The following is a 63,602-nucleotide window of genomic DNA, read 5'->3' on the forward strand; positions in this document are numbered from 1 at the left end:
ATAGCAACCGTCTCTCATCATCTAGTTGGTCCATTGGGATGGTATCAAGCATATTTATTTTGTCTTCATGTTCTCTAATATCTTCCCTTGGTGGAGATGGTATTGGTTGATCTTCTTAATCAGATCTCATTTGGAGTATTGTATTTATTGCTTCCTCAATGCCATCCTTCTTTCCTCAGCTATTTCATGAGTTTCGTCCTAAGGTTGTACTCATGTTCCTTTCCTTTTGTGGGATGGCTCCTTAAGTAAATCATGATGAGCATCTTATCGTGCTTGATCACCCAAATCAACAACCCGTTTCCCTTTTCCTTGCACTTCATCCACCTTAGGTGGAAATTGTTCTGGTCTCTAGTCTAATTCAAATGATTTGTCTCCAAAGAATTGTACATATATTTGTTCAAAATTATCCAGCATGAGGGTCATCCTTTGTATATTGTAGACACCTAAAATTAATATTTAATTAATTTAAGCCTATCAACATAATTAATTGACTTTAATTGTGTTATCCTTATTCCTCTCAGAATTAATTAAATCTAATTTAATTAATCTTGTCACTATAGTCCAATAATTAATTTATCAAATAAATTAATTATTCCCCTATTCTTCTAAAGTCCTCTCAATAATCATTTCCTCTAAACCCACTCAATTAATTAATTCTAATTAATTAACCTAGTCATGTGATTCTTACAAATCACTTTTCCTAATCCCACTTAGCCTAATTAATTCTTCTAGAATCTCTCATAATCATGCTTATCATTATTCTCCAATTTTTAATTCCCACTCATGTCACATCAACTTTGAATCTCTCAAAGAAATTCAAATTTCTTTGAATCCCTCAATGCATCCTTGTTTTGGAATTTTTAATTCCTCAAGTTTGAAATTCAAATTTCTCCCCCCTTTTTCCAAAGGAATTTTATACTCCTGTTTCTTTTCCCAAAGCACCCTTGATCCATGCCTTCTATCTCAAATCAATCTTGACCCTTCATAATCAAATCAATCTTGGCCCTCCATTGGCCTCCTCCAATCTATAAATTGGAGCATATTATCCTCACAAGAGGATCGACTTCTCATGCATCCTCATGTTGCTCTATCCTCCTCTCATCCTCTTCTAAATCCTCTCTCAAATCTATCAAATTCATAATCCATCACTCAAATCCATCAATCCAATAATCCATCAATCTATCTTGTTGAGAAAGGGAGAGCATTCCACATCCAAAATCAAGCAAGGAGCGTATCAAGTGGAGCATCATCAAGGGGTGCCTTCACTTCATCAAGCTCAATCCGAGGGAGAGGTAAAGATAGCAAGGTATAAGCATTATTTTCATATTTTTATGTGGTTTTATGCATGCTTCATGTTCTTATGCTTTTAGTGTTTGATTTGTATGCTAACCACCACTAATCCACCTTGTTGTATTTTCCCCTCTTCATTTTGGCACGCCCGGTGGGACCCACATCCTGAATTTAACAAAGTTTGAGTTTTTTGTGAAGATTTTTTCACAGGTTCATGCTTCAGCGTGAGCGTTTCTGGATCAGTGCGAGCACCTGTTAATCAACGCAACCGCCTCGAGTTCGGCACGACCGCAGGATAAATTTAAAAATAAATTGGCAACTCTGTGTTTCAGCGCGACCGCCTCGGCTTCAGCACAACCGCTCTGCGTGTTCTTCTATCCCCTCCTCATTCTTCCTCTTCTTCATTCTTCTCTCTTCTCGCTTTATGTTTCTGTTTCAGCATGACCAATCTGCGATTAGCACGAGCGTTTTTGTAAAAATTTGAATTTGAAAATTTTGGGCGTGAACTTTATTTGTATCAGCGCAAGCGCTCGCGCTGATGGTAATTAGCGCAACTGCATTTTTTATGTTTTTGTTATTTGTCTGTTTAAATTTTTAACAATCTATCTGTTTAGCGCAACCGCTCGCGCATTAGCACTATTATCTGCAAATCAGCACGACCGCAGGATTAAATCAGAAAACCCCCCCAAAAAAAAGTAAAATTTATTCGGTTTTTTAGTCATATCTTATTTATCTTAATTTTGTCTTCCTCCAAACTTCACTAGATCCCCCAAAATTTCATTTTGTGCATTTCCTTCCTTGGAGACCTTATCTCAAATTTCACTTTTTGAAGCCCAAAATCCCACATTCCTCTATTTTGGGGGTTTGCCATAACTCCTTCCACTTTTATCCAATCACCTCCAAATTTTCCCATATTGTCTATTTCCAACTTTTGCTTCTTTGTCCCTCTTGGACAAATTTCTCCATTCCTTCACCTCTCTTCCAAAATCCCCATTTTATGCTTGCCTATCCCTTGGAAAATGGCAAAAACCTAGTCAAACCCATTTACCCATCAAAGTTTCCTCCAAATCCACATTTGTCATTAGTAGAAAAGTTTTTATTCTTGTTTTTCTACTCATTTTCAAAAAATCAAAAAAAAGAAATATTTTTGCCATTTTGTTGTCTTTTGCAGGACGCTTGTTGAAGACATCATTTTCAAACTACTAATCAAGTTGTTTTGCGGGTTGCCTAAGAAAATCCAACCAAACATTGTGTTTTTCTTAATCATTTATTCTAGGCACCTAGATCTTAATTAGGGGTAAAACAACTCTTGCTTGTGTTTGAGAAAAGTGTAGAGGTAGGAGAGTATGCTCTTATCTACATAAACAATCAGAAATCCCGACCCTCAAACCTTTTCTTGTTTGATTGCATGCTTACCCTTAGTGGGCCTGCCCTTCCAACTTTCTCTTTGAGAAGGTAAGAGGGGAACGATGCAAGTGAGTACACCCAGACCTAGGGTTCCCAACTCACTATAATAAATAGGCCATTGACTACGAAAGGGTCAATGGTTGGGGCTATATGAGAGTTCACTGTCACATTGGGTGCTTAGTAGGATCCTAGAGATCTCAATCACTCTTGCGTGACTACTAAGTTCTTGGTGCTTCGTTGGGCTATAGGCCTCAATTGCGCTTGCGCAACTTCGAAGGGTAGCTCCTAACGGGAAGACTTACTAAACACCCTGTTCATAGTGGCCAAAAACCTTCTAGTCATTGGTGTAGGAGGTCAGACCTCTGAAGCCGCCCATATTTTTATGGCCCTTAGTAGAGACATAAAGTTCACCATGAGGATTTTTCATGGGAATTGATGTTTGGCTGCCCCAAGAAGTGAGTGTCGTGGAGGGGAGCCAGTGGGGTCAAGCATCTAAGTGTCCGCTCTAGGTAAGCGTAGCTGGGAAACCAATTGGGATCCATTGACTATTGTCTTTTTTTGCCATAGGATATGTTGTGAAGGAGCATGAGTGTCTTTTGAGTCTAACTTCTTTTGACCATTGTGTTTTCTTTACTTGACATCTCTTGCCAAGTCCATCCCCCACAACCAATCAATCATCCCTCTTTCCAAATTCCATCTTACCATCATCAAATCTTCAAATCCATTTCTATCTATCTAATAAATTCTCTAATTCCCAATCCACTTTCATCCATTCAAACAATCATTCTTCCTCAACTAATATTCATTCTTCCTCTAGTCCAATCAAATCTCCAAAATTCCAATCAATCAAATCCATCCATCTTCCTAATCCAATTCAACCTAATCCAATCCAATCCAATTTAATCCAATCCATTCAATCCAATCCAATTCAATCTAATCCAATCCAACCAATCAAATCAAATCCAAATCCAATCAAGTCCTAATCCAAGGACTCATCCAATTCCAAATCCAACCTAATCCAACCCAATTCAATTCAATCCAATCAAATCAAATCAAATCCATTTCAATCCAATCTAATCCAATTCAATCCAATCCATTCAATCAATCAACTAATCCAATCAAATCAAGTCCTAATCCAAGGACCAATCTAATCAAACCAAGTCCTAATCCAAGGACCATTTCAATCCAAATCAAATCCAATCCAATCCAAACCTAATTGAATCCAAATCCATCATCATTCCAAGCCAAATCCAAATCCTCATCTTCATTTAACATCATCTTCATAATATTTCCCAATTCCAATCTAATCCTTGCCTCTCAACATGACTACCCAAAATTTCAAAGCTTGGTATGAGAAGATGCTCACGAAAATTCACGAACCTGCCTACCAAGTTAATCCCATAATCTCCCACTCGCCTATCATACCTTCATCCATCCTATCTCAACACATTGCACCCAATCCCAATCTATACCATATCTCTTATCCTTCCTCTACCTTCAACAAGGGAAATTCATCTTATTCCTCATCCATAAATCTATCTTATCCCCCATCCATAAATCCATCTTATTCCCCATCCATATCTCCATCTTATTCCTCATCCATATCTCCATATTATCCCTCATCCACATACTCCTCTAATCCAATATGTATACCTCCATCTCCCCCCCCATCTACATCCCAATCCCCATCCTTCTACAATGAATTCATTACCTCTACTCCCCATCCAAATCCTTTACTCCATAGTCCTCCAATCATTAATCCTAATTCCCCAATCCATTTTTTTAATCCTCCATCCAATTCCAATCCCAATCCTAATCCTCCATCCAATCCCAATCCTCCAAAATCCATATTGTCCACATCCTCCAAATCCATCATCCATAATCTTATCCAAGACATGCTAGCAAAGGAGACAAAATCCTCACCTCAAAGCAAAGTGGCCAAGTCTCCTCAAGTCCTCCATCCACCCCAATCACCTCCACCTCAAAATAAATCCCAATCCCCCACACTTAATGATACTCCCATTTCCCCATCTACTCACATCAAAGCTTCCATACCTTCCTCCATCACACAATCCCCACAACTCCAAACATGTCAAAAGCTTGTTCCAAAGCATGCTAGTATAGAAACCTCTCCATCTCATGATGCATCTCCCTCCACTCCATATAATGATCCCATCCCCTCCACTTCCTCTCATGATCATATGATTCCTGTATCATCACATGATCCTCTTCCATCTCATGATCCAATCACCCCTCCCACTCCATCTCATGATACCCTCCCAGTCAAGATCAAAGTATCTCTTCATCCCCATGTCACGATCCCAATCCATCTAAAGATCTTAATCTTCCTTCCACATCTCATCCCCCTCAAAATGGACTCGCATCTTGTTTCCGAAATAATAATGGTCCTCAATATAATGCTCAAGATGTTGGTACATCATCTATTCCTCCTAAATCCAAATTTCCATACAAATCAAAATCTCGTTATCCCTCATCTTCTACATCCATTTTGGGACCCTATGTTCCAAAGTTAAACCCTTCATTCCTTCCATCCATTTTGGGCCCCTATGTTCCAATGCTCAATCCTCCATCTCTTCCATCCATATTGGGTCCTTACATCCCTCCATCCACCACTCCATCACCTCAAATAACCCCTAAGCAAGATCAACAAAGGCACACATCCTTGAATTCCTCCCAACACTCTTTTTCCACCATCCCATCCATAAAATCCATCAATCCTTCATCCTCATGCACCCATCCCATTGCTATTGGAAGCAATTTGGATGCCCAATCTGAAAATCATAAAGCTCAAAATCCACAAAAATTAAAGGATCAACATGTCCCCTCAAAACGACATGCTCAAAAGAAAAATGTGATCCGAAAGAAAGAAAAATCAAAAAGGCCACAAAGGCTCCAAAAGAAAAAATCAAAAACTATGTGGATTCCCAAAGAAGCAATGCATACCAAAGAAAAATCAAAATTGGCATCCAAACTTATTAATCCAAAATCTCCATCCATTCATAAGTCCTCAAATCCTCCATCTAACACTCCTCCATCTTCAAAATCCATTTTGGGTCCTTATGTCCAAAAATCCACCATCCCAACTCCATCATTCCCTTCCTCTATTTTGGGTCCTCATTTCCCAAAATCCACATATAATCCAAAATCCTCTCCTCCACTACTCCACCACCCTTCAAGGTGTGTGCCAATTTTGATCTTCCATAAGTTCTTCAAAACTCCATCCATTATCCACCATCCACTTTTCACAATCCCATTCCACTAGTCCAATCCTTTCAAAATCCTTATCTTTCATCCCCTATCTATTTCATCTCCCGAATTATTATTACCAACATCTATGAGCATACCTCTAGTTCAAAGAAATACTAAGGGATACCATCTATGGAACTAGATGCTTGAGTCCTCCCTTCCCCTTTCACGCATCCACTATCTTCCATATTCACTCATCCTCATCCTTATCCATCCAAACTATTCTAAAAATTCAAAAATTCAAGAAAAAAAATATATAATAAAATCAGAAAAAAGTAAAGAAAAATCATTTCATCTAATGGTGAAAAGCACTTCTTGTGGTACCTTGGGTAAGTACCATGATGAAAACTTGGCAAACAAGCGTCATGTGTAATCCCCTCATCCCCTTGCACTCTACACTTGGGGGCAAGCTTCATCCACACAATCCTTCCATCCATCTGCATCATATCCAAATCCATTATCCTTTCCTATCTTTGATCTTGACTATCCTATCCATATCCTCCATCTCATATCCCTCATCCTATCAAAATGAGTCCTCCATTCCTATCTTTCATCTTGATCATATAAGGGGAAAAATAATGAATCATGCATACATGCTTTGGAGCATTCAAGCCTTAATCGCCTTAATCCTCTACCATCCATATCCATTACACATTATCCTCCCATCTCATACAAATTTATCCACCATCCTTGCATCTTGTATTCCACTACCTCTAGTGTGGGGCATTGACCTCCTTTGCAGCATGGTCCTTGGGTCTCCATCACCCTACTCTCCATCCTTTATTCCCCCATATCTTATCCATATCCATCCACTCCACCACATATCTCCTATCCAAACAATAACTCCCTCCTTCCATCCATCCTTTTACCAATCCTTGGGTCTCCCTTGTCATTGGTTCCATTCAATCAAATCCTACCCACCAATCCACCCCATCCTATCCAATTTCTAATCCAAATCTATCTCATTCAATCATATTCTCCATCTCTTCCAATTTAATCAATAATCCCATCCCCAATCCAATCCTATTCAATCATCCATCCCCCCTTTCATCCTATCTAATCATGCATCCTTCTTCCAATCCTGTCCAATACATCAAACTGAGCTTTCCCATCTACCTAAGCTCGCACTGACTTGTGCCTAATCCAAGCACCCATCCATACTATGTTAATCAAATCCAAGCAACAATCCTCTCACTTGTAGATCTTGCACATCCAGCTTGTCTTTTGTCATCCATCAATCAATCCATCACCCTGCCCATTGGGATGTATCCTTCCCTAGTCCGATAGTTTATCCAAATCCATGTCCTACTCTTGGCAAGAGATATCGATTGGTCATATACATGTTGTTTGCATGTTTGAGCTTTTCACTTTTTTTTTCATCTTGTGTCTCAGGACTATACTTGTTCAAGACTGCCTTGATCATCCTATATCTTGGTATGTCTTGTCTCGTGTATAATTGGGCATACTTTTCATGGCATGGTGTGTTTGAAGGTCTTCCTTGTTCGAACCGACAACCCTGCATTAGTGTTTATCAACACTTGCATGATTGTGTGCAAGGCAATCCTGTTTGACTGTACGTCAGTCCATGCCTTGGATTTTCATATCATCCTGGTTCTTATAATCAGTGGTGTAGACTATCCATGGCAATATCAAATCTAGGTTTGCTCTCTATACTTGCTCAACAAGAAGTCCAATCCATTTCTCATTTCTTTGTCTCATTCCATTCACAACACTCCAACTCATCCTACTTCCCTCTTTCATTATCTTCATCCTTCATCACTTATTCTTCTAATTCCTTTCGAGAGAACACCCGTGTTCTTCAAACTCGCATGTCCTCTCGAGGGGGCATACCACTGCTTCCTCATCATCCTTCCTTCTTATCATTATTCCTCATCCCATGACTGGGGCATTATGCTACTAGTCCTTATCCTTTTTTTTCATCTCATGACTGGGGAATCATGCTACTAGTCTTTATCCTTTTCTTCCACTATGTTTTATTCTTCTTTGATATAACATCATTCCCCGCTATATCAAAGAGGGGCAAAATGTAGACACCTAAAATTAATATTTAATTAATTTAAGCCTATCAACATAATTAATTGACTTTAATTGTGTTATCCTTATTCCTCTTAGAATTAATTAAATCTAATTTAATTAATCTTGTCACTATAGTCCAATAATTAATTTATCAAATAAATTAATTATTCCCCTATTCTTCTAAAGTCCTCTCAATAATCATTTCCTCTCAACCCACTCAGTTAATTAATTCTAATTAATTAACATAGTCATGTGATTCCTACAAATCACTTTTCCTAATCCCACTTAGCCTAATTAATTCTTCTAGAATCTCTCATAATCATGCTTATCGTTATTCTCCAATTTTTAATTCCCACTCATGTCACATCAACTTTGAATCTCTCAAAGAAATTCAAATTTCTTTGAATCCCTCAATGCATCCTTATTTTGGAATTTTTAATTCCTCAAGTTTGAAATTCAAATTTCTCCCCCCTTTTTCCAAAGGAATTTTATATTCCTATTTATTTTCCCAAGGCACCCTTGATCCATGCCTTCTATCTCAAATCAATCTTGATCCTTCATAATCAAATCAATCTTGGCCCTCCATTGGCCTCCTCCAGTCTATAAATTGGAGCATATTATCCTCACAAGAGGATCGACTTCTCATGCATCCTCATGTTGCTCTATTCTCCTCTCATCCTCTTCTAAATCCTCTCTCAAATCTATCAAATTCATAATCCATCACTCAAATCCAACAATCCAATAATCCATCAATCTATCTTGTTGAGCAAGGGAGAGCATTCCACATCCAAAATCAAGCAAGGAGAATATCAAGTGGAGCATCATCAAGGGGCGCCTTCACTTCATCAAGCTCAATCTGAGGGAGAGGTAAAGATAGCAAGGTATAAGCATTATTTTCATATTTTTATGTGGTTTTATGCATGTTTCATTTTCTTATGCTTTTAGTGTTTGATTTGTATGCTAACCACCACTAATCCACCTTGTTGGCTTTTCTCCTCTTCATATATCACCTGGGATTTTTGAATGGAAACTCCAAAAGCTTGGATCTCATTTTCTTATCTCTTCTTCAAGTCTCAACAATATGGTCCACTTCTTTCTTCTCTATAATGCCTCAAAAATATCACTACAATTTCTCACCACATCTTCTTTTATAGAAGGTTTCATGAATATATGTTGTCCTTTTGATTTTTACAACCCTCAAGTGTTTTATATCCCCAAAGGTCAAAGGCCCTTAATCTTCCACTTTCAAGGTTTTACCTATCCTTAATATGATTTTGGACTTTCTCCAAAGTATCACATCCAATTAAAAAGTCCACAAACTTCATATGAATTGCAATATTGGCTTCTTTCTTCTTTATTCCCTCAAGCTTCTTCTCCATCCACATGAGTTTGTTGGCAACAATGCAACAAACTGAGAGAGGGGGGTGAATCAGTTTGCACAAAAACTCTACATAACTAAAACTTAAATTCAAATCTGATAATTAATAGTTAAAGCACATATTAATAACATATCAATATCACACATAACACCAAGATTTTTGACATGGAAAACCCTGTTAAGGGAAAAACCATGGTTGGAACCTACCCACAATGAGATAATACCCTGTTAGGAGTAGGTGAAATATTACAATGGGGAATACACATGAATTCAAGCTCACTACCTAGAGCTCACTTCTCAAATACAATAAGGGCTAGAACCCTAGGGAAGAGTCACTGTCTTATAAAAGATTCGGACAACAATCCGGATTACATGAATTAAGAAAATAGCATCTCCTAATGCCTAATTATAGTTCTGGTTAAGCACATATATTCAAACTCTGCTCTTACACTTCTGCACACTCTTTTGCACCTCTTCTCTTATTCTACTAAGTGATCAATACAATATTCACACATGTAGATGCCTCTCACAAATTAATATTACATGAATATATACAAATCATCAACCTAAATTTTAAGGTCGATGAAACTGATGCAGAGCCCTAAGAGGGTTAAGTAAATTAGGACAACCTTTGGACACAACTTCCCAAACCTGATTGGATCCACTTGGATCAAACCCTCAATAGACCACATACCCCTCACAAGTCTCAAAATATCAGTGACTACATACCTATGATGGACAACTCATCATACAACAACAAGCCTGATTTCCTCTAGGCTTCAATACTCAATCACAAGACAAACTTGAGTATGAAATGGTGGACATTGGGAAGTGATTAGGAAAATATTGAACATGTTTGTGATAACCTTTTTGGACCCCAAAAGGAGACTAGATTGTTCACACCCTTCAATTTGGGGTTAGAAACAATGAAACCCTCAATTTGGCCTAGTATCCCTTCATTGTTGGACAGCACCAACACACACAACCACAAGGTGCATGAACCCAACTTACATACATGAAATTAATTGTTTCAAAAATTTCCTAAACGTGTTACAAGCTCAGACCTTTACACCTTCAATGGATTCTTAAATGGATTCTTGAAATGAAGACTGACCTATTAGGCCTAGAGCCCCAATTAGATTACTTTTATAAAGGAGCTACCCTCCAATTCGATCAAAGAATAAAACCACCACTTGGAAAACCTCCAATATGCCTCAAAACCACTAAATTTGGGGTCCACCTCTTCAGGTTTTTGCCCAGTCCACAAATTTGTAGTCAGGTGATAAATTGTCACATAGAGATGTCAGGTTAAAATTGTTTGGACCTCATTTATCCCTTCGCATCCATCCCTGAAACCTTGATAATCCTATATTACACATGTAGGAATGACATTCCCCCAAGTGGTGTGAATTTTAGATAGGGGAATGTCAAGGTGTTAGCATTTTGATTCAAAACCCTAGGTTTAGGGGTTTTCTTGACCCAGTAAGACAAAATTGATTGGATGTCTCTCAAATCTGCACCAAAACTCCTCAAACTGGTTGGAAATTAAATATAGATCAATTATCTAACATTTCACACACATCTTTATCATTCACCAATCTGTACTAGAAAGTACAGAGGTCTGAAAAATGTGATTTGCAATAAAATTCAAGGAAAACAAAGATATTTTATTGCCAATCCTTCAAGAATACATCAACAACCATTGCATCGGTTGGGGAGAGGCTTATATAGACAAATTACAACTTACCAACCAGACATAACCAATTTTTGAACCATATTACCATTGTTAGGATTCCCAAAGATACTGAGAGGGGGGGGTGAATCAGTATCTAACCGGTTTGATAATTTTCTTAACTTAAAACATGTAAAGCATATCAGTACTATATACCGGTAAACAAAAAGTAATGCAATAAATAGAGATAACATCAACCACATGAAAAGCACACCATAACATAGTAGTTTAACGAGGAAACCCGGTGTGGGAAAAACCTCGGTGGGATTTGTGACCCACAATATTCACTTACTGGCCTATAAGAGAATATTACTGCTACAATAGGGGCCTGCACATGTAGGAAGGCCAAGTTCCTAGAGCTCACTGCTCAATTACAAAATGGGAAGTCTCACTGACTTAGAAAATGGATAATGCAAATCCAATGTCTTGTACTGCTTCAAAATAGCATCTACTATGCCATATCCAGTACCGGTTTAAGCTTTGCTTTATACATAAACCCTTAACCTATAATTCGCATAATAGGTCTACCTTATTTCGCCTGTCTACTTCCTTAAAAAAATTTCTATAGTGATATCATACATATATGAGTCATTTTACAACTTGCCAAGTCGGCTTATAATTATTTTACAATTAATTAAAAAATATATTATAAACAAAATTCTTGTCGGCCTAGGTGCCGGTATACTTCCTTTCACTGCCGGTGTCATAGGATTGTAAGGTTGCCATCAATGACAAAACCTTCAATCACCTACAATATCTCATTGGAGTGTGCATTTTCCAACAACCGTTGGGTGACAACTTTAGCAAAAGTTGCATATGCAACTTTTCTTTTGCAATACAACTTTTGAAGCAACTTTTACAATATTGACCTTCAATCGATCCAACTCACCTAGATACATTAAAATGTCTCAAATAGGCCACATATGTCTTAGACATGAAAAAAACATTGAACTTCAACATCATAGTATCATGAAGATGTCATATCGAAATAGCTATACACAGTCGGCTAAATAGATTTGGGTTATCCCGACAATACAAGCTATCCCGATAACAGTGTGAAATGATTCAATTGAACCTATTACATCATGTGATGGTCCAATGGACCTTATTAAAACATAAGAAACATGGAAACATAAAAATCAAAACAAAAAGGTCCTCATCAACCTCCTAAGTGCTCCTACACCATACTCCTGGGGGTTTAAAAAAACTCAAATCCCCTGAGAAACCAGGTCTTCAACAGAAGTGCCATGCTTCAATATGTCATCTTCACTCATCCATGTGGCATCTTCAGCAGGTAGACTTTGACCAGGTACTCCTTGTAGGTCTTCTTTCTAGTCTTCTTGACCACCTTGTTGTCCAATATGCTCTCCAACGTCAAGGGTTGGCTAGGTGGTAGATCCTTAACCCAACCTTCATCTCCTTCAAATGTCAAACCTGCATCTGGACCTACAACATGATCACCTTTATAAGGAAACAGATCTGATACATTAAAGATTTAAGATATGGCTAAGCCTTGAGGAAGTTCAATCTCATAGGCATTAGGACCAAATTTATGCACAATCCTACAAGGACCAATCTTCTTCATGAGTAACTTGGTTGGCTGCCCCTTGGGAAGTCTCTCCTTCTTCAAGTGTGCCATCACCAAGTCCCCTACCTTATACAGCACATCTCTCTTCTTCTCATTATATTTCTCCTTGTACTTCTATGTGTTCTTTTGAAGAGTTTCTCTCACTCTATCATGGATGTCTTTCACGGCCAATGCAAAATCTTCTCCTTGAGCAATCCTTCTCTCCATGCCTTGTAGATCCTTGAGTTCTAAGATTCCTCCTGGGTGAATCCCATAGACAACTTCAAAAGGATTCCTTCATATACTCCTATTGGTAGAGTCATTATAAGAAAACTTTACCTGGGTGATGATCATATCCCATGCGGCTTCGTAAAACACCTAAGAACATTTCCCAATTATCTATTCACTACCTTAGTTTGGCCATCTATCTAAGGGTGATAGGCTGACATAAAATACAATTGAGTTCCCAACTTCTTCCATAATGTACGCCAAAAGTGGTCCACAAACTGAGAATCCCTATCAGTCACAATGTTGAGAGGCAAACCATGTATTCTAAAAATTTCTTTGAAGAATAAGCCAGCAATATGGGATGCATCATTAGTACATTTACATGGGAAAAAGTGAGCCATCTTACTAAACATATCCATCACAACAAAGATTCTATCAAAACCTCTTTGAGTCCTAGGAAGACCCAAAACAAAATCCATACTAATACTCTCCCATGGCCTATTAGGAATAGGGAGTGGTTGATATAAACCTACATTGGATGATGTTCCCTTAGCCATTTGGCATATGCTACAACTTTCAACAAACTTTATGGCATATGATTGTAACTTTGGCCAAAAATAGAATCTCTTCACCTGTTCTGGTGTTTTATCAAGTCGAAAGTGGCCTCCCAAACTGCCACTATGCTTCTCTTTGATAATATTCTCCCTCATGGGGAATTTAGGGACACACAATTGGCTTCCTTTGAATAAAAATCCTTGTTGCAACAAAAACTCAAAGAAAACAGTATGATAGGAATCAAAAAACTGAGCACAAACCTCATATATCTCCTTGAAGTCTTCGTCATCCTTGTATATTTTCTTAAGGGAATCAATTCCCACACTTTGCAACTGAATTTGTTGAACCATGCACACCCTCCTACTCAATGCGTCTACCACTTTATTGGTCTAGCCCTTCTTGTGTTTGACGGTAAATGTGTAGGCTTGAAGATGTTCAGCCCACTTTGTATGCTTATGACTAAGCTTCTCTTGTCCATTCAAAAAACTAAGAGCATGATTGTTAGTATAAACAATAAATTATTTAGGTAAAAGGTAATGCCTCAATTTCTTCAAGGCTTGTACCATTGCATAAAACTCCAAATCATATGTAGAATACTTCCTTTTAGCATCATTGAGTTTCTCACTAAAGAAAACCATTGGTCTACCTTCTTGACTCAAGACAGAACCTATGGCTAGATTGCTAGCATCACACTCTATTGTGAACAACTTATTGAAATTAGGTAAATTAAGAATGGGTTGTTGTGCTACTCTCCTTTTCAAATATTCGAAAGATTCATTTGCTTAATGTGACCAAGAAAACTTACACTTTTGACCTCCCTTGATTGTATCTAGGATGGGTGCACATATATGACTGAAATTTTTTATGAATTTCCTGTAAAATATTGCCAACCCATAGAAACTCCTCACATCACCTATTGTCGTAGGTGTTGGCCATGACAAGATAGCCTCCACCTTTTCCGGATCCATCTTCAAATCCCCCTTGAAGATTACAAAAGCAAAGTAGACAAGCTCCTCCTTCATGAAGACACTCTTCTCCATGTTGATCATCAACTTTTCATCATGCAACTTCTTCAAAACTAGGTTCAAGTATTCCAAATGCTCCTCCTTTGTCCTGCTAAACACAAGAATATCATCAATATAAACCACAACAAATTTACCAATGAAGTCTTTCAATACCTCATTCATGAGGCGCATAAAGGTGCTTGGGGAATTGGATAGCCCAAAAGGCATCACCACCCACTCATAGAGACCTTCATTTGTTTTCAAGGCGATCTTACATTCATCTCCCTTAGTTATCATGATTTGATGGTACCCACTTTTGAGATTAATTTTGGAATAATAGCAAGCCCCTCCCAAACAGTCTGTTAGGTCTTCAATTCTAGGCATAGAAAACCCATATCTTATGGTAATCCTATTGATGGCCCTAGAATCAATGAAAAGTCTTCATTTACCATCCTTTTTAGGTGCTAGGACTATTGGGACAGCACATGGACTAAGACTCTTTCTCACCAACGCCTTATCCAACAATTCTTGCACTTGTTTGGCAATCTCCTCATTTTGAGATGGAGTCATCTTATAGGCTAGTTTGTTTGGCAATGTAGACCCTTGTATGAATTCAATCTGATGGCTTATGTCTATAATAGGTGGCAAGGTATTAGGCATTTCCTCCACCATTATACCCTTATACTTATCCAACAATTGCTATACTTATTTGGGAACTTCTTCCTTACCATGACTAGGCTCATTAGGACTATTTTTAGGCTTCAATTCGGGGGTTCCTTCTTCTTTTAGGATGTCTAAAAATTCTTTTCCACTTACTAACATGACACTTGACCCAACATGTTTATCCAAACTCTCATCCGGTAAGGGATCCATCTTATACTTTCTTCCATTTTTTTTACGAGAAAGGAGTTTGTTTTCCCATCATGTTGGGATTGTACATCATATTTCTATGGGCGTCCTAACAACAAATATCAAGCATCCATGGGGATTACAGCACACAATATCATGCCCTTGTACTCCCCTATCTCAAACTCTACCCAAGGTTGTTCATCCACTAAGACCTGCTACCCCTTATTCAACCATGATACCTTATAGGGGTTAGCATGAGATAGCCTTTTTAATTTCAATTTATCTACCATCTTTGTAGAAACCAAATTATCAATAGAACTTGAATCAACAATTACCTTACACATCTTACCATAGGTTTTGTATGTAGTTCTAAATAATGTCTTCCTCTGAGGGGGTTCTTTCACTTGAGGCACCTTCAACATGCTTCTCCTCATCATCAAGATTTCTCCATCATGGGTCGTAGCTCCACTTCCAATTGGAGAATTGACACTTTGGCAATCATCTTCTTGGATCAACTGGTTCCTTCTCTCTCCTCCATGAGAGTTTGAGGATTTCTTAGGACACTTGTTTGCAGTGTGCCCTACTTGGTTTCAATTAAAGCATCTCCCTGTGAAGACACTAGGACCTTCCTGGTCCTCCAAACCTACCCCTTCCATTGGGTCTTCTTCCTCTAAAGCCTCCTCTTGAACCTGAGTCTCCACTTTATTCTTGTTGGCTAGACTCACCTTGGGGTTTTTGAGATTGTCCTCTTCCCCCAAAATTTCCTTTTCCTCTAAATTTCTTGCCTCCTCTTCCCCTATCATACTATTCACCCTTTCTTTTCAACTTATCTTCCACCCTCAAAGCCATTTGAAAGCATTCATCCACTGTCTTAGGAGTCATCAGACTCATCTCATCTTGAATGTTGAATTTGAGCCCATTCAAGTACCTAGCAACCTTGTCCTTTTCATCTTCATGGTGCTTTGATCTCAAACTCAATTTGTGGAATTCTTCTGTGTAGGAAGCCACATCCAAATCTTTATGTTTTAGATTTTGCATTCTCCTATACATCTGCACTTCATAATCATAAGGCATGAATTGGGCCTTGAGTTTGGACACCATCTGGTCCCAAGAATGAATCATACTCTTGCCTATCTTGATGCAGGAGCATCAGTCTAGTTCTTACCAGTTGAGGTAGTTTGCAGTGGAATTGCTTGAGATCGTGGCATTCCTTCATGTTTGAGTGTTTAGTGTTGTGGTTTTGGGTTTATTCCCTTCTGTTTGTGGTCTTTGTTGTGTTCGAGTTTCATGGCATTTGGATTTAATCCCAGTGAGTTATCGATTCCAGTATTGGCCTGGTTGATCTGTTCTTACCAGTTGTTCTTTCTGCTATTTCTAGCATTGTGTTACCGGTTACCAGTATATTATGCATGGTGGTTGTGTTAGGCTGCAAGGATGGGATGTCCTTCATTGGATCTCCCTACCTTGACTGCATCAAGTGGTATTAGAGCTGGTTTGTGAACCTGTTGTTGGAGGAGGACCCGGTTATGCACCAGTTGGTTGGAGAGGAAGTTGAGGCAACTTGTGGACTTGTTCAGATCGTCGAACGTGAGGCAAGGAAGGTTCACAAGTAGATAGCTGATCCTAGATCTTGAGCTTGAGGCAGTTAGTGGGTGGAAACTTGAACAAATCATCGATTGAGGCAAGTTGCAGTTTGGACCGATAGATTGTTGAGGAGAGGCAACCGGAACCTATAGTCAAATCGTCGAACCCCTTGAAGTAGTTGCAAGTACCTACTAACAGATCGTCGGACCAGATCAAGTGATGGGGCTCACTTTTCAATTAACCCTGTGAGTCTGATTTAGGAGCACCGATCTAGTTCTTATTGATTGAGGCAGTTTGTAGTGGAGTTGCTTGAGATCATGGCATTCTTTCATGTTTGAGTGTTTAGCCTTGTGGTTTTGGGTTTATTCCCTTGTGTTTGTGTTCTTTGTTGTGTTCGAGTTTCATGGCATGTGCATTTAATCCCGGTGAGTTATCGATTTTGGTATTGGCTCGGTTTATTTGTTCTTACCGGTTAGTCTGGCAAAGTGTTGAACGAAATTGGATCGGGTTGTGGTTGATCTCCGTGACTTGTAAATCATGGAGTTATGTTTCTTGTGTCCTGTCCAATGTTCCCAAAATATTGTATGATGTTTTGTGCATTGGAATTTGTTCTTAATGATTTGAGCCGCATGTTATCGTTACACATTTCATGAACCGGTTGGTCTTTGGGCCGACTTGATTAAGTTGTTATTATTTGTGGACAGTATAAATGGAAGTTTGTGAATCATTTGAGAAGACAGAAAATAGAAGATTGAAGACAGAGTTTAGAGATCGAGCGAAGATGTAGATCTGACAAGATTTTGATTCGGTAAACTAAGGCCAGAAGGGCTGAGGTTCAAATTAGGGTAGAATCAGCAAACTGTTTCCGGAGGCCAATCTAAGGTCTTGTAAGCATTGTTTGTATCCTGGACTATGGTCCAGCATGTGGCATATAATTCTTTAGACTGTAATAAGATTTATTCATATTGTTTACTAGTTATGTGTTATGTTATGTTACCGGTTGTTCTTTCTGCTATTTATGGCATTGTGTTACCGGTTACCAATATATTTTGCATGGTGTTTGTGTTAGGCTGCAAGGATGGGTTGTCCTTCATTGGATCTCCTTACCTTGACTACCTCACATCTTCACCATTTCACCTTGAGTATAGTTCCACCACATTAAAGCAACACCCTTTAGTTTGGTCTTTGCAAACTTCACCTTCTTATCCTTAGCCCCTTCCTTGTATTCAAAATAATTATTCAAGGCATTTATCCAATCTACAAGCTCTTCAGTATTCATCTTCCCACTATATGTAGGAATCTCCATCTTGGCTTCAGAAGTGTCTTTGCCTATTATCTTTAGGGCTTCAATGAATGGTCTTTGATTAGCAGGCATCTTTGGCTCCTGGCTTTGGGGTTCTTCTTCTTCATCCTCTTGCTCCCCTTATTCATCAGTCTCCTCACTTGGCCCTTTTCCTTTCTTCATTGCCTTTTGTTCAGCCTTGAGTGCCTCCTTGACCCTAGTCTTGTTCATCTCTTCCATCTCTTATAATTTCTTAGCCACCTTTGTGGACATCCCCTTTCGAGGCATTATTCTAGCCTCTACTTGGCTCTCTTCTGCTGACATACACCAAAATTTGTCCTCCCAATGATCAAACTTGCTCTGATACCAGTATGATGTAGAGCCCTGAGAGGGTTGAGTATATCAGGACAACCTTTGGACACAACTTCCCAAACCTGATTGGATCCACTTGGATTAGACCCTCAACAAACCACATACCCCTCACAAGGCTCAAAATATCAATGACTACATACCAAGTATGATGGACAACTCATCATACAACACCAAGCATAATTCCCACTAGGCTTCAATACTCAATCCCAAGATAAACTTGAGTATGACATGGTGGACAATGGGTAGTGATCAGGAAACCCTTGAACATGTTTGTGATAACCTTTGTGGACTCCAAAAGGAGACTAGATTGTTCACACCCTTCAATCTGGGGTTAGACATAATGAAACCCTCAATTTGGCCTAGTAGCCCTTCACCGTTGGATAGCACCAACACACACAACCACAAGGTGCATGAACCCAACTTACATACATGAAATTAATTATTTCAACAAGGCCCTAAACATGTTACAATATTAAACCTTGACACCCTGAATGGATTCTTGAAATGAAGACTGGCCTATTAGGCCTAGAGGCCCAATTAGATCACTTTTACAAAGGATCTACCCTCCAATTTGATTAGAGAATCAAACCACCACTTGGAACACCTCCAAACCACCGAATTACACAAAATTTGGGGTCCACCCCTTCAAGTTTCTACCCAGTCCACAAATTTGCAGTCAGATGATAACCTGTCACATAGAGATGCCAGCTTAAAATTGTTTGGACCTCATTTCTCCCTTCACGGCCATCCCTGCAACCTTCAGAATCCTATAGTAAATATGTAGGCCTAACATTCCCCCAAGTGGTGTGAATTTTAGATAGGGGAATGTCAATTTGTTAGCATTTTGATTCAAAACCCTAGGTTTAGGGGTTTTCTCTACCCGGTAAGACAAAATTGATTGGATCTCTCTCAAATCTGCACCAAAAATCCTCAAACTGGTTGGAAATGAAATATAGATCAATTCTCTAACATTCCACACACATATTTAGCATTCACCAATCTATACCAGAAAGTAAAGAGGTCTGAAACACATGATTTGCGATAAAATGCAAGGAGAACATATTGTATTGCCAATCCTTCAAGATTACATCAACAACCATTGCCTCGGTTGGGGGGAGGCTTATATAGACCAATTACAACTTACCAATCGGCCATACCCACTTTTTGAACCATATGACCATTGGGTGACAACTTTGACAAAAGTTGCATATGCAACTTTTCTTTTGCAATGCAACTTTTGGAGCAACTTTTACAATATTGACCTCCAACCAATCCAACTCACCTAGATACATGAAAATGTCTCAAATAGGCCACATATGTCTCGTACATGAAAAAAACATTGAACTTCAACATCATAGTATCATGAAGATGTCATATCAGAATAGTTATACATAGTCGGCTAAACGGATTTGGGCTATCCCGATAGTACAAGTTATCCTGATAACACTGTGAAATGATTCAATTCAATCTATTACATCATGGGATGGTTCAATGGACCTTATTACAACACAAGACACTTGGAAACATAAAAATAAAAATAAAAAGTTCCTCATCAACCTCCTAGGTGCTCCTACACCATAAACCCTCAATACAAATTACAAGATAATAACCTCACATGCTACAACAACATATGTGAATCAAAACAATATCGGCTAAGACATAGTCTGGACCCAAATAATTACTGCAATTATAAAACACCTCCAATAATTATGCCCGAACATCTGTAACATGCTACAACTCCATAAATATCACATAACACGAAGAACACCACCGGATCAGGAAAGTGATCAATAATGCACACAAAGATCAATATGGACCAACAACACGAATAGAACACAACCTCGAAACATTCACGAGCAATGTGAATTGCATCACAATAGCCACAACAACTCGGATTACTAGAATCATCATCACCTCTTTACCAGAGCTAAAGAACACCAACATAATTGACTGTCAACCTGAAAGATTAGCTTGTGGATTTCTAAATCTTGAACCACCAGAATTGAGGACACACCTAAACATCCCAAATACTATACCAAATCCACAAACCAAGATATTGCAATTCCGGAGCAATGCGGAGCACAAACCAAAACATCGAATAACATGAACAATTAAAAAACAAACATCAATACCGGAACTCATAGCTCAATAAAATCATCATGCGGACCATTGAAACTTATGTTGAATCAACTAGAGATAAGAATCTCAAAACCCATTAAATTGCAACACACTAACAAAACACCTCATTTAATCTGACTACAATACTGGAACACATAGAAGAATATGTTGACATCAATGACAAAAACACTATTCCAGCAACCATCTCAACCATATCCAACAATCTCCCCCTTTGGGATTGATAGCAACATATGAATGCAAAAAAAAATTAATGCAAAGAAAGAAATCAACAACAAACAACTCTCAACAACTCCCCTTGAGATCAGTGCAGGATATAGTAGTTTTTCACATGCCTCTTTCTCACTTTGACAGCAATGCCAAAGACAAATCTCAACAATATCCACAACTAAACATCTGAACCACTATACTGACTACTCCCCCTAAGTAGAAGCCACCACTCATCACTCCGGAGCACAAAAATATCTCTATTAAGTTCACCGGACTGATGCAATCTCCATGCATCTTAGTTCTTATTAGGAGGTGCAATTACCCCTAGCTTCCATCTAAGATACTCAAAAGTATCTTTAGGCAACGGCTTCATGAAGATATCTGCAATCTATTCCTTAGTAGGCACATACTATAATCTGACTTCCCTCTCATTCACCTTCTCTCTCAAGAAATTAAACTTGATTGATATATGCTTAGTCTTAGAATGCAACACCGAATTCTTGAAAATATTAATGGCACTTGAATTATGACAATATATAGTAGTAGGTTCATCACAAAGAACTGTGATATCCTTCAACATTTGCTTCATCCAAATTATCTGAGTACATCTACTAGCAGCAACAATGTATTCATCTTCTGCAGTAGATAAGGACATAGCAGTATGCGCTTTACTTGACCATGCAACCAGTCTCTTTCCAAGAAAAAGCGTACCACCACTAGTACTCTTCTAGTCATCCACATTTCCTGCCCAATCAACATCTGTAAAAGCACTCAAAGTAAAGTCATCATCTTTAGGATGTTGGCATTTGCATGAAGATTGCATTAATGATATGTTATGTTGTCATTGATGTCAATTAACCAGTAATGATATTATTGATATTGTTGTAATGATGTTTTGTAACCGGTCAGAAGAATTGTGGAGTGAACCGATATTGCTATGTATTGGAGAGTTGAACCGGTAAACCCTACCTGTTGATTTGATAAACCCTAACCGATTAAGTTTGGAGAATTGATTATATTGGTTTATGATTTGATGACGAGCGGTAATGATTATGACATGTATGATTATTGTATGAAGAGAGTTTCAAAGTGATTTTGGCTCGTTGATGAAACGGTTTTTGTCTAGGGATTGAGAAAGTATATTGCATGTAATGCAAAGCGCGTGATGAGTTATTGAGATCGATGAAGCAGTGATCAAGGAGGGGTTGAGGTTTTCTTGATTGATATGCAGAGATTTCTATGTAATCCAACGGTCATACTTGAACCGATTTGTTTGTAATCTCTATGAGAAAATTAGGTTTTTTTTGTGTTACTGACCTAATTGATTTATTTATAAGGTTGATGAGTTGTTTAGTTTCAATGTTGGCAAAGTTTTAGTTGAGTGTGTGGTTGTCGAACTGGATGATGTATTTGCAGTTTGAGTAAAGGCAGATGGGAACATGAAAAGGATCTGAACAAGCAAGTGTAGTGCTACTTAAATAGATCAGCAAACTCCTGTTGTTTTCTAACAATTACAGCAGATTGAAATCCCCTAACCGGGTAAGATCTAACAAGCTTGGTGCTATTCAAATCCTCTAACCAAGTGATCCATTAGCTTGGATTACAAATCCTCTACCGAGGTTACTCCTTATAGGGTATTGCTTCTAACAAGGCATTATAGTCAATCCCTTAACTGGGTGGTCCCTAACAGGAATTGTTCTTAACAAGACTTTTGTAAAGCTTTAACAAGCTAGGCTCCTAACAGGGCAAACTTCATAAGAGTTCAGATAGTTATCTTGTGAGTCTCATTTCACTGTGGTTTTTCCCATTTGGGTTTCCACATCAAAAATAGTGTGTCAAGTGGTGAATGTTTTTGTGGTTATGTTCTTATGGCTGATTTGCGTAACTACTTAATCCACTTTGATGAATCATGATAACCGGAAGCATTGTGAAATGAAGTTTTACTTGTGTTAGTAAAAGCATTTGGATGTTTATGAGTTTGAAGTTGTTTACTATTAGTTTGTTGTAACAGTCAACCAGTTTATCTTGAGGGTTTTTATCTTGACAGTGATATTGCATTGATAGTTTTATGTTTACTTTGAGAGATTGATTTTGAGATTGGTGAAGTTTGTATCAATTTTTATATCTACTGATTCACCCCCCCCCCCCCCCCGCAACTCTCATTAGTTGACCGGATTCTTATTCTTTCATCATGGGATACCACAAACCAAAATCAACTGTCCCTTTCAAATATCTAAAAATTCTTTTTACAACTACAACATGAGATTCTTTAGGATCAACTTGAAATCTAGCAACAAGACCAACAACATTCATAATATCAGGTCTAGTCTAAGTCAAATACAACAGTCCACCAATCATAGATTTGTATCTAGTTTGATATGCTTTCGGAGAATCATAATCTTTTGTTAACTTACATCCGGTTACCATAGGAGTACTAACAGGCTTAGAATCATCCAAACCAAAATTTTTCAACAATTCCTTCACATACTTTGATTGAGATATAAAAATAACTTTACTTGACTATGAAATTTGCAATCCCAAAAAAAAAATCATCTCACCAACCATAAACATTTCAAATTCATTTTGCATATCATCAACAAACTTATTGCACAAACCATCATTTCCACCAAAAATAATATCATCAACAAATACTTTAACAATTAAAATGTTATCATTGTCAATCTTGAAATATAGATTACTATCAACAGTACCTTTATTGAATTCAAGCTTCATCAAATATCTATCCAATCTTGCATACCAGGCTCTAGGGGCTTGTTTTAATCCATACAATGCTTTCTTCAACCAAGTGATAATGATAAACTATTGTAAAATCATAAATATCCAACCATAAACAATCTAGGTCCTACAATGAAACATTCACCAATACCAATAGAGATACCTAAGATCATGTAAATCAACAAAATAAAACAATATTACCATTCACATGTCTAGTAGGGTTTCAATTTCCATCGATCTTGTTTGATGCAGTTTCTCTCAGATTTTATGTATGCACAAGAGCTCAACAAAGAACGGATTGTGGTTGATAGCTTGATCGCAAGAAGGCTTGATTGAAGCAGTTGTTAGGGTTGAAAAGGAAGAGGGCATCCTCTTATATAGAGAACACTGTAATAAATGGAGGGATAAGATTAAGAGGTGTAAAGATAAATGGTCGGCTAGGATTAAAGGGTAGGTAGAAGAAATAATTAAATGATAAAGGGGGTAGGTAAGAGAAAAATTAAGAGATGAATGACATGTGTCATGGGTAGAAAAGGCTAATGAATTAATTACATAAATAAAGATTTATTTAATTAATAGAGGAAGTGGGGTCAATTAAATAAATAAAATATTTAATTAATTTAGGAAAAGGATAATTTAAATAAATAAAAGTATTTATTTAAATGAGGAAAGGCTTAGAAGAGGATAAAAGAATTAATCAAATAAATAAGATTTTATTTAATTAATAGAATAATTTTAGGTGTCTAGAATACCCTTTTCCTCTGTCAATTGAAATCCATCTGGTTGCTCAATGTAAACTTCTTCTTCTAGCTCCTCATTAAGAAAGGCTGACTTGACATCCATTTGATACACTTTGAAATCTTTGTAAACAACATAAGCAGGAAGAAATCTAATAGCTTCAATTCTAGCTACCAGAGGAAAAGTCTCCTCAAAATCAACACCTTCCATCTGTGAATAACCGTTACAAACAAGTCTAGCTATTCCTAACAACCTCACCTTCTTCATTCAATTTATTTCAAAATTTCCACTTAGTTCCAATTACATTTTTATCTTTATGTTTGGGAACTAAAATCCATGTATTGTTCTTTTCAATTTGATTCAGCTCTTCTTCCATTTCTCTGACCCAATTTTTATCTTTACAAGCTTCATCAACATCCTTAGATTCAATCTTAGAAATGAAGCAATACTCTTCAACAATTCTTCTCCTCGTCATTACACCTTTGTTCTTATGATCTCTTATGATCTGATTTTCTGAATGATTTAGCTTTACATACCTAGGAGTCTTAGTATTATCTCCATTTTTAGACTCTTGAACTCTCCTCTACACCTTCATTATCAAGCTTTTTCATAACATTCTGAATTTGATTCTAGGTTTGTACTTGATTTCCTTTATCTATATTGATGTCTGATCATCTGAATCATATCCACAAGATCTAGGCTGATACACATTTCCTTCATCAACTTTCACATTAGCACTTTCAATTATCTTTCTCAATCTTTTTTTATAACATCAGTAGGCCTTACTCTTAGTAGAATAACCAAGAAAAATTCCTTCATCACATCTAGCATCAAATTTTCTTAGGTCTTCATCTCTTCTTATTAACATTTACTACCAAAATTTCTGAAATATATAACAGTAGGAGCATGACTAAACCATAACTCATAAGGATTCTTACCAGTATCACCTTTGATATGAACTCAGTTCAAAGTATATATTGTAGTACTTGTGTAGCTTCTCTCTAGTAGATTTGTGGCATGTTTTCTTCAATCATCATCATTCTAGCACCTTCCTAAATTGTTCTATTATTTCTCTTCACAATACCATTATGTTGAGGGGTATGTGGAGCAGATAACTATCTCTTCACCCCATGCTCTTCACAAAAGGAATTAAACTCACCGAAGGTAAATTCTCCACCTCTGTCAAATCTCACACATTTTAGCTTCAATCCAGTCTTGGTCTCTACCATAGCCTTGAAAATCTTGAACTTCTCCAACACTTTAGATTTCTCCCTTAAGAAGGTAACCCACATCATCCTTGAATAGTCATCAATTAGCAACAGCAAGTACCTGTCACCTTGTAAGATTCTCACTCTAGAAGGACCACACAGATCAGTATGTACAAGATTCAATATTCCATTAGAAGTATAATGTTTGCTTTTGAAAGAAACTCTTGTTTGCTTCCCTAACTAACATTCCTTACATACCAGATTAGAAGGCTTTACAATCTTAGGCAGATCTCTCACAGCTTGAGTGGAACTTATCTTAACCATGCAATCAAAATTTACATGACACATCCTTCTATGCCACAACCAACTTTCATCAATCTAAGCAATTAAACAACTTTTACCACCAAAATTCAAATGAAAGATATTACCATTAGTCTGTGTGCCTGATGCAATCTCAATTTCGGAGCTGCTCAAGATTTTACATTTTCCATTCTTGAATTGAAATTCATATACCTTATCAACCATCTGTCCAACACTCAAAATATTATGCTTTAGACCTTCAACATACAAAATATCATCAATGTTATGCTTACCATCAAGAGAAATAGAACCTCTACCACGAATTATACCAACTTTATCATCTCCAAATCTCACTACACCACCATCATACTTTTCCATACTCACAAATTTACTCTTATCACGTGTCATGTGATGAGAACAGCCACTATCAATGACACATTCATCTTTCTCTTTAACTTTAGCAGCCAAAGCTTTCTCTTCAATAATGCAGCTAGTAGAATCAGCAGTCACCAAATCATCTTCCTTGATAGAAATGAACACCCATTCCCCTCCTAAATTTCCCTTCTCAGAATCATCATCAGTTACACCTTCATCAGCAGCATAATAACACTTCTTCTGATATTTAGGCTTGTAAAGCTTCAATGTCTTATTAGGTTTTCTATCTCTTTCCGAGCATCTAGAAGAAAAATGTCCAATCTTATTACATGAAAAACACTTAAGAGGCAACTTACTGGCACCATTAGGCAATATTCTAGCAATCAGGGCTTCAAGCTCTTGAAGCTCTCTCTCTTCTTCTTCAAGCTCTTTCATCTCCTCATATCTGGATACTCTTGTAGAACTTTCTCTCGGATCATACCTCTGCTTCTCAGATATAGTAGCTTTGAATGCAGATTCATATTTAGGAGGGACTTCACCAAATTTGTTCAACTCAAAAGCAGCAAGCTTTCCAATCAACATGTCTCTGGTCACATCTGTCACAGTTTGGATCTCCTCAATAGTAGTAACCTTGTGCTTGTAGGCAAGTGGCAAGGATCTCATCACTTTAGCTACAATCGTAGATTCTTCTAATACTCCACCGGCACGTCTAATATTCAATTCAAGTGCATTCACCCTTTGCATAAGGAGGTAATGTTTTCATCTTCGCCCATCTTCAGCATATCATACTTACCTTTCAGGCTCTGCATCTTAGCAACTTTCACATGACTATCAACTTCATATAAAGTCTCTAGGTTCTTCCAGATTTCATGAGCAGTCTACAAATCCATTATATTAGTCATCACAAAATATGTCAAGGCACTCAATAATGCTTCCTTCCCTCTAATATAGAATTCAGCTTCCTTAACTTCATCTGGAGTAGTAATACCATTCAAAGGAACATTATACCCATTCTTAGTGATCTTCCAGTGGTCTTCATCGATGCATCTCAAATGACTATCCTTCTTAAAAGCAAAGGTTTCCATCCCAAATCTCCTCAAGCGACCCAGCTTCTTCCAAGGGATCTAGCTCTAATACTAATTGTTGGAAACAATGCGGCAAACTGAGAGGGGGGAATGATGAATCAATTTGCACAAAAACTCTACACAACTCAAACTTAAATTCAGATCTGATAATTAACAGTTAAAGCATAGATTAATACCACGTCAATATCACACATAACACCAAGATTTTTGATGTGGAAAACCCAATTAAGGGAAAAACCACAATGGGAACCTACCCACAATGAGATAATATCTTGTCAGGAGTAAGTGAAATATTACAATAGGGAATGCACGTGCATTCAGGCTCACTGCCTAGATCTCACTGCTCAAATACAATAAGGGCTACAAACCTGGGGAAGAATCATTGTCTTACAAAATATTCAGACAACAATCTGAATTACATGAACTAAGAAAATAGCATCTCCTAATGCCTAATTACAGTTTTGGTTAAGCACATATACTCAAACTCTTCTCTTACACTTTTGCACACTCTCTCGCACCTCTTTGCTCTTCTCTTTTGCTACTAAGTGATCAATACAATATTTTCACATGTGGATGCCTCTCACAAATGAATATTACATGAATATATACAAATCATCAACCTATATTTCAAGGTCAGCTAAACCCTCAATAAAAAGTACAAGATAATAACCTCACATGCTTCAACAACAAATGCGGAACAAAACAATGTTGGTCAAGACATAGTCTGGACCCAAACAATACCGTAATTATGAAACACCTCCAAGAATTATGCCTCGAACATCCACAACACACTACAACTCCATAAATGTCACATAACACGGAGAACACCACTGGAACAAGAAAGTGATCAATAACACGCACAACGATCAATGCGGACCAACAACACGAATAGAACACGATCTAGGAACATTCACAAGCAACATGAACTACACCACAAGAATCACAACAACTCGGATTACTAGAATCGTCATCATCTCTTTACCGGAGCTCAAGAACACCAACATAATTGACTGTCAACCTGAAAGATTCGTTTGTGGATTTCTAAATCATGAACCACCAGAATTGAGGACACACCTGAATGTCCCAAATACTCTGCCGAATCTACAAACCAAGATATTGCAATTCCGGAGCAATGCGGAGCATAAACCAGAACACCAAATAACACGAACAACTAAAAAACAAACTTCAATATTGGACCTCATAGCTAGATCAAATCATCGAAACTTATGTTGAATCAACTAAAGATAAGCATCTCAAAATCCATTAAACCGCAACAATTCAATTCAAACACACTGACCAAAACAACTAATTTAATCTGACTGCAACACTAGAACGCATAGAAGAATATGTTGACATCAATGACAAAAATACTATTCCAGCAACCATCTCAACAATATCCAACAAAGTTGCCACATAAATTCAAGAAAGGTAACTCTAGGAGGAACTACCCTAAGAAAATGATGTGATTCCTGAGGGCACCCATAAATTCTTATCAAAGTATAATCAACAAAGAAGAGCCAATCCCCAAAATTTTGGGTGAATGCATCTTCAAGCAATGGTTTGTCTTTTGGCCTTCTATCTCTTGCTCTCAAAAGTTGCACAATCATGGGTGGCAATCTACTATAATTCAACCCACACCAACTCAATATCTTCATTACAAAGTGATCGTGGAATACTATATAATCTAACTTTTTGATTTCCTATCCCAGACTAGAGTCCATTTTTATATTTGTAGTAGCCTACCAAGATGATCAATCATTGTTTTTTATTAAAGCAAAAACAGGTTTTGAAGGGACCCAAAACCCTTTACAATTATATTTTGAGTGGATCTGGAACCCTCAACCAGAAAGTTGTCCAAACATAAGGAACATGAAAGCACCAAATAACCATGGGTAAAAATGGCACCCATAGCCAAATACATGGGTTTTTAAAACTAGGCTCACACAACTTAAAACAAAGCTGCAAAAAGAAGAACCAGTAGCCAGCCTAAAACCAGACCCCAACCAAGAAGCATCAAGCTTTACATTTAGAGTTTCTCTTGTGGGATTGGAGAGTCATGTCAAAAAAAGACTTAAAGAACTTAGCTTTCTTGCCCTTAACAAAAATCTAGTCCTCTTCCACTTGCACTGCCTTATCATGCCAAGCCAACACACCATTATCTTGAGAATGAATGCCTACAACCATTGTCTTAGAAATATCATCAGAATTCCTCCCTGAAGGCATGGCCTTGTCAAAAAAGCCACCAGATTTGATAGCTGGAATGCTATCACTAGAAATTGCAGCCTGAGGCCCATTCTCTCGCTCTTTAGGGGTTTCAACATGATATTCTTGCATAGTTTAGCAACCCCACCATTTATGACATTCGGAGAGGATGCCCCAAGACCCTGTGATTCCATTGCAACCACCTCATAAAAACTCCTATGTTGCTCAGATTTCTTCTCAACTGTATAATGTTGTTGAGAAGCACCTTTCCACCCTGTAGTCGTCATTGCCTTTTTCTGAAATCCACATTGTGCAGTCGCATGACCTATTTTAAAACATCTTCTACAATGGAAAGGAATCCCTTTATAGTCCAAAGATTAAACCCAAAAACCCTTAAAATATTTGAGTAAAATCTCAGCAGGCAACCCTTTTGAAACATCCATTTTAACCAAAAGAGAAAAGGTGGAGTGACAAATATCAGAGGATCCGTCATCCACCATCAAAAAGTCTCCAAGGGCATCACCCACTTCCTCTAAAAGAGGGTCAGCCCATAAATGAAAGGGGAGATTAGAAAGCCGAACCCAAATCAGGATTTTATTAAAAGTTTCAGAAGACGGGTTGAAATCAGAGTGCTAAGGCTTAATCATCAACAAAAATTTGTCCTCCCAGCTAAAATAATGATCACATAAGATTTTGTTTCTATCCTGAGCATTATCAAATTTAGCAATAAAAAACCCCTTAGGCATGGGGAAAATATGAACTTTACCAGTAATAAGAGGCTCCCACTGTTCTGAGATCCAAGTGTGCAACTGAGGGAGGCTAGGCCTAAAACCCCTAAACTGACAAATTACACCTTGTAAGGAAAGAACATAAGCATTATGATCAATTTCCTCTTTTGTCTCAGCTTTCAAATTAAGGGAAATAGAATTTTCAATAGGAATGGACCCACCATCAAATGGTCGTCTCCCTTGTCGAGACCTCGAGGCCTCACCATTATGCCTCTGCCCAACAAACACAACCACACTAGCGGCGGCATTCGGTAGCTTTCCAAAAAGTTGCACTCCCTGCGGACCACCAGCGACAGAGGCACAAGTACAGGACAAAACATTCTCACTTCCCACCCTAGAGGCAATTCAACCACGATCCACAGCGATGGAAGCTGAGGGACGGGAAGCGCCATCAACAGTGTTTGAAATCACCCCATGGGCAAAGAGAGTCGTTGCAGACATTAATTGTATAGTTTGGGAAGAGTCGGTTATCAATCATTGTTACTTTCATACTTGGACTCCATAATTGTCTATTCTGAGACAATAGTATGTGACACAAGAGAGAATAATGTCTGAAGTTTATGACTAATTGGTCATTCTTTACCCTCATCAGCGCTTCATGCAATTCATTATGTAAGTAGATGGCAAAGTCATTTTCTTCGTTAATATTGGGATGTTGAATTATCATAACCATCATCATCATGTTGACTGGCATTCTCACTTTGCCAGCATCCCTTATCAATATTTGGCACAAAGCATAATATGTCTTCAAAAAATAAATTTCAGAAATTATACGTTCAAAAGGCTCCTACTCTAAGAATGACATATCATTCCTTTCACTTTTATACATCTTTTTGTATCTAAGAATCTCAGCATTCCTCAAAGTCCTCTTATGTATCTTATATTCTTCCTCAAATTTATCTAAATTGATTTTCTTCAGGGCCTATCTATTTATGTCAAAACAATTTATGATGGCCTCCTTGCTCAAATTTTCCATGACCAAACCTTCAACACTCCAAATTGTGTTTAAGTCAAGGTGATATCTTTTAGCCAGCAACCTGATGAGATCTGGAGCAGTGAACACATCTAGAACCACCAACTTTCCTGCATCCAAGGTCCAAGGATTCGACATAGGAATGTCCTTGTCCCTATTACCATAGAAAAACAAAACAAATCCAACCCTATATATGGTATGTTTGCATCTTTGCAATTAGTATAACGGTCAAAGAAGTTTCTTTGAGCCTATTTTCCATTCCCGACTCTAGTAATAAGTCTAGAATATCATGTTGTAAACAACTAACCTCCCTCTTTGTTTTCTTATGTACCTCAAGGTTTTCCTCTTGTCGAGCAAATGATTCTACTACTTGTGCAAGTGGGTTTGCCTTCCTTTTCTTTGTTTTTGATGTTTCACCTTGTGTGGGGCTTATGTTAGCGATTGGTTTCTTTTTAGGCACCATTCTAGGTTCCAACTATACTGGGGTTTTGTTTTTCTTTAATTGAATTACCCTAAGTATCCTTTGCAAATCAAGAAAACCAGAAAGCACACTGTGAGATTTTGCCAAGATCAAGAGCTCAATGAAATGTACAAAATAGAGACATAATATGGGACAAGAATAAACTGTATTCTCATCAATAGAAAATGATCAATAATAATGATTCAATAGTTACATACAATGTAGATGAGCCTACTTATATAGGCAAGGCTAGGGATATGTGAGCACACAAACATGACATGTGGCTCAATAAGAAACAAGGGTAGGTAGGAAATAGGTGTGGGTAGGTAGGAGAAATAATATAATAGTCCACATGAGGTGGATTACCCACTGAATGTGGAGTGTAACAACAAAATCAACACCATAAAAGGTGGAATTTCTCCTACACACACTATCCCAATGTGGTACAAACACCCAAGTGTCTCATACCCAAACTACTATGAAAATGCATTTCCTAAGTAAACTTAAGTAAAGTGTAATAATATCCATAATGAATAATTATTTACACCAACACCCCCCCTTAAGTGCAACTTAGGGGAATGCACTTAAGTCTACAATGCAACTAAGCAATGCAAGATGGGTCCCGGCTACGAGGCCATGTTAGGTACCCATGTACAAATGCAAATGCATGCAAACCAATGCAATGAAATCTCTCACAAAGTGGGAAAAGAGAGAAAAAACCAATGGGAAAAAACCCTCCCCCAAAAGAGAGATGAAAGCTATACAAGAGAACTCTCATAGAAGAATATGAAGAACAAAACCCCATGTGAGGAAAAAGTCCCCCCCATATGAGAGAAGAAGAGAAGCTAGGAAGCCCCCCCTCAATGTGGAATCTGCACCAATGATAGAAGCTTGATGTATGAAGAAACTGCTCCACGAACGTCGAACAACATTCCTCCCCTTAAGAAGAAACAAAACCAAAGGTGTATCCATGAAGTCTCCCCAATCATGAAGGGAAGATGGATGAAGAAAACTCATGATGAAAGGAATCTCTGAAAACTGCTCAAGTGTCCCCATGTCGATGCTAAAAGATACCCCCTCCAAAGGTGGTAAACTGTGCCACACTGCTGAAAAAGGCACTCCAAGATCTAGTGGAGATGGATGTAGAACATGTCCCAAAGACTCACATGTCTCCTCAAAAAATAAAGAGACCTCCTCCAACTGTTGTACATAAGTATCCACAATCATGTCAACCTCGAAAGAATGATCATGTAGAGAATGAACAAGAGGGTCAGACTGTGCCCTCGCAACAATCGAAGAAGGATCACCTTCATCAAAGAGAAGATGAATGTCATCAATGATGTCTCCCAAATCTGCAATGTAGGATTCCATAAATAAACCTGCAATATCTGTCAAGTAATCATCCCATGAATCTGAAGCTGGAAGACAATGAATATCCTACTGCACTGAATCACATGAAGGCAAAACTGTCGCACTATCTACATCATCAGGTGCAATAGGTGATGTGATATCAATATGAGGAGATGAAATACAAGGCTCGAGAATGGGGTCACATGTGAGAATCCCCATGTTCAAGTGTCCAAAGTTCTCCTCAAAATCTGAACTATCACAATAAGTGTGATCATCATGTATAGAATCATCAAATGTGAAATCATCATCATCAACAAAATCTGAAAAGGAGTATAACCAAGATGCATGATCAACCACCCCAGTCGCAATGATAGCTCTAGTCTCCAAGTCTCTAATAAAAACTGAGTCACATGTGAACTCCACAACTCTCTTAGTTGCGCCATGTGTGATTTGATAGATAGAAAGGAGATTGTTTGTCAAGTGGGGTACACACAACACATCATTGAAGGAGTTATCCCCAATGTCAATAGATCCTTTCCCAATCACATCCATGTATGTATGATTGCCCATCAATATCTGCGGCATGGTGCAAGGCTCAAATGTAGAGAACATAGACTGTGAAGATGCCATATGATGAGAAGCCCCTGAATCTAGAAGCCATCTCTCTGAATCATGACTGATAGTAGCACATAGAGCTTTTCCTTTTCTTGTTCCAAAAGAGTGAGTCTTTCCACTTGTAGAAGCCATGAATGCTTGCCCTTTTCCTTTTGAATGTGAGGAAGTGGAAGTTGATGAATCATCCTTCTTGTAGACTTTAGGCAAATCAATGTTATGCTTTTTGATTATATGTGTGAGCTCATCAATCTTCTTAGAATGGCAACGATGCTCCTCATGACCAATCTTTTTACAATAACCACAAGTAGGTCTCTCCCTCTTTGGTGAATTATCTCTCTTGGAAGAGGATGAATCTCCTTGTTTTGGAGAAGATGTTGCTTTTTCTTTAGGCTTTCATTTCCATTTCTTCTTGTTTGAGTTGTCCTTTCCTTGATTTCCTTTGTTCCCTTGATTTGCCACTAATGCTTGAGACTTAGAAGCCTTAAGAATGCCCATGCTTATCAACTTAGTTTGTTCCATCATCAACATTTCATTGAAAGCATCAAATGTAGGCATTGTGTAGCTTGAACCCATTGTCATCCTATGGGTTTGGAAACTAGAAACAAATGCTGCATATTCTTGTGGAAGCTTGCCTATCAAGTTGAATATCAATTGAGTATCCTTTTTATCAATGCCACAATCTTTGAGTTGTGCCCTCAACTCATTTGCCTTAGTGACATAATCTTGTATAGTATCAAAGTTCTTGGGATCTAACATGGTGAGATCACTATCAATTTGATATCCCCTAATCTCATCAACTTGACCATACAAGTCTTGAAACTTTTGCCAAGCATCCTTGATTAGAGTACATTTCTCAATATGAAAAATGAGATCCTTTGATACATACTTTCTTAAGGTACCAATTGCCATGATATTTTTAGTGAGCCAATCTAAGTGACCAACTGGATCAGCCTTAGCATCAGCTGGAGCAACAATAGTTCCATCAATGTAATGAGTGAGTCCTTTTTCCATAAGTTTACTCCATGCATCAGTTTTCCAAGTAGCATAGTTATGTGGAGTTAAGAGAGGAAACTTAGAAGAACCCATAGCAGCAAAAAGGAAGGAACACAAGAGCACAAAAGCACAAGAGACACCCCCCCAAATTCACTCAATCAAAGTACCCCCCCCCCCCAAAGTGATGATTTTGGCACTTTATACTTAGTGCGATTACAATGAGCCACTTACAAAACAAGGCAAAGTGGGCTTATGATGCAAATTTTACAACTTCTCAAATGAGATACAAGATACTTCAATTAATAGTGCAATGAATCTAACTGGGATTCAAGCAAATATACAAGTACCAAGAGAGCCAAAAAGGGCCAAAATCTGAAAGTATAATTTTTACTTACAATGGCATCAATCTGATAGCATCATGTGAAAGTAGATGAAAAAATACACACTTTCAAAAAAAATGGCACCTGAAAAGGAGGTCGTATGACCCCAAACGAAGCCTCTGAAGTTGCAAAAACTGGGATTACTCAGGTACAGTCACCAAAAACTGCATTTTCTGAAAAATCCGTGCACCAAAATCAAAAAATTCCTTCACCACTACGGAGAGCACGAAATTCTAGCCCATTTCAAAAAAAAATTGCACCCAAAAAGGAGCAAAAATGAGCAAGTTATGGCCATTTGAAGTTGAACTGCAAAATCAAAAATGCAAATGAGAGGGGCCTGCCAAATTTTGAAAAATGCTGATGTGGCGCTGATGTCAGCAAGTCAGTGGGTTAAATTTGACAGCCGTATGACCATCACAAAACTTCACCCCTGCTGACTGGGCGTCCGTACTGTACGGACAGATGATGTGGCAGATGACTGTGCAGTCCGTACCGTACGGATTTGCTGACTGGGCAGTATACAGTGCGTACGGAAAGCTGACTGTGTGAGCCATGTGGCAGATGATGTGGTGGATGACTATGTGTACGGAAGGTACGGTTTAACCCGCGGGCCAGTGGCCGCCTACCACGTGGCGGACGCGGGTTCGTCTGTGTTGGTGGTCACCGGCGGATGGAGAGAGACCGGCAGGTCCGGGCACTGCTGGAGGCGGTAGAGACCATCGGGAGGAAGGCAGCTAGTGGCGGGACCTGGGCGTCGAAGAGAAGACACAGTCCGGACGGCGGCAGGCTTCGACCGGCGTAGGCGGCGAGGAGATGCAGAGCGGAGCGAGGCGACGGCAGCGTGGCGACTGCCGAGACGTTGGCGGCGAGAGATGAAGCGGCCGATGGCGGGAGCCCGGATCTCGGCACGGGTCTTCGGCTGCTCGGAGGTACGGCGGCCCTGCAAAACGCTACACACGCGGGTACAAGGTACGGGGGTTTGCGAACCCCCAAACACAAATTTTTTGTTTTTTTTTTTTTATTTTCAATTTTTTCCTTTCGACTTTTCAATTTTTTTTGGTTTTTTTTTATTTTTGAAAAATATTTTCAGAAAAAGAAATTTCTTTTTTTTCTGAAAAATAATAAAAATTTTCGAAATCCGTACAATACTAGCAAAATTGGAGAAAAAAATTTTCTCACCAAAATAGGCCGACTTTATAACCAAAATTCATGGAAACGGCCTTCTGGACGCAATGGCGGGGTCGGATCTGGTCTAGGACGCCTCCAAAAGATGTTGCTCCTCAGATCTGTCTCTTGAAGATGAATCAATGAAGCCCCAATGGCTATGATACCATGTGAGATTTTGCCAAGATCAAAAGCTCAATGAAATGTACAAAATAGAGACATAATATGGGACAAGAATAAACTGTATTCTCATCAATAGAAAATGATCAATAATAATGATTCAATAGTTACATACAATGTAGATGAGCCTGCTTATATAGGCAAGGCTAGGGATATGTGAGCACACAAACATGACATGTGGCTCAATAAGAAACAAGGGTAGGTAGGAAATAGGTGTGGGTAGGTAGGAGAAATAATATAATAGTCCACATGAGGTGGATTACCCACTGAATGTGGAGTGTAACAACAAGAGTGGAGTGTAACAACAAAATCAACACCATAAAAGGTGGAATTTCTCCTACACACACTATCCCAATGTGGCACAAACACCCAAGTGTCTCATACCCAAACTACTATGAAAATGCATTTCCTAAGTAAACTTAAGTAAAGTGTAATAATATCCATGATGAATAATTATTTACACCAACACACTATAGAATCACTAAGGTGGGAAGATAACTTACTATTTTTACAAAGCTTGAAACCCTAGTTGGTCGTTGCAATTCTCCCTTTATTGCCTAAGAGCTCGTTTGCTTGAAATCTTGAAAGTAGAATGACAAAATCAGCCTTGAACATCAAATTTATCTTCTTGAGTTGTAGTTGGCTTTGTATCTCGTCACCATTAATTCACATCATGTGAGTGTTTAAGTTGGTAGCTATTATTTGGTTCAAAACTTTGTCATTCATCTTATTATCATAGGGTTGAGATTCATTTTGACTTGTATTGACTTGATGAGTTGGCAAGAACTCACCACACGGCACATTATATTCTCAACTTTTGTCAGGCCCCCTCATCCAGCATCAACTTTTGCTAATGTACTAATCATCATGGGGATGCAAGGTAGAAATCTCTATCTCCTTTCACTTACCCCTATCATCTCGTGGCTCTTTTCTTGACCCAATCAATACCCTGCGAGGACGCAGGGTAACCTTTAAGACTTCACATTCCCTCCTGCTATCCACAGCTCATTTTGCATGTCGACAACAAAAGTGCGAGACGTAGGGTGTATCTTTCTAACCACTAATCGCTTACCTAAAATATCTTTCCACCACCCCACAATGTTCCTTTAACATTTCTTATTTGGTCGTGGGGTTGTAGGGTATCTTTCAAACCTTCAATCCTTTGCCCTTGCTACCCCACACAAGGTTTGTGGTTGACGTCATCCTTCCTATGGGACCACCCTTGAGCCTTAGTTGCTTCCAATACACTTATTCTTCCCCACTACCCCGCACCAAAAAGGTTTACCAAAGTCAAACCCAATGGAGTTGCGGGGTGCAACCTGCACTTAAGTTAATTTTAAATGTATGTGGACAGTTTACTGTAAACATTGAGGGGTAAAGGGGTCGTTGCCTAGGAAAAAAGTATTTATCTGGTCTAGATACTTAGGCAAATGGAAAACTAGTGCAAGGAGTCAGTAATCATGATGATTTAAAAGACTCAAGTCACAACTTAAAACCATGGGTGACCTATTCAACCAGTCAGTGAGAAATTAAAACAAAGAAAACGAAGACCTATATGAGACCCTCGGGTTTTACACTTAGACAAAAAAAATTCTCTCTAATGGCTTCTAAAGACAAATTTACATCATGAATAAACTCATAATTATGTCAAACTTTGACCTTCCCAATAGAACCTTGAGGCGATGAAACTACTAAAAAGGAAAAATGGGTGTTGTTATAGGTTTCTCTTGCACCCATGGTCCACGAAGGCGAGGGGAGATGATACGCATATAATAATTTCGGTCCACCCACAAATGTGCAAGCACACCAAACACAAAAGACACTTGTTCATTAACCCTTAAGAAATGAAATATTTTTAAATATATGCAAACACGCAAAGGAAAGCAACTTTAAATTTGCACTTACAAATGATAATTCTTTTTTTTTTCTCTTTTTGGATTTTAGACTTGGATGGCCAAGGATCAGCGGCACCACTTTTTAGTATCAAGGGTTAGCTAAAGCAAACCGAATTTGGAAAGTGCGGAAACCTAGAACTCAAATGCAAAAGCATAACTCAAATTCACAAGTATACTTGACAAAAATGTAGCATGAACCTTCAAAAATGCAACCAAAAGCCCTCATAAATGCGAGAAGAAAATGCAAACACACAACAATAGAATCCTACAAACTTAGAAACTTGCAAAAATGCCACCAAACGATGCAAGAACACAACAGAACCTAACAAAAATGTAATAAGACTACTAAAATGCAAAAAGATTAACCCTACAAATCTACAACTTAGAAATCCTGCAAACAAAAATGCAACAATAGGGAACAAAAATGTAGCACAAATTGACAAAAACGTAGCAAGAATGTGCAAATAAAAAAAATAGAAACCTACAAAACAAATATGCCACAAAACCCTCCGAAAATGAGATAATAACCTGCAAAAATGCAGCAAGACTAAAATGCAAAAACAGACTAAACTCTTGTTGGAGAAAACCAAAACACCACTCTGGTGAAAAAAAAAAATGCAACAAAACCTCACAGATACGTGACGAAAACCTACAAAAACGTCGAAACAGAAAATTATCGCAAATCCAACCTGCAACTTTCAAAAATGCTTCACAAAATGATTAGTAATAAGGGACTAAGGTTCCACCAAACATATGCCAAAATGTGTATGTTGAATATTGAATTATTTGTAAATCCTAATAAGATCCAACCACTAACCCTAGATCTACAAACCAATTCGAACAGACAATCAATAGAGAACTACCATGCAACACGTAAGTAAAACATAAAACAAGGTAAATATACCCTTACATACATGGTAGGCTTGTCTCCATTGTTCTCTTATCCTCCGTGATCTCGTATTGATAGTCTTTGCTCTGAGAGTTGTATACTCTTGCACAAGAGCTCAAAGAGGAATGGATTATGGTTGTCATGATGTAAGCTATGATGTAGTATGATGAGGTATGGCTAGATTGATTTTGGCAGAGTATAAGTATGTTCAAACTATTTGTGATGTAGAATGAGAGGAAGAAACCTTTTTTATAGAGATCACCATAAAAATGGAGAGTTTAGATTAAGAAGTTAAATGATGAAATGACCATGATCTCATAGATGAAAGAGAACGCATAACATTAGAGGGTAGGTAAAGATGAAGGGAGAGATCAAAAGGTGTCAAGGTAAAAGATAAGAGATAATAGGATTAAGAAGTTCATTTGAAATGAAGGGATATGAGTAAGTGGTGGGTTGACTTTTAAATTCAACGAATGCGGATATTGGAGAAATGATTAAATGAAGGAAGAGCAATATGACACTTGTCACATGCCTACGAATTTAGATTGTGATCAAGTGAACAAGATGAGGGGCTATAATTAAAAGAAAAAGGGAATGAATTAATTATTAAACTAAAAATATTTATTTAATTAATAGAGGAAAAGGAGCCAGATTAATAAATAAAATATTTATTTGATTTAAGAAAAAAATGGGATTAAATAAATAATAAATACCTATTTAATTTAGAAAGAAAACACTAATGAATTAATTAAATAAATAATAAATATTTATTTTATTAAGGTCGGTCATTTTTAGGTGTCTACACTTTAAAAAGAGGAGAATTGAGAGTCTCCTTAGTGGAGGAGAATTTGGAATAAATTTGGCTAGCTTGTGCAACTTTTTTATGTGGCTATCAAATCAAAATAAGTGTCTCGCAGGAAAACATCAAAAGGAAAGGATTTTGCGAGACTTCTATTTATGCCCTTTTGGCAACAGTGAAGAATGTACTAATCACTTTTTTAGTGTCCCTTCTCTATAACAATCTGAATTTTATGGTGGAAAATATAGAATAGACCTTTAATTTATGTTATTTCCTTGTCTAAATTTTGGGCTAATATGGTTCAACCCCCCGACTTTTGTGTCCTTCCTTTTGGGTGCATGGGATTTTGGTCCTTCTCTCATCCTTTGCTAAATTTGGCTAGAGCACAATTCTTTAGTCTTTTGAGTGTTCCAAAGGATTGTCATTCAAGTCTAACATAAGATCAAGAGTGCTTAAGAGACTATTGAGGTTATATTCAGTATTGACAAACCTCTTACCTCAATTTTGTGAGTTGCAAAACTTTTAGAGTTGTCCCTCTCTTTGCCTCACAAGCTCAATCTGGCTATAGAGTGCAACCTTCTAGACAGGTGAATGGTTCAGGTAAGTGGTCTCCTAGTAATTTTTTAAGATTAATATATAGGGCTCTAATTGAGGAACCTTGGATGTGGCCGGCGTTAGCAAAATTGGTCATGATAGTTGAGGTTTTGTTCATTTTTTTCTTTTCTACTCATATAGGATTGCACTCTAGTAATCAGATGGAGGCTTGAGCCATTCTTAAATCTTTGGAGAGAGCCTATGCATTGGATGGACTGAGGTTATATGTGAAATAGATTCAATGATCCTAGTTTCCCTATTGACTAAAAAAAACTTGCATGAATCCCCCTAAAGGTTGGCTTTGATAGCAAAACAAATTCTTCATTTGGCCACAAACTTTGACTCAATATCTTTTGTTCATGTTCCCAAGGAATGGAATAAGGTGGCCAATTGTTTGGCTAGATGGGCCTCTGAAGGATGTGTACTTGAAATGTTGCAGATTACGGATAGTTGGCCCAGGATAAATCTCACCAGATTCTTCAACTTATCCATGATGATCAAATGGAGTAAACGCGGTTTGTTGGTTGGTGAGAATGTAGTCATGATCAGAATGAATTTCACTACAGGTAATATTGGGTGGTATTGCAAGAAACCCCTATAGATTACTCTTTTGTAGATTGTTTTAATGGTATAACTACCTGAAAATCTATATGATGTATTTGTATTTAATTTTACTTGAATAAAGTTCTAATTTTTACCTAAAAAAATCCTAAACAATGTCTAGATCAATGCCTTTTCCCAAATAAACACTAATTAAATTGGTAATTGTCTTTTGGTTTATACGATTTTGAGGTGATTTATATGTCTAATAGTTTTGCCTCCACAACTGTACTGTTTTTTACACAGGTAGCCAAGTATCTGTAGTATTTGAACTCTCTGATTTGGCCAACCTCTAAACTGTTTTGATGTCTATTTTTAACTGAATATAGAAATGTGAATTTCCACAAAAACATAAATCTCCAATATCTTTTGGTTCGAATGTCTAGGTCAATGGCATTTCCCAAATAAGCACTAATTAAATTGATAATTGTCTTTTGGTTTATACGATTTTGAGGCAATTTATCATGTCTAATAGTTTTGCCTCCACAACTGTATTGCTTTTTACAAAGGTAGCCAAGTATCTGTAGTATTTGAACTCTCTGATTTGACCAACCTCTAAACTGGTTTGATGTCTATTTTTAACTGAATATAGAAACGTGAGTTTCCACAAAATCATAAATCTCCAGTATCTCCATAAAAGGTGAGGTATTGAACAACTAAAACACAATCATCAACCCAAAAAAGAAGATAAATGGAATTTTTTTGGAAGGCCCTATTAATTATGTTTTTTGTTGTGTAATAATGCATATAGTTATTGCGAAAAAAATCACAATGGCACAATACTCCTTGTTAGAACAAATATCCTTTGACATCTTTGGTTACAGTTTGTGCAGAACTAAAAATATGACATTGCTCCTTGAAAACTAGAAATCTTGAAATGCACATGCCTGCCAGGATTTAGAACACAAAGCTGCATTGCAGGCAATAACCTTGATGCATTCAAACTTCCATCCATTTTATTCTTCTTGTAGTTTGTCAACTGCTGAGATGAATCTCAGATCAGAAAGGTTTCTCTTTTGATTAGAAATAAGATTTCATAAGGAATAGTTGTGATTTGTCTTGCATATGCATCTGCATGCAATTCATGAAAGTCCATCCACTGGGTGAGCACAACAGCATAAACATAAGCAAGAAGATTTATAAAATTCTACTCACAACACCTGGGCTCTGAATACATAAGGTTTTCTTATAAACAACACTTTCAGTTTCAAAAACAGAAGCAAATATTCTTGTCATGCATAATAGCATCGTGTACCAAATCATCTGCCCCTGAACAATGTTCTTAACAGTTAAACATGCTTGAGCACATGTGCACCAAACATTATTATTTTGGAAATAATATGTATGCACTAATCTATACATTCCAGTTCTAGGATTTCCATATTGGATTGGACTTGCACTGTGATGTCAAACGACAGCAAACTCTTGCTGCAGACTTCTCGTTCTGCTTGGCTGATGAATTCCTGTCAATATTACAAAACTTCATGCATTGGACGTTATGAAATAGTAAATGAGACCCAACCCTTTCTTTTGGTTCTGATCTAATAAGTTCCTTTGAAGGAGACCACCATATGTACCATTCTCAACTTGGGTACCCATAACTCTATTGAACAAGTCATGATAATACATCAGAAACATTCCTGCTTCTAAATCGAAACCATAGCTCTGTAATTTGAAACAAAATGGCTCGCTATGCAGAAAAAGGATTTCTTGAAGGGCACTGTACAAGGAACTTTCTTTGAGTTGATCACTCAGTGTTAACCACATGCCAGAGAATTAATAATATAGGATGCCTTTGCAACCTTACAATATTAACAAACTAAACTCAGGAGCGACATTATTACCGCTCACAAAACTGAATAAACTTAATATGAGCAATGTCCAAGATGAGATAATGCCATTAATTTCCTTAAAGCTGGACAAGTCATGAGCCCTGATATGGCATGCTTTATACTGGTAACTTAAAAGTAAATACCACCTTCAGTGACTTTTAGCAAAATATCTTCAGATTGGAAGTTACCTCAAGCAGCACTTGGAGGGCAATACATCCAAGTGATTACAAAAGCTTGTATTAGGCATGTCCATGCCATCACCTGTTAGACCACTGAAATTCTATTTCGAGCATTCGAGATGTACCATCACGGTTAGCATCAGGAACAAGTTTATACTGCCCACTGATAGTTCCAAGCATCACGACTTTATCTATCTGAATAGTTACTTTTCCCAAAGAACCCTGACAATATAAAATATTGCAGTGAGAATCTAACTAGCTACAAATGCTTTTAGATTATCTTTAACGAAATAAGGTTGACACAAATTTTAATATAATACAATAGGCAACTTACTTTTCCAAAGGTGTTCTTGGTCTTGCAAGATATTTGCAGTTTCTGACCCTTGGGAGGCATATCAAAGGCCCACGCAAAACTCTGCTTCCATTCTGGAGAAATGCTACGACTTACAACCTGCACATTTTCACCAACCAAATAAACCAATGTTCAATATCAGGACTATAAAAATTGTCCCTCTAAAATCACATTCTCCAAAGCATGTGGTATTCCCAATCATCAAAAGCAGAGGATTGACAAATAGCACTAATCATATATTGCATTCCCATCTCAAAACCAAAAAAAATTTGGACATCTTAAGAGTCAGATCTAAAATAGCAGAAAGTAGTGAATGATTTCAAAATTTTGAAAATGTCCCTACAACTCACTTTGGTTTGCCGTGGAGGACCATTACCAAGTGTCAATTTACAGAATGCACTGGTGTTTCCTATTGACTGCTTCAAGTTATATCCGCGTTTGATGGTAACTGTCAAGCTTCCTGGTAAACATTGTAACAAGCTGTCTGCTTTCTCCTGAAAATGAGGTGGACTTGACCGAATTAATAGTTGCAATATAGGAATGGCCTCTGCTGCAACCATTGCTTGTGCTCTGCCAGATTCAGCAGGAATAGATGGCCATGAATCCTTCAGCAAACATATTGCATCAAGAGCTGCCTCCTGAGCTGGTTCTGTTCCAGCCTTAAGTGCACCAACCAGATGAGGAATACAAAGAGTAGCTGCTTCACTTCCCCGAAGCCTTGAAAAGTTACTGAAAAGGGTGTAGATAGCCTTAACAATTTCTTCATTGATTGTTGCAGTGGCCCAAAACTCTTTCTCTAAAGCACCTGCAACAGCAAAAAATGGTCAAATTTGTTTTATTTAATAATTTCAAAAGAGACTACCACTCAATTACAAAAAATAAAATCTACTTAAAAGATATCAAATGTGCTTCAAGAGTCTTGAACACTACTAAAAACTAGTATGAAAACAAAGATTGTGGCTTAGAGATTGCAAATTTTCATTAAGAGCGATCAATAATTTTGAGCAATCAATCAACAAAGAATTCCTGAGTTCCAAATAGAATTTGAGCATGATTCAAAAGGGATCTAACTATCTTAAAAAGATTTTGACTTTTCCCTCTTGCATAAACAATGTTACATTCAAAGCACGACAAAAGAAGAGTGAGGTAACTGTAAGGAGATGACTCCATCCTATGAACTTAAGGATTTCAATCCAACATGAAGAAATATACTGGTACATTTATAGCTGATTAAAAATTAAAAAGTGAGTCAGTTTAAATTATTCAGCAAATAAAATTTTGACATGTCAATTGTACAACCTGCTTTATGCAATGCAGTGTTGTCAACCATGTATTTTGAATTGAATTAATTTTGGGACAATGAATGTGTACTTAAAGGTCCCATAGAACAATTGAAGCAGGAAAAAACAAAAAACAGCAGTAATTCAGGTTGTGAACTTAAAATCCAAAGCACTTATTTTTTTGACATGAGAGAGTAGCCCCATTAAAGTAGAACTCAAAGCTTGTAGCAACCGCTCATATTTGTTAGGGAACATATTTGCCCAATGTTTGCCTCCATGTAGTCAATTTTTTCTGCGAATTTTGCAACTGGTCATATAGGATAGAGATGTGAAAATTTGTAATAGAGAGCTGGAATTTTCTGTTCATCAGATCATCTTACTGTAAATCTCTCCTAAATGTTCTCAATGGCATCAACAGAAAATAATGGCCATGGGTCCATGGCCTTATTACGAAGCCAAATATTGCGGTACAAATCAGCATATATACTCTTCTCAGCAAACAAATTTGACTGCCACAGAAATATCCTAAACACACCCATTAAAATTTAGGTCTCTGCTACAGATTGAAATTGCAAACCAAATAAAAGATAATGCAGAAAATGAAGTATTGAGGCAAAACAGCCCTTCCCCTGCAAGAAGTGAACACGTGACAAACTGGCAATTAAAAATTTGGTCAATGTTGCATATAACTGAGTTTTTTTTAATGGAGGGTTTACATCAAACCCATTACAGCACAAAAAAAATCATAAAGCAGATGATTGCACAAAATGCATTTATTGTCCTACCAAGGAAACCTAAAACAGAGAGCCATTAGTACTAGCACAGAAATGCAAAACCAAGAAAGAAAACATTTAACAAACAGCAGGCAACTGCAAAGTAAAAGAAATACAATATATTACTGAGACAAATTGTCAAATGAAAAAAAAAGAGAATTTTGCACAAAACCATAACAGACATTTAAATGCTATGACACCGATGCAAGCCATGCAAATTAACAGCTCATAAAATAAAGGAAATCACCACTGCATGATAGCAATAACCAGTAAAGTTAAAACTTTAGAATCAGGAAAAGATTAAGAAACACATAATACCGAGTAATGGCATCTTCTAACATTCTTGCAATCACATACATTACCTGTCAAAGCCCTTACAAGCTCACTGGACACATATTCTTGAAGGGTATGATTGGAAAACAGAAACTTGATGAGCAATGCTGCTTGTCCAGCCATCTCAGAATTGTTTGAGCTAAGAATCTCTTGCACAACCAGAATGCCCCCTGCTTCTGCAACTGCACGCCTATTTGTCCTACTGTGCATAACTAAATTCTGCAATGCACATATTGCCACCATTGTCATTTCTTCATTTGGCTGATCCTCAAGCAGGCTAACTAATGCACGGCAAGCTGACACTGCATCAGTTGTTCTGGCAAGGCCATCACTCTGGAAAATATCACCTAAAGCAAGTGTGGCCAATAACCTGGCAGGCTGGGCTTGAGTCTGTGGATCAAGAAGATACTGTGACAGAGGAGCAATAGCATATTTGGATACTTTCATGTCTCGTACTTTACTATTGTTGAACAATGCTTCCAGTAGCCTCGCTGCTGATTCTTCACTCTGGTGAGACCTTAAAAGTTCCAAAAGGGCTTCCACTGCACCACATTCTGCCATCAGCTCAGCACTCGATGCATCATCTCTTTCTAGAACAAGCAGTGCACTAAGAGATACTACAACAGTCTGCTCACTACTTGATCGTAGCAGTTTCACTAGAACTGCAAGAGGTACTTTTAAATAGTATTGGGAACTAAAGCGCAAGACATTTGAAAGTACCAAGGCAGCTGATTCCCACAATGCATGGGATGGCTGTGGATCAACTTGCAAAAGAACCTTTGAGAGCTCAATAATGCCACCCGCATCTGCAATGGAATTTGGCCAACTTGCAGAAGCACTTTCAAGGGCCTTTATTGCTTTCTCCTGTAAATTTGAAATTCCAAGCCCTGCTAGCTGTACAAGTGGTACTACAGCTTGCTGTGTAGTAATATCTCGCTGAAAATACTCTTGAGCAACAAGATGTGAAAGTAATTCAGCCCCAAGTTGCTTTACAGAATGAGAAGGTGATTCAAGAAAGATAAGCAATGGCTCAATAGCCAAGCTAGGGGTGAGTCGCAGGTTAGCAAGAGATTGAGGCTTCTCCAAGATATTTACGAGTGCTTGCAATGCCCTATGCTGGCCCCATGTGCTTAAATCTGGGCGGGTCAAACATTGAAACAAAGGCTCTACCACTCTTGCACCAGCTGCACTCTTTGCAATGCTGCTATTGTTTGTCAAAATGCATATTAATTCTGCAATCAAAGAACATAGAGAATCTGGTGAATCAGGGAGAATTTCAAGAACATTATCAATCACCCCAGCTTTGACCATGTCAATCTTGCACGGGGGACGGTCCTTTCCCAACTTTACAAGGGCACTTATTGCAGTCTCAAGCAATGGATAATTTGTTCCACCAACCAGTCCTACAAGAGAATTCACAGTACCATATGCTGCAACAACCTCTGCCTGTTGCTCATCATCCAACAGATTATCGAGGGCACGGGCACTAGCTTCCTGAATTGGATTAGAATCTATTGTAAGAAGTTCTACAAGGGGCTGAATACAACTGGAAGCTGCAGATGTTGCCCGCACTCTGGAGTTTGCAAATAAAATACTGCACAGCAGTGCAGCATCTTCCTTTAGCTCTAAGGAACAAGGTGATGCCAAAATTCTGTATAAACTTTCTATAGGATTGACTTCAGCGTCAGCAATAGTTAAAGCCTTTGAAGGATTTTGATATGACAGCTTGATAAGTGCACCAATAGCAGCTTGTTGCTCTTTCTCAGATCCCACACTAAGCATTTCAACCAATGGTTTTATTGCTTGCCTTGCCACATCAGCATTTTTCATGTTCTCCGATTCAAAAAGACCTTGCAGAGCCCTAGCTGCATTGTATCTGGCTCCCCTTGAACCCAACTGTAGAACTGCTATAAGCTGGGTGACAGTGCCTATTGCAGAATCATACTGCCGGAGATCAGGACTGCTAAATAGGATTCTTACCAAATTTGTTGCAGCCTCTTCTATAACATCCTGAGGACCTAAAGATAGATATTTTGCTAGGGCGTCTAAAGCTCCTGCCTCAGCCATGGTCACTTTGTTTGCATTATTGGCTTGTGCAATCTCAGTCAACAGTGCTAGAGCAAGTGCAGATGCACCAGGTCGATCTGACATTGGCTTAAGCAGCTCAACTAAAGAAGGTATAGATTTACGAGCAGTGGCACCCACCCTAATGTCGTCAACTCTAAATAGCCGTTCCAGAACAACCTGAACAGGATTGTGCACAAGAGAAAATTCTTCGGATAATGCATCAAGTGTTGATATGTTCAATTCTACACAGCCAAGCAGTGATATCAGACCTCCTGCTGCTCCTGAATTTGCAACTGCAAGAAGTGTTCCCCTGCTACCATTGCAGACAAGGCTAGCCAATGCTTGAGCAGCAAAATACCTATCAATTGCTTCATCAGACCTCAGTAAATTAGAAAGAGATGGAATTGCACGCATGGTAGCACCAGCTCGAATAACATCTCTATGCTGGAACAGAATAGCTAACAGCAAAGCGCTGACCCACATACCTCCACCATCCTCCAGCTCCATCTGAAACTAACAAGAAATTTCACTTAATTCTAAATCATAGGTCAGAGCAATGTTTTTTATTAACAAATTTTCTAGTATATAGAAAATTAAGTTGTAATAGAACGTGATTGACAGTAACCTAGAAAACACTTACAAGATTTGGATTAGAGAGAGATGTACAGAAAACACTAAGCTTGACTTCAGCATATAATCCAGGAAACAACAAACTAAAAAGCAAAAAGAAAATAAAACAATGATGCATGTCAACTTACCACAGAAGAGAAAAGAACATTTGGACAACAATAGTATAAGGACAACCTCAACTAAAGATTTAAACACACATGCACAAAACATATATAGGAGTGCAAAACAAGTGGGAAGAAACAACTAGGCATTACAAACAGAATGCAGTAAATCACTAATAAACAAAAATAAGTTTGGTAGAAGCATAATACATACTTGTAATGCACTTGGAGAAAAGTTTGTGAGCTTTTCAGTTAATACTTCAATAGCACCTGCTTCCATAATGGCAACTTTAGATTCATCATCGTAAGAAGAAATTATTGATAGCAACCATAGGGCAACTGTTCCTCCCAAAATGGATGCTCGATCATCCATTGAGAATGTATCTCCTCCTTCAAAATGCCTTTCTTGACCTTCATACACATTGTTAACTTTATTAATCCTTAAATCATTAATTTCTGTTGCCTGTTTCAGCATATGCACAAGAGAGCAAATAAGTTGAATAAAAAATCCAGATTCGTTTAGGGCAGCTAATGTTCTCTGCCTGTGTTCTTTGGCAGCACAAATGAGAAGAGCAGTGCCTCCAACTTTCACTTCTAAGTTATCAGAATGTATGACTCGGCCTGCCAAGGCATAAATACATGTACATGTTCCTGCCAATAAATCTCCAAGAACTACAGGCTGGTCTCTACATAATCTTGAAAGAACTTCAATTGCCTTTTCTTGAACTGGGGGAAGTCCAATGGCCAGGCATTTCACCAATGGCTCCAAGCTGTGAGGTAATTCGGCAAGTATTGCCCATGGAGGAATGCTAGAAGTTCCACCTTGTTTTTCTCTAGCCATTATGGCAAGTGCTTCTAAAGCATCTGATGAGATTACATCCTCCAAATCTGCAGAAGCTAAAAAGTCTATTAATGAGATAACAGTGCCACAATGATGAATTGTCTCGACAAGCACATCATCAACTGGCATATGAGTCAGTAACCGGGCAAGTGCGCCTGCTGCATGTTCCTGTCCCACTTTTGTACCATCCTTCAAGACTCTTGTCAGTGATGGAATGACATCCTCTACCATAGCTTGTTCGGCAAACCTGACATCTAAGAAAAGATTAGCCAATGCATTTATTGCCATTTCTGCAGCAGAAATGCTTGGAGATTTTGCAAGTTGAATCAATGGCATAACTGCACTTCCAGCAACATTAGCCACATGCTTGTTACTATTAATAGCAGAGAAAAGTGCTGCAAGTGCTCGAGCTGACTGCATGGCAATGCATTCAGTTTCCATACTTAATAACCTGATTAAAGGATCAATAATCTCTAAAATGCCAAGATTTTCACAAAGATCTTTTCTCACAGCAAAAATGTCAGCAAGAACAGATGCAGCAGCCTCCTTAGTTTCTTCATTTAAAGAACTAACCATCTGAACCAATGATTGGAGACCTTTGTTTGCAGCACACCCTTTCTGCACAAGTTCTTCATGAGATGCCACTGAAAGTAAGCAACCCAAAGTCGTTATCACATGGACTTTTGACTTTGGTTGATTTCCCAAAAGTAAAGCCACCAACTGATTGACCGTGGCAGCATTTGCATCCCTAATAAGATGTTTGAGTGTATTGGCAGCAATTTCCTGTCCTTTGGAACTACCATTTCTCAACAGCCACAGGAGGGCTGGAACAGCATCTGCACTTTCAACACAAGCACAAATTTCTTCACTGTGAGCACATAAATTTCCAAGAATAATTGCAGCATCCTCTTTTGCTTTTCTGGAGCCAGTTTCCAGCAGCTGGACAAGTGGAGGTATTCCACCCGCTGCCGTAATTGCCCACTTGCTTTCATCAACTACTACAGTTAATATAGAAAGCAAAGCCACAGAATGTTCTTGTTGTTGCTCAGTAGATAAGCCAAGGAAAGAGATCAAGATTTGTATTCCCTCTCGTTCCCTAAGTGAATGCCAAAGATCTAAATCAGCTGAGCATAGGCTTCTTAATAAGTGTATAAGATCATCTTGCACTTCAGACCCCGCCATAGTCACCAATCCAACCAGCAATTTCTTTGCCTCTGCATTAATCAAACCAACAGAGAGATGAGCATTTCCATAGAGGCTAGCTAAAGCTTCAATTGCACGCTCCTGCACCAACTGAGATATGCGTGGTCTGAGTTGTTTAACTAATAGTCTCTCTATTTTCACTGTATCAAGTGATCCTGCAGGATCTGACTTAAACACCATCAATGCATAGGCCAGGGCACCAAGAATGTCAGCCACTTGACTGTCAGATCGAAATGTCTCAATATTTTCTCCAAGGCTAAGCACAATAGCAGACATTCCACCTGAAATGTTAGCTAATGCACCCATTGCATTCTCTTGCAGGGCTTGAGCAGACTGGCCTTGCATAAACTCTTTTGACGGAGCAACAACTGCACTGATCAAAATGGGAACACTACCTGCATCTACCATAGCTTTCCTTGCACTTTTAAGTTTGGATGAAAGCGCCTGTAATGCACCGGCTGCCTCCGCACGGGCTGAGATTGCATTTTCAGTACCTACAAGCTTCAGAAGATGCTGAATAGCACCAGAATTAAGAACCTTGGTACAACTAGTTTCAGAAGCCAACATCAGACTAGCCAAGAGAGAGGATGCATTTGACTGAGCAACCACACTATCAGAAGTGATAAGCCTTACGAGAATATCCACTCCACCAGCTTGAAGAGTTGCTTGCAAGAAGCTTTCTGTATTATTACACAAATTTCTTAATGCTCCAGTAAGATGGCCATTGACTACTTTTTCCTGCTTCTGCCTGGGGTGAAGCTGCTCCCACAGACTAGGAATAACACCCTCGGTCATAAATATCTTCATCCCAATATGCTCTGCTGCCACACCACCATGTGATACTGCATAGATTGCCTTTGCTGCTGCTTTCTTAGCTTCTGCAGATCCGGACCTTAGCAGTCCAAGTAAAGGAGGTATACATCCTCCCAGCAACACTTTCACTCTTAACTCTTCCTCATCACACAGAATCCCAAGGGTTAAAGCTGCATTGACCTTTGCAACTGTAGTTCCAGACCTGAGAAGTGTAACAAGCAGAGGTATTGCTTGTGAATGAGAACCTATTGCATTTTTTGCATCCTTTCCAGACTTAGCAAGATCTAAGAGTCCTTTTGTTGCCAGCTCTTTTTCAATTGCTGTAGATGTGTGTGCCTGGAAATGCTCAATGAATTGAGCAATAGATGCCCATATACCATCTGGATCTTCCATCCCTTCTACTCCATTCAAGTCTCTGGAAAACAATTTTCATAAAATCAAAATAAAAGAAAAAATATGTGAAACCTGAAAAGTTAAATTTATTTCTTTGGTTATTCACTTATCTCAAACTGATCAAATAATTTACAGTGATAGCACTGTCCTATCAAATTTTCCCATGATCAAAGAATTTCAAACGATAAGTTTCAAATCACATCAAGGTCGCTGGAATTTCATCATTATGGTCAGTGTGTGAACATTTTCCAATGACAAGCACAAAATCAATTACATCCAGCATACTTGTCCAAAGATGCATAACTAATAAGTAGCTGCAAAGAAAGACCTAGGTACCAAAAGTTGCCAGCATACTTGTCCAAAGATGCATAACTAATAAGTAGCTGCAAAGAAAGACCTAGGTACCAAAAGTTGATGCTGGGTTCTGACTATGAATACCAAAAGTAACTGTTTTTTAAAAGAAAACTTCACATTATTCAATCTCCAGAGGAGAAAAGTTCATGATAAAGTTAGAGTAACGACACAATAAGATACCAATAAAAGTATTTAAATACTATTCATTCTCAAGACGATACAATTCTCAGTAAGGTTAAATACAATCAAAATATAGGTTTACACGTAAGTCTAAAGTCCCTAAAATGAGAGATACTTGACAAAGCCACATTACCCAAGCGAGTGAATTCTCCCATTAAAGAAATTGAACATAATGTTTCATGTAACTGCAGTTGTTTACCACTTCTTTCTACAAGCTCAGCTACAATTTGTTATAGAAACCTAAATTTAGCCGGGGTAAGTAAAGGTCATCAACAAAGAAATGTTAGGAATATAGGAATATACTTATTTCTTATGCATCTAATGGAACATAAGCAAAAGTATATCAAAGAGCTAATTTAGAGCAGAAACAAATTCATAGAACTACAGCTCACAAGTTCATTGAAATTGCAGTTTAATGGAAAAATAAATTTTCTAAAATCAACTTATCAGCACTTTTAATGGCATAAGGGCAATACTGATGCTATAGAATATAAGGCATGCAACTCAGGTTCCATGAGATCTTATAACAAAGATTTCAGAGTTACCTTGTCCTGGAATGTAGTGGTGAACGTGTTGCTTGAGCTTCAAACTCTGGAGATTTCAGAGCCCTCATTGATGAACGAGATCTTTCCTGTTTCCCAGACAATATCTGGTCAAAGTGCATAAATAAAGAATTTAGCAATATAAAAAGGATTCCAAATTCTCGCCCATTTACTGTAAAGCTTGACTGGAATGGAAAATTAATAAGTGAAACATGTAGAATATAGAGCAATTGTATTGAATTGATTGTTGTAAACCATAAGTTTAAAGGATAGATTATATTAAATACAGACTGCAATTCATAATCTGAAAGTCCAGAAGACAGTCTGCATCGAAAGAAAGAGTTTATTGACAAACATATCAAAGGAGTGTAGATGTTCTAATAGACAAAAGACAAGATATGCACAAGTATTTTTAATAAGGACGGACAGGATTGTAAACCTAGGTACTTAAATGGCCCTGAGAAAATATTAGTGAAGAATTCAAGTGTAAAAATTCAAACTGTTCATAGGGCATTATTTTTATGATAGTGGTTGTAATTCAAAGTCTACGGTATTGTAATGGGACAAAACTCACTGTTAGAGTGCATGCTGAAGGAAACTGAGCTGTTAGTACCAAAACAGGAGTCAATTTCTGAACAAAGAAGTGTGTTTTGTCCTCACCTTGGTCCTCATGCACAAACATAGATCTCAAAAATAACATGGCAATACTATCAGAATCAAGTGAAGCCCACCTTTCCATGGGTAAGTTTAGCTTCTTATTAGATTTTTCTAATATCAAAGAAAGAAATAAATTATAGTGACATCCACAAATGATCAAGAGGAGGTCAATGGGACCAGAAAGTACATTTAGTAGCAGTAGACAAGTATACTAGGATAAGAAGACATTAAATTATGAATATAAAATGCTAAGATATTAAGAACTAGAAATAGTTCACTTGAGGTAGAAAGGGTGGTTACTCAATATGATGTTCTTCAAGCCCTACTTTACACACACATGTTCGATTGCAAATTTAGTTTTGTAATTTTCAAAGTTGTGTTCCATTGAAAAAAAAAATTAAAATTATTTTTTATCTCACATTGTTTTATTGTTTAGATGCCCCCATTCACAGCCTTCACGCCACACATCTTGTCATCGCAGACATATGAGACCAAACGGACAAATGAAAAGCAGAAATGGCAAATCATTTTATATTTGAAATTTTCTCAGAAACCTCTACAATCATGTACTCAAAAGTCAAAAAGAAAGGAAAACCGTTTCTTATAACAATCTCTCTAATTATACTCAACAGAAATAGCAAACTGAAAGGCAGGCTTCATTGAAACCTTACTGTTTGAAGAGCGTGGGGATTTATTGTTTACGTGTGATGCTCCTTGGCCGAACAGTCTAGTTTCTCTCAAAAGGACATCATGGATCATAGCCAATTAAGCTAGCACGGTTCTTTTAAACATAAATCTGATATGTGCCCATACAGGCTACTTTATCATGTTTTGCACCTATGTTGATAGACTTTGCTAAAACCTCCAGACCTTACTTTTGATGGCTTTTTTGTTTCCTACTGTTTTATTGCTTAGATACCCACATATCGACATTGGGAGCGTTTTCCCCGGCCAACCTGATTCCCATGAATATCGATTTAAGCCTTAAACAATTTGCATCTACACAAAAACCACGAAATTACTGTGTTCTTCCCTTCTCTTTTCTTTTCTGTCGATGTGCTTCACTGCAAAACTCTCTACTTTTATGGTTTATTGTTTAGAAACTCCTATTGGAACCCTCCTTCTACCACCCCGTTCTTCTGAAATCTAGTACCAGTGTGCAGGGAAACTATAGAAATCTCAAAATCGTTGCAGATTCCTTGTGCTGATGATGTTCTCTTATTTTGTATGTGTGTGTAGATCTTAGGTTCAAGTCACACACCATACCACAAATAAGCCTTCTCTATCTAACAAACGCTACAGAAAGTAAGCAATGGCTCTAAAGGAGTTAGAAAAGGAATAGGAGAAACTCCGCCATCAGAGCACACAAATCCTTTTCTATAATATTTTCTTCTTTTTCTCTGCAAGTACCTGTCAAACATCTTAAACTACTTAGTTCTTTTTCCTGTTTTTCATTTTCTTTTTAAATTGATCTAAGACTCTTATGACATCACGGTCTACTTAACTCTAGTATAATTCTTCTTTTATGTGCTTTCCATTTGCCTAAGGGTTCGACTGTCAAATTTGAGATGGAAGCCCCTGTATAGGAAAACAGAATCCCAAAAAATGCTTCATTACAAAAACTCGTCCATCCCCGCCCTCGATCTTACAATAGCCGAGCATTAAACATGTATTTTTAGGCATACAGTTATGTTTACTCCAAATCACTCTGCAACACACAACTGTTTTTCCTCACTGAAACTGACTATTCAGATTTACCTTTACATAATCTCGCAAAGGAAACAACTGCTTGCAAATTTGTCACGAAAGAGAATCTTATTTCACCACGCAAGACGTACGGAAACCAAAAAATAAAGAAATCTAAAGAGCCAAAAAAGAACAAACAAAAAAAGGTACACCTTTGAATTTGTCACCGACTGCAAACGTTGCAGAGGTGATGCACCGGCCATGACCAAAAGTAGCAGCAGGAACAGCTCATTATTTTGATTATTACCGCCCCGCGCAGTTGAGGGGAGTCGAACTGTAGACCGATTGGTTAACAGAGCACGTAAACGGCTATTCTTGGCTCCCGGTCTTTATGCTTACTCCAGAGATGTAAGGAAACACATTCACACAGCCGCAGCCATTACAGACTTTAAAAAACACTAAAGAAATATAAATTATAAGTTTGCTTATATTTATTATTATTATTTCATATAGTTATTCGGTTGTTTCAAGTCTTTAATAGCCGGGGGAAGAGGAAAAAAAACAAGAAAGCATGCAGATCTCACACCACTCTCAGTTAGTTAGCACAACAACTAATTGGTAAATGCTGTTGACACAGCGGTCACATGGGGGGCGCAGACTCATTAATACTTTTTTAACCACTGCGTGACAGGCGTGAGGTCACATTAGGACATAAGAACTCTCTTATTGGAGGAGTGGTCCTATGATTTCCCTTTGTATTTAGAAAGGTCCTACAAAAGGGTGCATGTTATTTGTGCTTTCTATATGAGCTGGTCCTACAAAGAAAATGGGGTACTACAATTTAGTTATGCAATTTTCTTTGCATCTAGGATGGTCATGAGGGTACATGTAATTTAAGGTGGTTATGTATAGTTATATATTCTTTGTATTAGGTTGATCTTACGAGGAGGGTCTATGTAATTTATTTTTTCGTATATAGACACGTAATTTATTCTTGTGGTGGACAATTCATATTTTTTAAACAAAGGTAACAAGTTTAGATTCTATGGGTGTAAGGTACGTATGTCTCGTTTGTAGCACAATTAGGTGCCTCCAACAAGAAGTACAAAGTAGTCGCATATTGATATAAGCCATACGTAGACCCATATATAGATCACCTATCATTGTGGACTATAAAAGAATCTTTCCTTCTTTCTTTCTCTTCATATTTAGGATGGTCTTACAAAGATCATACATGCAATCTATTTCTTGTATTTAGATGTCTAGTGTATCATTAAATTTGTGGTAGGTTTTATTGTATTATGGCTCTCTACAAGATCTTATTCATTATGAGGATCAAAGATGTGTAACTCTATTTATATATAGATGACTCGTAATATTTACAATCTTAAGCATTGTCAACACTACTCTTAGTCCCAATGCTTTGTATACATATTACTTTCTAAAGTACAAATCTATTGTAAGATTTAGTTTCTCTTCCTAACCTGGGATGGTTATGAGGGTATATACAATTTTATCATGTCATTTATTCTCTATATTTAAGGTGGTCCTCTAAAGGGGTATATGATGTCATTTGTTTTCTTGTATTAGCGACCGTCCTACAAAGAGGGTACATGTAATTTACTTTGTATTTAGGATGGTCTTACAAACAGGATACAAGCAATTTACTTTTGTATTTAGATATCCAATGTATCATACAAATTTGTGGTAGCTTTTACTCTCTTCAAAGAAAATTATGGCTCAAGATCTTATTTATTATTAAGATCAAAGATATGTAGATCTATTTATAGAGAGACTGACTCAACAAAGCATACAATATTAAGAGTTGTCAGCACTACTTTTCGTTTCAATGTTCACATTCAGATTATTTTATTCAATTTCAAATATGTAGTAAGATTTGATTTCCCTTCCTAATCTAGGATGGTTATGAAGGTACATATAATTTAATCATTCTATTTATTCTTTGTATTTAGGGTGGTCCTCTAAACTATATATGATGTCATTTATGTTTTGTATTATGCATGGTCATACAAAGAGAGTACGTGCAATTTACTCTTTGTATTTAGGATGGTCTTACACATAGGATACAAGCAATTTACTTTTTGTATTTAGATGTCTAATGTATCATAAAAATTTGTGGTAGGTTTACTTCTTCAAAGAAAATTATGGCTCTCTACAAGATCTTATTCATTATTAGGATCAAAGATATGTAGCTCTATTTATAGAGAGGTTACTAGACCATTGCAATCTAAAGAGTTGTCAACACTATTTTTCATCTCAATGTTCACATTCAGATTATTTTCTTCAACTTCAAATTTATTGTAAGATTTAGTTTATTTTCATACAAAACTATTGCTTTCTACAAGATCCCATTTGTTCATAAGATCAAAGATATGTAGAACTATAACAGACATTAAGTTTCCACAATCCATATGTTAGGAATCAGTGCATCTTGATTAGATTGTGTGAAAAAAATTGACTTCAACATTTCCTATGTGTAGAACTACTTATAAAGAGCTTACCCAACACAAAATTTGCATTCTTAAGAACGGTCAACACAACTCGTAGTCTCAATATTCACATAGAAATTCTTTTTTTCAACCTAACTTTTAGAAATAATCTTCAACCTAACTTTTAGAAATAATCCAACATAAAGTATATATTCTTAAAAGTCATCCTACCTTTTTATCTTAATACACTTAAAAAATATCTCCAACCTTATTTCCAAAAAACAAAGCTGATTATAATTTGTTTTAAAAAGAATTTACAAAATTTTATATAAAATATATTTTTATTGCAATATAAAAATATAGAAGTTATAATTTGTTTTAAAAAGAAATCACAAAGTTTTATATAAAATATATTTTCTATTACGATATAAATATATACATTTACATTGTCGTGGGTACTTCCTCAAGACTAGCATAGCACGCTTCTTCCGTTGGTACGTGGTACTTAGGAAAGTGACTGATATATGTTAATTACTATAACATCATAGCCTATTTAGTATCAATATTAATTATTATTTCTTCTCCAAGTCGGCCATTAAAAAATGGGCCAATTCTATTATTCAAAATAGAAAAAAGATCCTTCCTAGTATATTTATGAATGGATTTATTAGTAGGTTTTATGAGTTTAGTACTTAGATTTTGATTATGAAAGTTTTGATTTGGTAATATGATGGTGATTATGAAAGTTTTGATTGGGTAATTTGATGTTTTCATTGGAGTTATTTATATTTAGTTGTCATTATTTGTGGAGTTTGTGTTTTTATTTAGTTGTCATTATTTCTATTTTAAGATTAAGTGATTATTTTATTTCCAATTTTATCAATTTAATTTTAAAACATGATCTCATATTTTTTATCTTTTTTAAAGATCTCATTATATGCTTTTAATTTAATTTTTTAATATATATTTTTTCATAACAATTTGATTTTATAATTTAATTAGTAATTTGATAATTGTTTTTTGCAAGGTAGTGTTTTTGTTGTGTTGTCATTGTTTCCATTTTTAAGACAACTTGTTTATTTTGTTTTCAATCTTATGAATGAGCCTTTAAAACATGATTTTGAGTCGTCGCTAAATTTTAATATATAACCATTTCATAAAATTTTGATTATAGAAATCTCAATTTTATGATTGAATTAGTAATTTGATCTTTTTTTAAGGTAGCGTTTTGTGTTTATTTCCTTTCAATCTTATAAATTGAATATTAAAACATCAACTGGTACATCTTGTATTTTTAAAAATGTTTAAGTACATACTTTAATTTAACTTTACTATATATTTTTTTTATTAAAAATTAAAAAAATAAAAGATCTTTTTAAATTAACATTAAAAGTGATTTGTTGTGTTTTTTTATCAATATTAGATGGAATAAGATCTTTATGTTTTATAATTGAATAAATAATTTAACAATATTTTTCTTGTGAAATTGTATCTTCGTTATATTATAGTGATTTTTTTTTTTGAAATCTAACTTTAAAACATAATCTTATATCTCTTAATTTTTTAAAGATGTAATATATAGATAAACATAATTTTAATCTATCTAATATTTAGAAACATTAAATGTATTCATGTTTTACCAAAATAAACAAATGCTTACATGGAGTTAGGTTAGAATATGAGTATCTCATTTTAAATTCCTTATTATGTCGTTGGGAATTCTACAATGGCAACAAGACAATAGGAGACCTCAATAAGAGGTCAACACAATGGGTATAAGAAAATCGAAAAGATAATAATAATCAGTAGACCCATCATATAAAGCAAAAATCATATTTGATTTGTTTTCAATTTTTAAAAATTGGATTTGATTTATTTTTAATTATGTTAATATATAAAGTAGAAATTAGATTTAATTTGTTTTTAATTGCTTTAATAATGATATATATATCAATGTTCTTTACATAATTTTTTTTAACATAAATATGCTAGTTTATTTTCGAAGAGATTTGTGAGAGATATTAGATACTCTTTGTTTAGATTTTTTATAGAGCATTTAAGCTTTCATTTAATTAGTTGATGGGCTCTTTAGTGTTGGCATTGGGTAAAAAAATTGAAAAGTAGAAAAAAATTCAGATCAATTTTTTATCAATGTGCTCGAAAAATCACAATACTCTAGAACAAAAAAAAACACATAAAATAAATTAAGCACTTCCAAAAACAAAAATAAACATTTCATTTTTAATTTATTTTTAAAGCTTGCAAAAATTGTAACATTCCATTTTTTCTTGAAATGATTTTAATCCATTCTTTTTTTCACATATATAGACCTGCAACACTGCTCCCAAGAAAAAAAAAACATAAAAACATAAAAACAATTAAATATTCTCCAAAAAAAAAAGAATCTTTATTTTTATTTTTGAAAAATTTATCATTTATTTTATTTTTATTTTTATTTTTTGATCGGTAAAAGGCCGAAGCCAAAGAAATTTTATTAATTAAAAAAGTAATTATGACTCCATTCAGTGTGAGCACCGGTAGGAAAGAATGGAGGGAAGAAAACCTCTGGTCTCACCCAGATCCATTGGAGGATCAGAATCTAATGTTATAGTTAGCTGATAATATAGTAGAAGATACATGAGTCCCTGGGTAAATTACATCCAAGCTAAAACTGCTTGAAAGAAAATTTCGACCAAGATTTTTGATGCACTGAAATTTGACCCTTTCTTGAGAATGATGTCTTCGAATATGATGCCCCAAAGATAGCTCTAACCTTTATTCCTTTGTTCTTATCTCACGAAAAGTAGGTACAAACTATTCCACTAATCTGCAAAGGATCTTAACACACCTTATGACTAAGATCGATGTCATGAGAAACAATACGAAGCATGAGTGAAATAAACAACATCAAGAAACTCCCTGTTTGATTAATAATGCCCCACTTCCCTCAAAGGGTTAAGCCCCTTTAAGCTAACCGTGACCAACCCTGCAAAAACCTTTGGACCTATTCTACATTAAATCACTTCAAGAGATGTTAGCCCGCAAATATACTCTATCTATGATGCCAAGCCTTTACCAATAAAGCAACAACAACCACAGAGCTATCAGAAATGAAAAGAACACCAAATTCAAAACATTGCCTATATCAAAGTATAGAGATATCATAGCACTATACTAGGAGATGGGGAGCCATTCGGAAAAAGGATCAATAAGACACCACAACTCCTTACAGAGAAACCAAAGATAAAACACAGACCAAAACCTCTCTAGAGACACAATAAGGCCAATTCTTCCCAACATTCCACTAGTTAAAACACCAAAGAGAGAATACCCAGAATAAGGTTGTCCTGCAGAATTGCATTCTACAAAAAATATAAATATAAATATAAAACAACGCAGGGCCATTACAGTCGTGGTCAAACCATCGGAGGAGTTAAAGGTACCCAATGTACCCCATCCACATGATCAAAGATGTATGAAGGTGAAATATTAACATAAGTATCTACAACATCATACCTATAGCCACATGAAATGCAAATGTGTTAATATATATGTCTTGCATTATATGAGCACACCTGCATCTATGTGTGTATACTTATGTTGAGATAGATACTTCATTAATAAAACCTATAGCATAAAAATGCATCCTTTCTACATCCTAAGATCGATGATATAAATATGTGAAAGCCACTAAAAAAGGTATTGCATATCATAGGAGTTATCTTAAGCATCTGCATATGATAGTAGTTATCTTGAGCATATGATTACTATATACATATGACTTCAAAAAGCAAGTCAGCTGCTATCTACAAATAGTAAAGTATAAAAGTCTTTCATGCAGATTATCTTAGCTTAGATTAAACAGATTATCGCAACAAAATCTTCCTCAAAAGGCAGGCCCTTTCCCTCGAGCCCCTACCTGGTCCGATGGAGAGCCCTTTAGTGAATCAGAGGATTTCAGATTCTCCATCTCGACTATCATGTCCATGTTGAGACCTTCGTCCTGAAGGTATATTGCCAAGCAGTGGCAGTAGGGGGGAATTTTCACATTGAACCACCACATGAGGAAATTGGCATTCCTTTGGATGATGGGCCTTTTGTTGGCAAACTTCGCAGGATTATCATGAATCAGAATTGGGAACCTAGGAACCTGGCGGTTGTTCCACATGAAGATATAATAATGCCTTGGCTTGGGGGCCAAGAGGTCAGAAGTAACATTCACCATTACTCAATCAAGCTCTATGAGAATGCTTTTCTTAAAAACCTTTAAACATAATTCCCTGATGAAATCCCTATTAGGCTCGAAATGGAGTACTATGGCTAGGAACATAGAGCAAATATCAAAATTTGCTCTAGTCCTATCCTCACTGGTGATGAAATCTTCCCCTAAAATTTGAGTAACCCCGTTGATGACCAAATTGTGAGGATATTTCAAGAGGCCTTTCAGTCAGGCTACCTTTATTTCCTCAGGAATGGTCATTTGTCTTTTAGAGCTTGAGAGCTTGAGTATATTAATATATAGTATCCATGGTATTTTGAATTTTTCTTAGCATAGAATGAAGAGACAAAGAAAAACCAGTCATTATAAAGCTAGAAGTTTGTCTCGAAAGTCGGGTGTGAGAATGAACCAAAATGATTAAAACGTTGAAGATAGTACTTGCTTGAGAGGCACATCGCAAAGAAATGAATGCAAGACCATCCTCGAGATTCCCTCATTCAATATCGCACATGCTTAGTGTCTGGTAAATATATGCATGATCGACATGTGTGAAGATGATTGATATTGTTGGCAATATTGCATTATAATAGACAATGAAAGATTGTTGGCATTTCATAAGGATATTGAGAAGGTTGTCGATGATTATGGATATAACTGATTAAAGATGTTTACTATCTTGATATTATTATTTTGTCATTGATGTCAAGAAATTGATTTTCTAATTCAGTATGATGTTGCCATATCTTGAGAAGTATGATATGAAGATTATAAAGATGTCGGTAAAAGACACAGGAAAGAATATGATGAATAAGGGGATGAATAAGGTATTCAATGGGCAACTAGTACCGAGTCAGACAATGATGAGATCATGATGTTTAGATTGTTTTAACATCATACATATGTTGTAAAATGTAAAGGTTAATACTATACTATGTTATCAAGCAAAGAACCTAGTCGGTAAACTCCAAGGAACCTAGTCGGTAAACCCTAAGGTTATCGCTATCGGTTAATGAAGGCGGAATGTCTACCGAGTGAATTTTAGTATTCACAGTGTTGTTACCAAGTTGTAACCGAGCTATAACAGAATGCATTAAATGTTTACATGCATTATTTAATGAAGGAAGCTGATGAGCTGGAACTGATCAATGATTGGTAAGCCGTGAATGAAGTTTGTTAAAGAATCTAAGGCAATGAAAAGTCAGCATGAAGATCTATAGCTTAGATTGAACCGCAATACCCTGGCACAAGTTCCAAGACTAATATGCAAGTTCCAAGGCGGGGTAAAACATTTTCAGATCGAAAGATGCATTGAACCTGGACAAGATTGAAGATCTGATGGCTATGATTGATCATGGGAAATATGATCAAGGAGATTAAGCGGTTACCTAATTGTTTATAAATAGGCAACTGTTGATAAACAATGCATGCGGGCAAGTGTATGCACAGGGATGCTACATAGTGATTACCGAGCACAGAAGCTTGAAGACCTGTTTGA

The 63,602-nt window shown here is 37.1% G+C and overlaps 1 protein-coding gene across 3 annotated transcripts; it reads right to left on the reverse strand.

Annotated features, from left to right (window-relative positions):
* Positions 1 to 42,340: 42,340 nt before the first annotated feature.
* LOC131067614 (protein CELLULOSE SYNTHASE INTERACTIVE 1) lies at positions 42,341 to 55,970 on the reverse strand. Of its 3 annotated transcripts, none has more exons than XM_058002690.2 (7): positions 55,651 to 55,970; positions 53,099 to 53,202; positions 48,984 to 52,041; positions 46,001 to 48,551; positions 43,936 to 44,390; positions 43,568 to 43,684; positions 42,341 to 43,455 (listed from the first exon to the last, which is right to left on the reverse strand). In XM_058002690.2, the coding sequence occupies exons 1-7, from the start codon at positions 55,699 to 55,701 to the stop codon at positions 43,312 to 43,314; spliced, it is 6,480 nt and encodes a 2,159-aa protein (XP_057858673.2). In that variant the 5' UTR covers positions 55,702 to 55,970; the 3' UTR covers positions 42,341 to 43,311. The 3 variants fall into 3 exon arrangements, with proteins under 3 accessions (XP_057858673.2, XP_057858674.2, XP_057858675.1); XM_058002691.2 differs by having other exon boundaries at positions 46,001 to 48,545; positions 55,651 to 55,969; XM_058002692.2 differs by lacking the exon at positions 55,651 to 55,970 and adding an exon at positions 54,424 to 55,473.
* Between the last annotated feature and the right edge of the window lie 7,632 nt (positions 55,971 to 63,602).

Source organism: Cryptomeria japonica, chromosome 5 (genome assembly GCF_030272615.1).
Source record: "Cryptomeria japonica chromosome 5, Sugi_1.0, whole genome shotgun sequence".
In the NCBI taxonomy this organism is placed as follows: domain Eukaryota; kingdom Viridiplantae; phylum Streptophyta; class Pinopsida; order Cupressales; family Cupressaceae; genus Cryptomeria; species Cryptomeria japonica.

Bases quoted from the DNA above. Each gene is read 5' to 3' on its own strand.
- LOC131067614 (XM_058002690.2), bottom strand. From the start codon at position 55,701: ATGGCCGGTGCATCACCTCTGCAACGTTTGCAGTCGGTGACAAATTCA. The intron at 44,391-46,000 runs GTAATGTATGTG...TTGCTGTTGCAG, and splicing joins GCTTGTAAGGGCTTTGACAG to GTGCTTTAGAGAAAGAGTTT. The intron at 43,685-43,935 runs GTGAGTTGTAGG...GAAAATGTGCAG, and splicing joins GTCCTCCACGGCAAACCAAA to GTTGTAAGTCGTAGCATTTC.